The following is a 72,089-nucleotide window of genomic DNA, read 5'->3' as shown; positions in this document are numbered from 1 at the left end:
GAATATGGGCCAGATAAACTGGTACAAAGTAGAGTCTGTGGAATAAGGAATCATACATTGTGGGGAGAGAACATGGGATCTGGACTGCTTGGGTTCGAATCCCTTCAGCGCTATTTATATTTAATGTGTGACTTTAGGGAAGTCACTTAACCTCTGGGCAAAATAAGGATACAACGTTCACCTCATTTGGTTCTCAAGATGAAGTGAGACATAACAGAGGACTCTTATTCACAGTATCTCTTTTGCGTGATAAATGTAACAGGAGTAGTAGCATAATCAGAGACTTTCAGCCACAAAATTGCCTCATCATCTGTATGAGTTATGTACACAGAATTCCTAAAGTCAACAACTCAAGGAAGATGCAGGTTGGAGAGGATCCTCCAGACATCAATGACCGTAAGCAAAGATTAAAGGGCTTCATCCTGAAAATGAAGACATTTGGGAATACTGTATTTATTCGGCAAAGGAAAGACTAAGGGCAAGATTTGTTTGGTGCTGTAAAAATATGAACTAGGAACAAGCAGTACTTTAACCACACTACTCTCAGGGCCTCTACTTTTCTCCTACCACTCTACCACCCTGGACACGAGAAATTACCTTGCCCAATTATAAGGCTTAATAAGACCAAGTGTCATTACCATTGTCTCAGCAGTCCAAATAATTCCATATTTGGCTAATATGTCTTTAGACTCATAAAACATGTATTGTTTTGGGTGCTGGTTCTCATTTATAGGTGCATGTAGGAAAAAAAATGTTGGTGACTACTTTGGCAGCTGCAGTGAACAGAGAACAATTACTTCCTTCTCTTCTTGGCTCTTTTGAGTTCTCAGGAGGTACAGCAGAAAAATCAACACCAGATGGCTCTAAAGAAGATTGTATTGATTTTTCATCTATGTCCTATTTCTAAAAAAGAAGTTAAGGTAGCTCAAAGTCTCAAATCATTTGCAGAGCAGAAACTTCTTATTATTCTGATGTAAGTCTCCCTAGAGGAAAATGTCATTTTCATTGATTTACAAAGCAAATCTTGTGGTCCAGTGGTTTAGAGATGTTTAGTTCTTGCATGATGAAGTCCTATGAGTTTAATTGCTGTGGCAGGGACCCACCTTAGTCCTGTTGCAAAGCACCTAGAAAATAGAAATTATTAGGAGAAAAGCATCCAAAATATGTTCTAGATTACGCTCTAAGTTCTTAGAAAAATCTTAGATAGAGACATGCCCACCAATAGTTAACAACGTGCATCGTAGAAAGGGAACAACATGTTGACAAGGATGAAGACAACCAACAAGGAGAAGTTTGCTAGGCTTTCCACTCTGACAGAGCCAGTCTATTTGCCTCATGTTTTCTTTCTGATGTATGCACAAGAGCTATGTATAATAAAAATCTATGTCTCACAAGTAGGGGCAGCTATGTTATTTGCAGGGCCCAATGTGAAATGGAAATGTGGGCTTCTTGTTCAAAAAGCAAGAAAAACAGGGGCACCTGGGTGGCTCAGTCGGTTAAGCATCCGACTTCAGCTCAGGTCATGATCTCATGGTTTGTGAGTCTAAGCCCCACGTCGGGCTCTGTGCTGACAGCTTGGAACCTGGAACCTGCTTTGGATTCTGTGTCTTCCTCTCTCTCTCTGCCCTCCCCTGTTGCACTTTTTCTCTCTTAAAAAATAAATGAACATTAAAAAAAGTTAAAAAAAAAGCAAGGAAAACACTTTTTCTTCTTTTCCAAGGTTTCTTTCTCTACCTGTCAAAGCTATTTGGAAACTTGCTCCCCCTGGCATGGAGTTACTTGCAGGGCAAGTGTAGACCCTCAGAGGAGCTCAGGGCCCTGCTCTGTGACTTGGCAGGCAAGGCATTTACATCTGAATCCAAGCCATTCCCAGGCTCAGGTGCGGGTGGGAGGCCACAGTGGTTGCTGGTGGGTGAGGAGAGCATCCTTGAGAACTCTTCCTGGAGAGATGGGTAGGTAGGGCCCCTATGTAATCCCACCGCCAAGCCTCTAGTGGCTACTCTGTTGTCCCATAAGACTTCACTTACCAAAGTCAAAATCAAAGACAAAATTATCAAAAGTTTCAAGACAGTGACCACAAAGCAATAAAATTGCAAACAAAAGGCCCATCTGAGTGTGGGACCCTTGGAGACTCTACTGGTCACATGGCCTATTCACAAGTCTTTCTGAGGCAGGTTTTGTTATCTTTATTTGGTAGATAAAGAAGTTAAACTCTGAATGTTCACACCTGCTAAACGACAGAACTGGGCATTAAACCCAGGTTGGTTTGACTTCCATGCCTGTGCCTGGAACACCATGCAAGTAAATCTTGTTGTTACTCTCTTCTGGGATCTACCTTAGGGCACTCACAGCAGTTTGATCCAACTTTGCAATGCGATTTCTTACTTGAGGGAATGTCACAAACAGTTCAAATATCTTTATCATAAACTGAAATTATTGTATTTCCACTCTCATAAATGATAATGCCTATAAATATCCCTGTTGTAAATACCTCGAAGAGAAATGTGGCCTTTGCCTCTTTTTCTTGACCCTTTTTGAAGACCCTATTCCTATTAGTACAGTGTGCTTCTGGGAACAATTCTGTAAACTCGATATACAAGTCTAACAATTTCCTTGGTCATTTCCCAGAGAATAGTTCTTTACTGCATTGACTCTACCTGCACATTAGAATCACCTTGGAAGCGTAAGAAAACACTTGGTCCTACCCTTCACTATTTAAAACAGAACGTCTAGGGGTGAGGATTAGGCATCCGTGCTTGCAAATCTTCCCAGGTGATTCTAGTTTGCAAATAGGGTCAAGAATCCACTGCTCTGCTTATAACCCTAAGCAGCCTGATGTGAACCACATTCTTTTACTCTGGGAGTCTTTTCATTATCAGGATAAATTTCAAGTCACCTAGCATCATTTCCACTTCTTATGTAACATATATCTACATATGAATATGGCCAAGCTAATGCCAAATTGTTTCTCCCATATGTACTTACTAATCGTAATGGACCTCTATTTATATTTGAAGAAGCAGCACGTATGTGTGCAAGTCACACGACTTATTCCATCTACAGATCATGCTGGATGTTTGGTGAAATTACTGGTGGAACTCCCTGAGCCAACCTCTCCAAGTTTTATCCGTGTATGAATTCGTTCAGTATAAAATAGTGTACTTGAGCTGAGCTTCCGTTCCTTATTGAGATTTAAAGACACATCCTTGCCTTTTATGAAGACAAATATGAGCAACACCAAATTGAGGGAATGTCTTTGAATTTCCCACAACTATAATTAAAGATAGTGCTCCGTGTTAATTCAGATGTGGCCCACCTGGGACAAGCTGTCAACACTCCCTTAGCACAAATAGAGGGGCTGCAAATTGTGAGTTTAAATGATCATTCTTCAAACATTCATTTTGCAGTTATTCTGTGCAAGGCATGCTTCTCACTCTAGAGGACACTGCAGTAAATAAAAAAGATACAAATTTCTGCTTTTATGAATTTTACATTCCAACAGTAGGAAACAGACAATAAACAAAATAAATGAGTTAAAAAAAAAAAGAGGTGACGCTATGAGATTTGGAGAAAAATAATGCAAAGAAAGGGAATAAGGACACTGAGGTGGGAACATGGGTGCCCATGAGAAGGTGACATTTTCATAAATATTTGAAGGAGCGGAAGCAGCCAGCCAAGAATGTATCTGGAGAACAGCAAGTGTAGTGCCTGGTGTTTTCCAGGAAAAGCAGCAATACTGTATCGTTGGAGTAGAGGGAGTGAGGGCCAGAGAAATTCTAGTAGATGGTGAATTTGGAGGTTTTGTGAATGTTGTTAAAGGTGTTGACACACAAGTTAGTGCCTAAATTAAGGACAGTCTTATAAAAGATTCACTATCAGATGAATACTTGGACCAGATAACTTTTATGGGTTGCAATGAGCTCTTACAACTGTTGATTTCCACAAAGATGCACTTTATTCTTATAGGGCAGGTTTCTTCAAATTCCAAACCAGTGGTGGAGGGAGGGTGAAAAGTCAAATACAGTTTTGCTTTTATTGAAATGTAAACTCATTGAAGGCAAAGAGTTGTACAATTTTATTTACTGCTTTGTCCCCAGGCACAAGAAATGTGTAACATGAATATTTAGGGTAAAATAAATATCTGTTTAAAGAATAATAATTTAAGTTTACAATCAATCAGTATCCCCACTATTCTTGCTAAAGGTAAGTTAACTGAAAAACATCAACTTGTTCAGAGTTAAAAAGAATGATTTGTGGTTGTAATATTCATAGACCTTTCCTTTACAATCATGAAAATCTTTTAAAGAACGAAGACGAGCGTCACTTAAAGTTCTTATTTTCAGGAGCAGATATCTCTTCTTTCATTTACCTGCATGCTCCGATTTCTCAATTCTTTGTTCAAATCTCATTTTATTCAAATGTCATTTTCTGTGACCACCTTATCTAAACATGCCTTCCCCCCACCTTTGCCACCTTCAATTTATTTTGTTCTGTTTCTTTTTTTTTTTTTTCACTGTATAGGTTATGAGTTGAATTGTGTCCCCACCAACAGGTGTGCTGAGGCACTGACTCCCAACACCTCAGATTGTGACCTTATTTATATATGGGGTCTTTGTAGATGTAGCCAAGTTAAAATGAGGTTGTTTAGGTGGGTCTTAGTCCAATATGACTAGTGTCCTTATAAAAAGGGGACATTTGGGCATAGACATAGACATATATGGGAAGAAGGGTATATGAAGAGACATGAGGAGAGTACCATGTGAACACAGAGAATGGAAGTGATGTATCTACAAGCCAAGGAACGACAAAGATCAATGGACAACCACCAAAAGCTAGGGAAACGACAAAGAAGATTGCAGAGACACATGGCCCTACAGATAACTTGATTTTGGATTTCTATTCTCCAGAACTGTGAGACAATAGATTTCTGTTGTTTTAACTCATATTACTTGTAGCATGTTGTTGTAGCAGCTCTAGGAAATGAATATACCACTCAACATTCACCATTTATTTAACTTCTGTCTGCCCCTGGCAGATTCCAAGTCCCATGAGGAAAGAGGCATGGTGTATTTTGTTTATTACGTACCCCACGTACTTAGAACAGTCCCTGGCACTCAATAAATATTTTCCAAGTGTAGGGATAAGAAATTTTATTTTTTCCTATTCTTTTCTTTGCTACTATTTAGTCTTTCTTATCTTATAAATCCAGGTCCAGGATTGGAGAGGTAGGAAAAAATGTCAATAACTGTAGAGGAGTATAGAGGAAAAAACTTTACTTCATATTCTATTATGGTTCCCTAAAAAATACTCTGTTGTAGGAATTGATTCTCTGGTAGGGAGAGTCTTAAATATCTCTGAGGATGTCCAGGAAGGGGCTATGACCAAGATGGAGACACCGTCTGCCCAGGAGACTCTGTTGGGTACTTAGGATTAGGATATCCTGTGTGTTGTCAGCCTCTTGCCTGTTGTGCAACTCAAAGAAAGTGACAGCAAGTTCTGGCAGGATTGCTCCATTTCCCTTCCCCTTTGCTGTCACTGACCTCTGCTGATGCAAAGCAGCGTCTTCTGCTCACCTTCAAGAGCTGTGTTTTCATTGTCCACCAGGAAAACATTCAGTAACAAATCTCATCATTCTGGAAAATAAAAATAACCCCAGGCGTCAAAGGCCACAGTGACTTCCACCATTTATCTCCTAAAATGGCTTCTGAGGTTTAGAAACTTGTCTGTGAGAACTGCACACAGGGTCACAGGTCTTCAACCTTCAGTGTTACAGAGAGAGTAAAGAGAAAAGGAAACTTGATGCAGCTTCCGCCTTCCCTTGACCACTAGATGTGCCTCCTGCAGCAACTTGCTGCAAACTGTAGTTACTGAGGTGACGCTACGGCTTTTTTTTTTTTTTAAACATAAAATAAAGAGTCCATGCTTCCATTAATCCTCACTCTTATCTAATTCTACCACCTCATCTGGCCAACTCATGGGAGGAAAAAAATATTCTATCCCTTTATTTAGATGAACAATCTAATATGCCTCACAAAGAAAACATTAAGATTAATGATCTCAGTGAAGTCCTTCTGATAAGGCAGCAGCATGATATTCTAAAATAGAAAGAATAAAAACAAAGAATACGTTCATGCATAAACATCCCTCTTAATACATGAGTTTTGGAAAGTCCCATATTTCATGAATCATTAGCCTGTTTTATCTCCGTGTTATACAATCATTTCCAAAACAAGACTGTGGTGATGTTGCCACCTACTGTTTGCCTGGAAATATACTAGTATAATTCACTTTATATAACCATACTCTTTCCTCTAACTGCATTTCTCTTTCTGCAAAGACCATTTTTATCTCAACTCCTTCTTCTTTTAAAATTGTTTATTTAATCACTTACTGTTAAGTACTCTACAAAGTTATCACAAGAAATTCTTCCACTGATATACTAGGAAATCCGGAGGAAGTGGCCTAATTTTCCTTAAATCTTCCGCAATATATTGAAATAATTTTTAGGTTCGAAAAGATATATAGTATGTGTAATTGAAACCCCATTTTATTTATTTATTTATTATTATTTTTTGATCTTTTAAATGTTTATTTATTTTTGAGAGAAAGAGAGAGAGAGAGAGAGAGAGACAGGGAGCATGAGTAGGGCAGGGGCAGAGAGAGAGAGAGATTGGGAGACACAGAATCTGAAGCAGGCTCTAGGCTCCGAGCTGTCAGCACAGAGTCCAATGTGGGCTGGAACCCATGAACTGTGAGATCATGACCTGAGCCAATGTCAGACGCTTAACTGAGCCAACCAGTTTCCTCTGAAACACCATTTAAAAAATACATTAGTCTCCAATCTAATTCAAAGGAGTTAAGATTACTGGATTGCTGTTAGTTTTAAGATTCAAATCGAAGATATTTATAAGGCAAATATCTGCTTTCCCCCTCCCGTAAATATATTTAGATGTCAGTGATTGTCCATTCTTTTTATTAGGATAAAATACCAATTCTTCTACTAACCAATGTCTACTTTGTAGTTCCTACTACTTTGTAGTAGGTGCGTGTAGCACTATTTTAAGTAGGATGTTGATTCAAACTGGAAATAAAGTGAAAAATTTTAAATCTTCTCAACCCTATTTCAGGCTAATTTAAATGCACTGAGATAATCTGTGGCTTATAGGCAAATAACTATTCTAGACCTAGTAATAATCTTAATTAAAATCTGTGAACGGTTTTACAGTATGTAATTTTTTTGTATATTTTAGTAAATTTGGTCCTAGTAACAATACTGTAGACTAATTAGTACAGTAATTGTTTCCATATTACAGATAAAGGAAGTAAGACTGGAAGAAATCAAGGTACCCGTTGAATACTGCATGGCCCAAATAACTACAAATCCAATTCTCTTAACTCTTGAGCTTATTCACTTATTATTTGTTATAAGTAGGTTTAATTAATTTACAAGATAGGTACTCAACACCTTTTCAACTTTTGCTTGTTGAGTAATTAATTTTAAAGTATTTGCAAAAATCACGTAATTCACCTCCAAATCTTTGGGCAAGTCTCTAACTAACAACTGAAATTTACTGAAATGTATTCTCGTCCTATGAAGCTGACCTGGACAAGCAGGTCCGTAAACATTGCCTTCCCTAAGTATGTGCTGAATACTTGGTTTAGTAAAGAGCAGATCTTTTAAAATGGTAGAAAGTACTATATTTCATTACTTGCGCTATTTCTATTGCTGCTAGCAAATTACCACAAACTTAGAGGCTTAAAATAACACAAATATGTGATATCACCACTTCTGTAGGTCAGATGTCTTGGCATGAGGTGAGTGAATCTTAGGCTGAAGGTATCACAAGGCTGAAAGCAAGGTATTGGCCAGGCTGAGTTTTTGTGTGGAGACTCTAGGGAATGAGCCACTTCCAAACTTATTCAAATTGTGGACAGAATTCAGTTCCTTTTGTTGTGAGATTGAAGTCCCCATTTTCTTGCTGGCTGTTGACCAGGAGCCAATTTTAGCTCCCAGAGGTCACTGACCTTCCTTGCCATAAAGAGCCTCCTCCGTCTTCAAAGCCAGTAATGGAAACATTTTCCCTTGTTGAGCTCCTCTCATGCTTTGGCTCTTTCTAACTTCCCTGTCTCTGGCCTCGAGACACACATATATTGAAGGGACTTGTGATTAGGTCAGGTATTCCTGGATGATTTGTCTTTTTAAATTTTTAAAATTTTTAATGTTTTTAATCTTTATTTATTCTTGAGAGGGTGACAGAGTGTGAGCAGGGGAGGAGCGTAGAGAGAGGGAGACACAGAATCCGAAGCAGGCTCCAGGCTCCGAGCTCTCAGCACAGAGCCTGACACGGGGCCTGAAACCACAAACCGCGAGATCATGACCTGAGCCAAAGTCGGTCCCTCAACTGACTGAGCCACCCAGGCACCCCTGATTTCTTTGTTAAGGTCAGCTGATTTGGGACCTTAATTACATCCCCAAATCCATTCACAGCAACACCTTGATTAATATTTTGCTGAATAACTGGGAGAATGTGTGTATATACCAAGGGCTGGGAATTTTGAGGGTCTTTTTAGAATTTTACTGACCATGCTTGTCATCTGTGCAGCTACAAACATTTTCTAATTTGGCTTTTAATCTTCAGCCCCTGACTTAATACTCCCATAAATTCACATTACAAAATAGGACCCTCAATGAATCTTGCTTAAATTGATAATAAAACAACCCACACTTTGAAGGTCCCTCATTGTAAGTAAGGGCACTGAAAATCAAGATCTGTGTCACCTGTTTCTCTCTACTTTCCTTCACGCATCATTAAATCGAGAATTCACCCTGTGTGTCCAGTATACGGCAAGCTCAGTGCTTTGACTTCTTCCTCTTTTCCTTGCCCTCATCTTTACAAATCTTAAATGTTGTTTCAAGGCAGCATTCCAATGCTAACTCCTTCAAAGGGCTTTGCATTAACCTTTTCTCCTTTGAATGCTTTTGTTTTATTTTTTTGAAGTTTATATCTCTAGTGTGGCGAGGGCTCCACCTTGGGTTAGGGTAAGTAACAAACTGTAAGGAATAATTGCTCCTACTGAATGGAGAATTCTTCCAGTCCAGATCTGGATTTGGTTCATCTTTGTCTCTCTAAAACACCTGGTAGTACCTTGTAGAGATTTTATGTTGCCTAATGGTTGTTGAGCCATTAACTCAAAATAAAAATAGAAACCAGAGTGGGTCAAGAATTCATAGATCTTCTGGAACCCCTGGGTGGCTCAGTTGGTTAAGTGTCAGATTCTTGACTTCCAGCACAGATCATGATCTCATAGTTCTTGAGTTCCAGCTCCACATCAGGCTCTGCACTAACAGCATGGAGCCTGCTTGGGATTCTGTCTCCTTCTCTCTTTACCCCTCCCCTGATTGTGTTCTCTCTCAAAATAAATAAAAATAAACTTAAAAAAAAAAAGAATTCATAGATCTTCATTGTGAATGCTTAATTACATTTCCACATCTTTGGCAGTTCAGGCTGATAGTCTGTTCTTTTGTGGCAACTATTTTTCAAGGTCATTGACTCCAGAGCTGTGGTTTCTCAGTTAGACTATATTCTTCAAATGCCTACCTAATATTGAATGGTCAACTCATTTGTGTTTTCAATTATTATAATATGTTTTTGATATACTGGATAAAAATGTTTTTCTGTTGAAATTTAAGAAAACTTTCAAGAGCTAGAGAGAGACTTAGTCTTCTACCTTATTATTTCATTCACAGAATTTACTGTTTTTTAATATTAGTAATATTTCTTTACAAGTCATTCCTTGACTAGTGGACTCTGTTATATGAGTCATGTATGACTCAGCGATTATTTTGGATTTTTAATGAGTTACCATTTATTTAAGCAGGCTTCACAAACATGATTAGTCATTCTGCGATTCAGCTTGCACAGTTCCAGTGATGATTAATTAAAAATAAGAACAGAACAGTATTTACTTGGTAAGTTTTCTGAATTTTCAAAGGACTTTGGCATTAATTATTTAATTTTATTTCATAAAGCATGTATGTCACCATCAGCTGTGAAAAATAGTAACTTACCTTAGAGATCCCTTTTAGAACATACTGAAATAAGTGATTTTGGAAAAAAAAATGAATTAACTTATGAATGGATAAAGTGAATGAACTTATGGAAAAATGACAGATTACAAAATAAATGGAAGCAGAGAAAAATGGACTTTAAGTTGCACATTTGAGAAAATAATCAAAACCTTACAACTTAACTAAAGAACACAAAAAAGACCTAAATAAATAATCATGCCATTGTAGTAACAACACTGTGAATAAATATGTCAGTTTTCCCTAAATATTCTACAATTGATGTGAATCCAAAGTATCAAATGGATTTTTTTTCTTGTTTGTTTTGGCCTTGTAATTCATCTATAATGGAAAATACACACACCTATTAAAATTTTGAAAAGGGAACAATAAAGGAAGATTTGCCCTGCTGCATATGTTTTATTTAATATAATTTATTGTCACATTGGGTTCCATGCAACACCCAGTTCTCATCCCAATAAATGTCCTCCTCAATGCCTATCACCCATTTTCCCTTTCCCCCATGCCCCCATCCACCCTTAGTTTGTTCTCTGTATTTAAGAGTCTCTTATGGTTTGCCTCCCTCCCTCTCTGTAGCCCCACTGCATATCTAAAGAATACTTTAAATTTGTTGTAGGTAAAACAGTGCAGAATTAGTGTAAGAATCAACAAATAGGTCACATACTGTAATATGGAATTCAGAAACATACCATTTAGTTCTGGAAATTGAAGTGGGGACAGAGACTGCTAGTTGGTCCATTCTTCTCTGCTACTTTTGTTATAGAACCCATGATTTCCAGCTCAGAATATGGCTGCCCACAGTAAAGACCATACTTTCCGGCCTCCCTTCCAGTAGGGTGGCTATGTGATTAATTCCAGATTGATGGGCAATGGGCTGGAAGCATGAAGGTTGTACTGTGATCTCAAAGTAAAAGGCATAGGCACCTTTGCCTTTCACTCTTCCTGCTGGTTGAAACAAGCACAATATCTGATATCTTTTTTTTTTTTTTTTTTTGGTTATTTATTTTTGAGAGAGGGAGAGAGAGAGCGAGCAGGGGAGGGGCAGAGAGAGAGGGAGACAGAATCCGAAGTAGGCTCCAGGCTCTGAGCTGTCAGTACAGAGCCCAGCACCCGGCTCGAACTAGCCAACCCTGAGATCATGATCTGAGCTGAAGTCAGACCCTTAATGGACTGAGCCACCCAGGCTCACCTATCTGCTATCTTAAAACAGTCTTGGCCCATGTGGAAAAAGCCATGGCTGTAGTTGGCAGAGAAATAAGATAGAGGGGACAGGGATCCATGACACTACAAGTGCTGGCTCGCCTATCTTTAAATCTTATTTTTGGAGGAATATACAATTCTATTTTGTTTGTGCCTCTCTTATTTTGGGTTTCCTGTTATCTCTAGATGAACCCTATTCTATCTGTCACAGATATAAGACTATTGATTACACACTTAAGAAATAAATTTAAAGTTTACAAAAAAGTGGAAAAAAAGAAGAAATAAAAAAGAAACCACCTTACTAAAACATGTTAAAGAGAAAAGAAAGAATCCTCAAGCCCAAGGCATATATTTCTGAGCCTAGGTTTTATCTCTCTATTGCTAATGTAATGATTCTTTAAAGGGGTGTCTTTATTTTTGTGGGATAATGGTGTCTGTTCCAAAAGTTCATTTGTAAGTTTCTTGATTAGGATTTGGAATATATTTTCTCATAGAAGTAAAGTTATGGATGATGGTTGGGTTCCCTATGAACCAGTGCCACAGAGGACAATAGCAGGTTCTGATAAAGACACGGGGACTTGAATCAATATTGATAGTAGTACGTATTTCCAGTCTTCTGTCTTTCTAATGTAATCACATTGTTAAATTTACAGTATTTTGTGTGTTTATATTATCATGAATATAAATGTTGTGGATGGCTCAGCCAAATATTATACTATGATCATTTTTCCTTTACTTCAACTCTTTGTTTTCCTAGGGATTAATTACAGTTTATTTTCTTCATTTGCTTATGTCTCTATGAACTATCAGTTTGACCCTAAACTCTCAATCAATAGTCTAAATCTCTTAATACATTCAGACCCACCAGGTATTCTTATGGCTCTTCAGATGTGCTTCCATCTGGAAGAGTTTCCCTTAGAGCCTTGGACTCTGAGCTTTGGATTGAGAATCCTGGTAGCTCTGCCTGACTGGCTGGGCAGAGGACAAATATCTTTTCCTAGATGAGGTGCATACATGTTAATTGTAGGGGTAGAAATGTGAGAATCTGATATTTTCACCCTCGGTAGTGAGAGCTGACCTATTGCTTCCACCAAGACTCTCAACATAGGTACTTTTTTCCCCCAAACACAGGAAGGGTTTTAGATTTTAGGCAGTAAACAAAACAAAATAGCACCAGTATCCATAAGGGCTATGAGTAAACAATGTTCACTATTAATCTAATTGAATTGATAAAGCAAGTAGCAAATTGAATAGCTGTACTTTTAACATTCACTGATAATAACATTTAAATGTCCCAGTTTTCAGGTGCCTCTGTGGCTCAGTGTGTTAAGTATCTGACTCTTGATTTCAGCTCAGGTCATGACCTCAGGGTCCCGAAATCAGCCCCTCGGCAGGCTCCACACTGAGTGTGGATTCTCTTTCTCCCTCTCCCTTTACCCCTCTCCCCTCTCAAAATAAACATTATAAAAATAAATTTCCCAGTTTTAATCAGTTTTCTAAAAATTAAATTCCTATATGGGATCTTGAATCATGTTCTGAGATATCTGGGCTACTTCCCTTCAAAATCTTTTGGGTTCTTAAAAAATGATTAGGAGACAGCGAGGGCCTGAGGAACAGAGTTGCTATGGAGGGATCTGAAGGGCGGCTCTGCCCCTCTCCCCATCAGCTCTGTCACAGTGATATAACAGTGCCCTCAATGCCACCTTATGTTTTGAGATGATTTAAACTTACAGAAGAGTTCCAAAAATAGTACAGAGTTTTAGTATGCTCTTTTTCAAGCTTCCTCTTATGTTTGCATCTTACATAACCACAGAACATTTACCAAAACTAAGAAAACTAAGAAATTAATCTTGGCACAGTACTACTAATTAGGGAATGTATTTGTATTTCACCAGTTTTTCCAAAAATGTCCTTTATTTATTTCAAATCCCATTTTGCCCTTAGAAACTCCATAGCTTTATTTTTATTTTATTTAATTTATTATGTCAGATAACTCTACACATAGAAATTTTACAGTTCTTCCCTGGCCTAGTCATGCTAGGTGCTTAGCTGGAATTAATTTCCTTGTTTTATTTTAAATTTTTTAACGTTTATTTAATTTTGAGAGAGACAGAGTGTGAGTGGGGAAGGGACAGAGAGAGGGGGACACAGAATCTGAAGCAGGCTTCAGGCCCTGAGCCGTCAGTACAGAGGCTGACACTGGGCTCGAACCTATGATCCGTGAGATCATGACCTGAGCCAAACTGGGATGCTTAACTGAGTGAGCCACTCAACTCCCAGTTGGAGTTAATTTCTAAGATCAGTTTCCTATTATGACAATTACAGCATGGACGTGAAGAGGTTACATTAAACTTGGAATACGCCACAAGGAGCATAAATAAGTGTAGGGGACCATGAGTGGGTCTCCTGTTCTTTAATATTTTACAGAATTACAGAATATTAGAGTTGGGAAGAACCCGAGAGATCATCTTACGCCAATCCTCATTTTGCAAAGGAACCAAGATCTAGAAAATTAAGTGATGTGCCTTCAAGGCTTCATCTGGAACTCGGGTCTTTTAATCTGCTGGCTCTTCCCCACTGCAGTAGCAGTTCTCGGTGTGGTCCAGGGACCCAGGGATCCCCACATCTTGTGAGGAGATTATGACATCAAAATTATTTCCATAATAAGATGTTATTTGCCTTTTTCACTCTTATTCTCTCACGAGTATACAGTGGAATTGTCCAGGGGCTGCCTGGCATGTGGTGATGCAATAGAATGCAGAAGCAGATGTGAGAGTCTAGTGATTTTCAATTTCTAGACACTAACAAGAGTTGCAAAAATATGAAATGGTGTCGAGCCTCTATTACTTTTTTGCGTTTTGGAGAATATGGTTATTTTTCTTTGAAATACATTATTTGCGTTAACATGTACTCTGTTCATTACTATTTTATTTTGAAATACGGTCAATATTGATTGACATAATCTACATAAATGAAAGGTTTTGGAATTCTCAATAATTTTTAAGCACTGTCCCAGTGTTTGGAAGGATGTCCTTAGTAAGAGAAGAAAACATGGACTGGACAACATTCACTATCAAATTTGTTAAATTAATGGTGCTATAAAAATGTTTTCTGTGACACTCCCCTTCTTTCTCTAAATAGGGCTCTGGCTGTTTGGGAGTAATTTTTTTACTCATTATATGTGATAGCAAGCTCCTTGGAACTAATATTTCATGCTCCAACATTCATGATTGACTTTATTTAACTTTATGGAGTTTGGCTAAATATATGAATAACGATTGAAAATGTTGTATTAAAGTGGTTTTGAACTAGTTTTTCATTTTATCAAATCTGCATAATTGTCACCTACTTTTTTCAGGGAGTTGCGTTATTTTGTACTTCTTGCCTCATTGACTTTACAGAAGGGGAAGATGACAGGAGAAATTCCCTTTCCAGAGCAAGTGAAGAGGGCAACAACAACAGCAAAATCCTCACATTCCCTGCCAATGTGTGTTTCTTCTCATTCATGAAATCACTAAGCCTCTACACAGCCCCACCCAAACTACTTTTTTTAGTGATGGGTTTAAAATCTCAATCCTGTAAACAGATCTACTGTTTGCTTAGGAAATGAAATGTTTCTAGGCAGAACTGGGGAGAGGCGGGGGCTGAGTAGGTGGAGGGAACTACTGGAAGCTGTTGTAATCAGGAGTTCCAGAACTCCTGAGACAGCCCAAATATTACTCTTCACAATGCATGGCCATATTCTCTTCAGTTAAGGGTGTCGATGGCAGTTTTCTGGTTGTCTGTCACAGCTAGACACATATGAAAGAGGAGCAAACCCATGCAGCTTCTAGAACACAAATCTGGAGAAAGATAAAGTGCAAGTATCCTGTCACTGTTGTCATGGCCTTGCACTGACCCTAAACTATGGTTTTGTGATTGATGGAAGTGGTAAGAAAGACTATTCTCTCCTTTGCACTTATCTATTATTCTCACAAATCAGTTAGGCCCTTAGCTCCATTGGGCATGTTCTATCCTATTTCTTCAGCAGTTAGTGTTGGGAAGGCAAGAACTTTGTGTCTTATACATTGTTTTGTAACATGCATACATAAGTGTGAAGTAAAACCAGAATTATTGTGGTTTCATTTTCTTCCACTGTTTCTTGTACAATGAAAGAATAGGTTTAATCTTGTACTTAATTTGCATCCTTTGCTCCTCTAGTCCTGTTAAATAATTCAACAGAAGGCAGTAACTTAGTGGTAAACAACACACTGTTTCCCCTGGTTGGTACTTAGTAAACTTTAGCTCCTGCAATCTGTTCTCAGAGAATGAATCCCATCATTCCGTTAATCATTTTAGTCACTCCTCTCTGGATCCACTCAATTAGAGTACATCTTTTTGGCAAGAGAAGTACTCGAGTTGAACAGTCTTCCCATATGTTGTCTCAGAAGAGTGGTAGGGGAAAGACTTGAATCTTATGTTCATGGCTCAATGACTCTAATCATTTGGCTGATATAGTCCCTGAATATAGTAGGTATTGAGCAAATACTTGTGAATGAGCAATATTGACTATGGACTTATGACAATTCACTGTTTTTTCCCATCTATCTCTTAAACATTTTACTAACATTTGGTTTCCTGAAAACTGATTTTATAACAGTAAGACTTTTAATGTATCTTGTGCTACTATCACAGATTTGGTTATTTCCATGTATCCACGCACACAAATGATTACGGTAGCTGCATGCATGGTTAGCCTATTTGCCATCCATTGCTGGACTGCAGCAGTATCAATGAAAAGATGAATAAGTGGAATAGCAAATACCCAAGAATTTTCCAAAAGGACGTTAAATATATACACATAAATATGTATAAGTGAAATAATTGACTTTATCATTCATCCAATTTGTTTTTCCTTTAATAGTTTTTAGTTCAAGAGTGAAGTTTAACATTTTATAAATTCTTTTCTTCATAGATTTTATTTTATTTTATTTTTATTTTAGAGAGAGAGAGAGTGAGCATAAGCAGGGGAGAGGAGCAGAGGGAGACAGAATCTTAAGCAGGCTCCACGCTCAGCAAGGAGTCTGAGGTGGGGCTTGATCTCAGGACTCTGGGATTGTGACCTGAGTCAAAATCAAGAGTCAGATGCTTAACCAACTAAGCCACCCAGATGCCCCTATAAATTCTTTTTGTTTTTTTTTTTAATGTTTATTTATTTTGAGAGAGAGTGTGAATGCACAAGAGGGGAGGGGCAGAGAGAAAGCAGGGGAGAGAATCCCAAGCAGGCACTGTGCTGATTGAGCCCAATGCAGGGCTCAGTCTCATAAACCCTGTGATCGTGACCTGAGCTGAATTAAAAGTTGGTCACTTAACTGACTGAGCCACCCAGGCACCCCTATAAATTCTTCATATAATAAAATTCCCTGGGTAAAATTACAATTGGTCTTGAAAATTGACTTGATGTCTTGGACTTTAAATAACATATTTTTCAATCAACATTTTAAGGAACAAATCATAAATCATACTAAGGAAGGGTGCCTAGGTGGCTTAGTCAGTTGAGCATCCAACTTTGGCTCAGGTCATGATCTTGTGGTTCATAAGTTTGAGCCCTGCATTGGGTTCACTGCTGTCAGTGTAGAGCCCACTTTGGATCCTCTGTCCCCCTCTTTCTCTGCCCTTTCCCTGCTCACTCTCTCTCTCTCAAAAATAAAAAATAAGCACTAAAAAAAAAAAAAAATCACACTGAGGAAAAAAATGTATATACCTCATAAAAAGACGCAAAGCATATAAGAAGAAAGGAAATTATAGAAAGCAAATAGTGCTTATATTTACTTTTGTTGACCCTAAACAGAATATGAGGCAATGTGCTAAATAAGAATTCTTCCAGAAAATCGGACATTGATGAAAGGAGTTTTTAAAAGCAAAAATATGTTTGTTCCTGTGTCTTATTAAATGTTTTAAGTTTACTTTCAAAATGATATGTGATATATAGAATATATTATTACATATTTTTATTTAAAAGAATGAAAACAGAAAGTCTCTTGAAAGATCACAAAGTATAAATGTGTACATTTGTCGATCAAATTCTCTGTCAGGGGTTGGCAAACTGGCCATATATTGTCTGTGGCTGTTGTCATCCTACAGAGGCACAACAATGACCTACAAAGCTTAAAATATTTTTTATTTGGATTATGGAAAAAAAGTTTGTTGATCCCCATTCATGGTTAAATACCCAGATTTATTCCTTAAAGTTTATTTATTTAGTATTAGAGAGAGATGTGGGAGGGGCAGAGAGAGAGGGAGAGACAAAGAATCCCAAGTAGGCTCCACACGGATGCAGGGCTCGAACTCACGAACTGTTGGATCATGACCTGAGCAGAAAGCAAGAGTCCGACATTTAACTCATTGAGCCACCCAGGTGCCCCGCCTTGATTTATCCTTTAAAGTCATCTGTGCATGTTAATTCTCTTTCAACAGTTTCTTTTAAACATTCCTTTCCCTACAAGGATTTTCCTTTCTCTGAAAAATTGAGGGAAAAAAAAAATCAAATTAGCAGAAACGAGAGACAAAAATAATGTGAAAGACCAAATGTTGGTCTCAAATTCTGTGCAAATGCTATTCTAAAATTTTGCCTCTTTCCTCAGCCTTCAACTATCATACTTTTTACAGATGGAATGGCCTACTTCTACCTATGCAGATTTCCATCTGAAGTCTTCAGTATTTAGGAATGTTAAATATATGATATTAAACCTCACTCCCACAAAGTAAAAAGTACCTGTGCCCTACTAAAATAGATTGACAATTTAATTTTTGCTGCAAGTAGTCCAATGAGTTCCTACTCACATCAGTCAGTTTTAGAGATCAAAAAATGACACCAGAGGTGCCTGTGTGGCTCGGTCAGTTGAGCGTCCGACTTCAGCTCAGGTCATGATCTCACTGCTCATGGTTTTGAGCCCCACATTGGGCTCTGTGCTGACAGCTCAGGGACTGGAGCCTGCTTCAGATTCTGTCTCCATCTCTCTGCTCATGCTCTGTCTCTCTCACTCTCTCTCTCAAATATAAAATAAAACATTAGAAAAAAATTTAAAAAATGACACCAGCAGAGTTTCCTTTAACTTGTATGGGTCCTGATAGGCTCTTATAAATGCAAAGGGGCAAGGGTTATTGAGTTTCCTGACTTTAGATTTATGCATATGTTTATGCTTTCTTAGGTGCTGTGTTCTTTTAAGCCTGAGTCCTCTCCTGTGTTGCCTTCATGGCTGAGATTGTGGAGTCTGGGCGAGGCTATCAGAGTTCAGATCCTGGTTGTGCCACTTAAGCTGTGGGGCTTCCAAAAGATACATAAAGTTTCTGTGCCTCAATTACTCCATCTGTAAAATGGTGGTAATAATAGCAGTACCTCATTAATTTTGGGGGAGGTTAAATGAGTTCGTATCTGTAAAGCACTTAGACATTCATCTGTACACACTAAGAACTAGGTACGTGTATCTTATTTTATCTATTACAATAATGCAGCAGTGTTAAATATTTGCAAAATTGCTAAAGCTTTTGTCATAATTACAAACTTCTCAAATGGAGTGGAGGAAGCAGTGTCAACACTCCAGCTTCATCTCAGTCACAGTTCCAAAGTAAAGAGATTGAAGTACACGATATAGGCACAAGGGCGTTCAGTGAAGAAGCTCAATCAGTGAGCAAAGAAAGAGATCTTCTTGGACTTTTTTTTTCTCATTTGCTTCCTTTTCTAAAGCATGTTTGCTTAATTAAAGACCCATTACTTTAAAACTTATGATGCCATCAGAAACATATTTATTTGTAGTCTAATGTAAAGTATACCAAACAGACATGAAACATATACCATTAGTTTATTACCTACCATCTTTTATAGAGGCCAGCATACAATGGAAATCAAATTTTTCAAATGAGCGTGGGCCCTATTGTTTTAGAGTCTAATATCTTTATGTTTTTAAAATATTTTGTGTACAGATGACAATTCTATTTTTTAGAAAAAATTGTTCATTAATCATTTAAATTCAAGCAGAAGATACAGCTTATCTTTCTAGGTGGTAAGAATATTGTGTTCGGTTTGTGAATCATTCTTTTTAAAAAATTTTTGAAAATATTTATTTATTTTTGAGAGAGAGCAAGAGAGAGAAAGATAGTGCGTGAGCAAGCATGAGCTGGAGAGGGGCAGAGAGAGAGGAAGACACAGAATCTGAAGCAGGCTCCAGGCTCTGAGCTGTCAGCACAGAGCCAAACGGGGAGCTCGAACTTACCAACCGTGACATCATGACCTAAGCCAAAGTCGGATGCTTAACTGACTGAGCCACCCAAGCACCCCTGAATCATTCTTTTTAAAAAAATTTTATTTTTATTTTTATTTTTTTTTTAAATGTTTATTTATTTTTGAGAGAGACAGACAGACAGAGTGCAAGCGGGGGAGGGGTAGAGAGTGAGAGGGAGACACAGAATCCAAAGCAGGCTCCAGCCTCTGAGCTGTCAGCACAGAGTCCAATGCAGGGCTTGAACTCACGAACTGCAAGATCATTACCTGAGCCGGAGTTGGAGGCTTAACTGACTGAGTGAACCAAGTGCCCCAAGAATCATTCTTAATTGAACAATCTTAGAATGATTTTCAAGAAACCTGAAATAGGAGTAAATAATATACAGTATTTTCTAAAGCAGCAACCTGGTCAGAGAACACTCAAATGTTTGGTATATAAATTATATGAAGGGCTCTGACTTTACCTAAAAAGTAATCATGAATACAAATTGTCACTTCTGGGTGAAGATGTCTGACAGTAGATGTTTTCAGTCCTTTGTCTAATAGAAAGAAAGCACTCATGATAACTTCAGTGGCTATGGTGAGTGACTGCAGCATAGAGGCTATATCACTTGAAACTAAGTCATCATAAAAATTTGATTTAGAATGGCATAAGAGACTATTTGTTTTTTGGCAATATATACTTAATTCTCATAATAGAAGTGTGCCGTATTTTTTCTAGATAATAAATTCAGTTTTTCTCATACATCATTCATTCATTTAACAAAAGTATATTGATCTCTTATGAGATAGGCAGTATTCCAGGTACTTGAGTTACAAAATAGAGTCCAAACTCTCTAGGAATTCACAGCTTTGGTGGGAGATATAGAGACAGATAAAATACTCTATGATATGGTAAACACTATATTAAGTTATGTAAAAGGATTAAGTGGCTAACTGTACATAAAGAAATTACATAAGACCACTTACCAGAAAAAGAAAGAAACAGAGATCAAGTAAACACAACTGAATGAACTGCATTTGAAGAGAGAAATCAACATTTCAACCATCCCCACCCCCACTAACTTTTGTGTTTATTAAAGATATATATGCCCATGGTTTAAAGAGGCAAACAGTTCCTCACTCCACTTCTGTTTCCTCTCCCAAGACATCTAGTCTCAATTTCTTTAGCTGGATCTTTTTGTTTTGACTCAGTTATCTCTAAAAATTGTACTTACATTACTATTTATTCATCTTTAAGTTTTTGGCATTAACTATTGACTTCTCACATCGGATAAATGAGGATTTAGCTGTCTTTCCTTGCTGAATATACATGTACACTTTCAATTCCCACAGTTGTTCTAATAAAGCATTGTAATGTTATTAGGATCAAAACTTAGTATTTACATTATTATGCAAAGCTATTCACAGTTGAGCTGTGTAGTATTATTACATGATTCTTTTTCCTGACCCACATCATTTTTTTCTTTTCCATGATGTTAGCAATTGTCTTTTTTTTTCTCCAGTTGCTTATGTATAAGTATCCTATGTAAAATTAGAAATCCAGTCTCAGTTATTCCCCCAAAATTTAGACACAAGAGATGTTTTATTAATTTATTCTTTTTGAAAGTTATTTCTTGAGACTTTGCTCTGAAAATATCTGACAATTCTTTACTTTTGATATTCAGCCGTCATTCTGAGATTTCACCTTATCAGTTTCCTGGTGATTCTCTTTACTCTCCCCCATGTGGATCTCCTGTTACTTGGGCCTGTGGTTTTCTTCTATTTTGGTTTCCTACATTGGAAAACCATATCCTTCATTAGTTTTCTGAGAAAGGGTACATGAGTGGTATGTGAAACATGTCATTAGTTTGTTCATTTGATTGTTAGTTTTGACTCAGTATAGAATAATGGGTTAGGTATTTTTCCACAGAACTTTGAAACCTTTTCTCCATTGTTTTCTATTAAGAAGTCTGGGTTCTTTTGGATTCTTCATACATTGTATATGTTAGTGTTCTGAAATTTTATAATAGTGAGACTAGATATGTATAAATTTTATTCCATTTAGCTAGTTATTCAGAGTAACCTTTCATTCTGAAAACTCATGGCCTTCAATTCTGGGAAATGACTATTTTTGAAGATATCTTCCCCTTTATTTTTCTCTATTATATTTTCCTGAGGCTCTTATTATTCATATATCAAACCTCCTACATTGGTCATCTTTTTCTTTTTTAGTCTCTTTGATCTTATTTTTTTTACTTTTTGCTTTTTTCTCTTATTTCTGGAAAGTTCTACAGTGCACGCTGTATTGTTTCTTGACTTTTTTCACTGATTACTTAGGATTAGCTTACTGTGGTTTGTTAAAGTTTGCTACAACTTTTCAACATGCTTTCTACCATCCAAATCTTTTTTCTGTTGTCCTCATTTCCATTTTCTTTTTCCTTTTTCACTTATGCCTTTTAGTTCAATTTTTTTGAAACCAGCAAAAGTAAATGTGTATATTATATCTGACATCTCTCTCCAAAAAGCCTCATCCACTTTTTTTAAAGAAAAGTTTATAAAAATAAAGGAGGTCTTTTTCATCTTAAATGATCAAATAAAAAAATATTTGGTTAATCAAGGAAATCAGCTAAAATAAAGTACCATAAGGCATACTTTTTAAAATATATATATATATATTAACTTAAGTCATCTAATTATACACTTATTAGCCAATATATTGATTTTGGATCAATGCCTTGTTTTGAGTATACATCCATTGATTTGAATCTTATATTGGCTCTCTTGCATAAACCATTATCATAGTGTTTCATGTAAGAATAATATAAAATTGTTTATTTTAGTTAGTGTTGTAAGATCTTAAAGATGATCACAAGGCAATCCAAAAGAAAATTGTATACTCTAATAAATTATCTTTATTTTCTACAGGCATATTACCTGGACAGTATTTAGCAACAAGTATTATTAGACATATACTGCTATTTACTGAGTCCCTTGTGAATGAGATTAGTACCCTTATAAAAGGGACTCCAGAAAGCTCTATGTGAGGACACAGTGAGAAGACTGCCATTTATGAACCAGGAAGGGGGTCCTCACAAGGCATTGAATGTGCTGGTGTCTTGGTCTTGGACTTCCTAGCCTCCAGAATTGTAAGAAATACATTTTTAATATTTGTATACTACCTAGTCAATGGTATTTTGTTAAGCATAGCAGACTAAGACTTGTATCATTTTTAAATCTTTCTAAAACATTCACCTTAGCTTTGAAGCAATGTTAAATATCTTTCTTTTTATTAGTTTACACAATATTTAATTAAACTGCATATTTGCAATAACCAGTGCAGTTAGGATAAGCAATTTTGGAAAGAACTACAATTAATTTTTAGTAAGTATACAACTAGAATGGTGGAAGAAGTGGTGGACAGGACTTGTTACAGTAGCTGATCTCGAGGGTTAGCGTGAGGAGGGTCAAAAATAATTTGATTGGGAGGTGAGAGATGATGGGGTACAGGCTAGTGAGTACAACAGAATTGGAAAGATGCTCAGTGGATAGGTTGTTACTGGAAATTGGAATCTCTGAATTAAGATCTCTCTGACTTACAATGTATGGCTTGTGTCACTATTGCAGATAATAGTCCTCTGCATGTGACAGGAAAACTCTTATATATGAATAATTAAGATGTTTTAACAGCCTGGTAAGATTTAATTGTTTATCTGATTTACTCTTCAGAAATGTGTCAACTCCCCGTTTCATAATACAACAATATTTTCATTTTATTTTGCTTATTAGAATTAGACTTAATTGTTAATTTGGAGGGTTAAAGAAAGAGGATGAAAACTTCAGCTATAATTTTTTTACTCTGCCTTTATTTTAAAAAATTTTTAAAGTTTATTGATTAATTTTGAGAAAGAGCAAGCAGGGATGGGGCAGAGAAAGAAGGAGAGGGAGAATCGCAAGCAGGCTCTGTGCTGTGAATGTGGAGACTGACATGGGGCTTGATCTCGAGAACTGTGAGATCATGACCTGAGCTTAAACAAGAGTTAGATGCTCAACCGACTGAGCCACCCAGGCACCCCATGATTTATTAAAGTTTCCAAAGAAAATCAGCATTTGGCTTTGGATTAAATTATGAAAAATCAACCAAAAGTAATTAGACAAATAGGTCCAGTTTGATTTTTTTAAGATTTAAGAGAGAAATGAAAAACTTTTTAGATATTAAGTTTTGTAATTAAGAACAGAGAACAAAATTTGTCAGCAATATAGAAACTATTATAAACAATGTGTTTGAATTTTATATTATGGTTTGGTTAGAAGTAGACACAGAGGGTAAACTGAGAAGACCTTGAAGTTTATACGGTAGACAAGGGACACAAGGGAGACAGATGGAAAGATGAGCAAAGAAGCAAAGGAAAAAATAGAGTTGATTACAACAAACATAAAACAATATGCAGTTATGGAAATAGAACGAAAGAGTCAGGCCTGGCTGATGGGCTGGAGTGTTGGCTTGGGCTTCCTCAGGCCAGAGTCCAGAACAGAAGTGATCAGCTATGGAGACTGTACACTCATACATGGAAAATGCTTAGAGAGGATTTGATTTGATTCAGAACACTTCCCTCCTCTCCCCCACCAACATGAAGTCACAATTGAAGGCAACAGAAGCAGAATTTCAAACTCTCTTTGAGAAAGCATTCCCTATTCCTCTGACTGAGTTAGGATTGTTTCTGGACCATGTGGGGGCAACCTGTAGATCATTCTATGTTCCTTGTGGCCAGCTGGGAAGGGCGGGGGTTTGTCAGAGAGTGACATTTGTAAAATTAGAAAGGCTAAATAAAGAAAAATGGTTGTGGCTATATAGCAATGGGCCAGAATTAATTTAGAAGCTAGAAAGGACCCTAGAAAACAAAAGGAGAGGAAAGGAAAGGAAAGGAAAGGAAAAGAAAAGGAAGGGAAGGGAAAAGGGAAGGTAAGGGAAGAGAAGAGAAGAGAAGAGAAGAGAAGAGAAGAGAAGAGAAGGGAAGAAAAAAATGGGAATTACAAATGAGTGGATCTTTGCCATTGGTATAAATCTGGGTCACTTACAACTGTATTTTTCCATTTGTGTTTTGTCTGTGGACTGTGATTGCATAGTTGTCTAATAAATGTTTCATCATCTGAGTCTAACAATAGAGTTCATTCTAGAATACAATTGTTGTATAACAAAATTCAGTATGTTGGAGAAAAAGTCAATCAACACAGTTTTAAGCTCTGCAATGTCCTTTGTTTGTAGGGAGTCAGGCATAAATGAGCATTTGTCATTCGACTCTTCTAGTGCATTTCCAGCATACTGTGCCTTGGGCATGACACATCAGAGTCTGGTGTTTATCTTTTATTACCTGCCAGACCCCTCTGGAAAAGAGCCTCAATGGAATTCATCATCTGCCGTGTTTGTTTCAGGTATACATATAAATACGTGTTGAACGCATTTGTTGGGGATTGTGGTTTCCAAAGTGGACTTAAATAAAAAAGTGTGAGATGGATGATGAAGGGGACCTTCTACAGGAGGTATGAAGTTAATGGTTAAAATGTTATTTACCAAAATACTGACAGCAAAGCTTTTTATTATTCTATGTGAACTCTTTGAGTGCCAGTATGAATAAGGGCAGCATGATTATACTTGTTTTATGTCTGCTTCAGAGAAGTTGGTGAAGACACTCTCTCCTCTACCACACGTTGAGTTTATAAATATAATCAAAACTAAATTCAGAATATGCATTAGAAAAGCTCATTTAGTTTGAATAATCATTGAAAATAACTTCACTAGGCACTGCATTTAGGAAGCATAAGGATGGTGTAGAATTCTTTTATGCATATTTTGGTTGTTTTTAAGAGCACAATCTTTGTTTTTCTCAAAGCTTTTGTCTCATAATAAAAATACTTTGAGGTTAAGTGGCTAAAGGTGAGAACCCATTTTCAAATTATAATTGAAATGCATGGCATTTAAATAGTGATAGCCTCTCATCTGCTCTAGAATATATTAAAATACTCAGTTGTCAACATGTAACACTTCTCACTAGTTTTTAATGGGTATGTACCCAACTTTTACTCTTGTATTTCTGACAGACCATTCTGGAAGACTGAAAGGTAGACTGGGAGGTGCATTGTGGTTGAATCTTGGAGAATGTGGGTTTTCTTTAGATGGATTTAAGAAAATAAAATACAAGAAGCACATCTACTAAGTGCAAAGCATAGTGGTAGGGCAATGCACTGTGTTTGAAATAGAGGCATAGAGAAAATAGACCTGATCCCCCCCTCCTCCATCTAGTGGAGAAGACAACTTGAAGGCTAAGGAAGAGTGGGGTCACTGCTACGTAGAATGAGTGTGAGCTGTGTGCTTTGGGATGGAGACAACAAATGCACTTTCCACAAGGAAACTGGGTAACAGTATGTGAAGAAGGGATTCACTGAGGAGTAGCTGTGGCTCATCACACAGTGTCCTGTCATTGTCAGAGGTGTCAAATGATGGACACATTTAATAGAATGATTTTATCTGAAAGTAAATTTGGAGCTGAAAATAAATGATGACTTCGGGAAAGTAATTAGAATGCACATCATTACCTTTTTAAAAAATTTCTTTTAAGTTTTATTTGTTTATTTTGAGATAGAAAGAGAGCATGAGCAGGGGAAGGGGGAGAGAGACAAGGAGGGAGAGAATCCCAAACAGGTTCTGCACTGTCAGTGTGGAGCCCAATTCAGGGCTCAAACCCAAGAACCGTGAGATCATGACCTGAGCAGAAATCAGGAGTCAAATGCTTAACCAACTGAGCCACACAGGTAACTCACTCACCTTTTCAAATATTGGCATATAACTATTCAACTTCTTCTTGGTCTAGGTTTTATTACACCTGAGCCTATGACAAAACTGTATTTCCCACCCCCAGCTGTATTCCCAGGTGGCCAGCTTTTGTGAAAATCTTAAGTGTCATAGTCTACCAAGACCAGTTCTAGACTTGTTGAGTATTCATTCACTCTTAGGAGAATAGAAAAACTAGCAATATGATTTTGAAGTACACAAATTTCATAACAAGAGACAAACCCTGTGTCTTGGGAAAAAGTTCTTTGATAACTGGGATAGAACATTATATTTACTAGATGTAATAAAAGTGAGTGTTGGTGTCCACTTGACCCAACTCTCCTCTGAATAACCCTTGTGGTTACCCGGTGTAGGGTCATATTCTCAGGAAGAGAAAGAATATGGAAGGTGGGAGGGAGATGGTGTGTGACATTCCGTTTCTACTTAACTAATATCTGGAAAAGGACAATGATTTTGTTCCATACCAGATGTTTTGGTAGCGTGAGCTGCAGCAGCATGAGGTTAACTGCAAAAAACACAGCAGCTGAACAAAGACTCGATGAATCAAAAGGGCAGATTGTGCATGTGAAGAAACTCTCCCAGGTGGTTACTTCCCCAGCCTGAACAAATTTTTTGGTAGAATCTTCAGTGAAAATGAACAGTTATTAATCTTAGATCTGGTATTTCCCTAAAGAATATTTTACTGAGATTCTCTATTCAAAACAATGTCATAAAGTCGTGTGTTCAGCCAAATTCTCAGCAGCAGTGAACAGACAATAGATCAAAAACACATTCTTATTCCTGAAAGTAGACCCTATGGGTGTGTGAAGTTGCAAATTGATGGAAATGGCAGGACATCATAATAATTAAAAGCTATTTATCAAAACCTTGCGTGTGGTCCTGAGCTGGGTGATATGCCAAGCGAGTTGGGTAAGATCTGTTCTCTGCCCTGTAAATTATGCATCTGTGAGGTAGACACAGAGGAAAACACCTGCACAGGTAGACACAAAGGGGTGATGCTTCCAGATTGCAGGACGAATGGACCCCATCTGGGTGAGACCAGAGGTTCATCCTACTCTGCAGCCTGTATCTTGTGTGTGTGTGTGTGTGTGTGTGTGTGTGTGTGTGTGTGTTTGTGTGTGTTGGGGCATTAAGTGCAGCTCTGTGGGAAGCTATGCCTGACTTTCTAGAAGTAGGACTCAAGGCTAGAGATTTCCCTACTCCAACTTACCCTCTTTTCCCTGCTTTATGCTTGTCTGTGCAACTCTGTATAGACTTTCTGATTCTATTTTTATATTTTAAATATGTTTTGTCTCTTAAACATTCAGTTTTGTTTTTAGATTTCAAGGTTTTTAGTTCATTTTATGTTTATTTTTATTTACCTTGAATCTACCTCCCTTTAAATACCTCTCTTGATGTTAAAAATTAGGTTTGTGTTTCACATACCTAATACACCTCCTGAAACCGGAATGCCTGTGTTTTCATCTTGGCTGTACTACCTACTAGCTGGGTGAGCTGGGACAAAGTATTGGATTTTTCTGTGCTTCATTTGGACATTAATAGTACTGACTGGAAGAGATTTTGTGAGAGATCAAATGAGTTAATACAAGTCCAGGGCTTAGAATAGTGCTCAGAACTACTGAATAACAGGAGTTATTCATCATATGCACTTTACTATGTTGTAGATGACCAGCAGTGTTTCCCCTAAGTTTTCATTTTTATAGCCTTGAGGAGTTTTGCACTTTTTCTTTTACATGGTAGAACTTTATTTACCTTTTTTGGTAAACGTTTGTTTGTTTGTTTGTTTATGAGAGAGAGTGGGGGAGGGGCAGAGAGAGGGAGAAAGAGAATCCCAAGCAGGCTCCACACTATCAGCACAGAGCCCAACCTGGGGCTCCATCTCACGAACCGTGAGACCATGACCTGAACTGAAATCAAGAGTTGGACACTTAACCGGGTGAGCCACCCAGGTGCCCCTATTTGCCTTTCTATGTGATAATGATAACAATTACATGTGGCATACATTTATATAAATAAACACATATTGATCCACTTCTAGCCCATTAATGTTTTTCCAGGGGCAGTGACTAGAACTATATTTAGTATTCTAGCCATAAACACATCACATTGTTTTTAAAAGATGGAACTCCTCCTGTCACATTGAAAATATTCTTTTTTGATGAGGCCCAATATTTTTATCTGCAGTGGCCTATTAGCTGATATCTTTGCTGACAGTTCTATAATGTTCTTGGATCTTATTTCACTCTATATTATAGAACTCATTACCATAAATATATATTATATACTACATGTATATTTAAATTTTTCTACAAATCTTCTCTCACCTTTGAAACATATTTGTTTTTATGCCCATCACAGAGACGGCAAAAATTACTTTGATCCTATTTACATGGATAGTTTTAGAGACAAAATCTTCATTTCTCAGGTAAATATGGAAATTTATTTTTCAGTAAAAAAAGAAGGCCAGTACTAACATCAAGCTCAGGAAATTGACCAAACTTTTTGTCCTTTATTATTTTAGCTTCATTTGTTTTTTAGCTTCATATTGTGAAAATAACATGGTGTTAGATGTTTATAAAATCATTTTTCCCCTCTCTGAAACTATTGACTCTGCACACTTTTCTCATATAGAATGTTGTGTTCAAGATTTTACCTGCAGAGGAGAGATTGGCTCTAGGCTTGGTTCTGCTGTTGCATATTTTGCCATCTTGTTGGGAATGGAAGTGAGATGCCGAGCACTTCACATCATTTACAGCGTAGGGGCAGCCAATAATTAACATTGTGGCCCTTCTTTCACATAGAGGCTCTTTACAATGATAGTTTCTCTATAATTTTTGGTGGAGATGGATATATAGGTAGAACAGGGTTCCATCTAACCTACCAACTTGGATCTAGGTTATTTTACTGCAAAAGTGGTGAGAACTGGAAATTATCTGGGTCATCCCTGACAATTGACTGTCCAACCCCACCACAAATGTGCTTGAGGATGACAAACCTGACATGTTTCCAAAGAGCTCCTCCTATTTTTAGCCCATTATAGTTAAGTAAAATTCTAATTCTCTGTAACTTCCAAGGAATGTATCTGTAGTTACCTTTACCTTAGGTTTACCTCAAAAGACAGGGATGCTACTGAACTCTGTGTTAAAATGTGAAGTTAAAAAAAACAACTTGAATTTCCTGCTGCCTTTTATATAAAACTGCTCAGTGTTTAGCATTCTTAAAGGCAACATTTTTAGTTTTCAATATTTTGTTGCTTGAGGGCACCTGGGTTGCTCATTTGGTTGAGCATCTCTTTAAAAAAATTTTTTTTAATGTTTATTTATTTTTGAGACAGAGAGAGAGAGAGAGAGAGAGAGTGTGAATGAGTGGGGGGAGCGGCAGAGAGCGGGAGATACAGAATCTGAAGCATGCTCCAGGCTCCAAGCTGTCAGCCCAGAGCCCAGTGCAGGGCTCAGACTCAGGAATGGTAAGATCATGACCTGAGCTGAAGTCAGATGCTTAACCAACTGAGCCACCCAGGTGTCCCATCCAGCCCCTGACTCTTGATTTAACTCAGGTCATGATCTCCTGGTTCGTGGGTTTGAGCCCCACAATTGGCTCTGTGTTGATAGCACAGAGCCTGCTTGGGATTCTGTCTCCCTGTATCTTTGCCCACCACCCCCACTTCTCACCCCCTTGCTTACTCTCTATCTCGCCCTCTCAAAACAACAACAACAACAACAACAACAACAACAACTCATTATTTTGTTGTCTGTAAAGTTTGTAAATAAGAGGAAAAAATGAAAGAAGAATTTCAAACCACACGTTTGGATTCTGCTATTTTCTAGGTGTGAAGTCAGGGGGGGTAGTTACTATAACTTTCAAAGACTCAGCTGTTGCATCAGCAAGATGGTTCTAGGGGCACCTTCCTCATTCATATAATATACTTACACCACTTTCTATCACGTATTATATTTATGTTCCATGGAACAAGTAGCTCATCTTTATTTCTCCTATGGCATCCAAACCAGTGACTGGCCTCTTCTAGATATTCACTAAGTACTTGTTGAGTAAATGAATGAATTTCATACAAAGAGGGTGGCTCCCGTAAGTCTCCTGTCAACAAGGTGTATAAATGTACTATTTCTATTCTTTTCAGTTTCTATTTTTGATATATTTCAAAATGTGCATAGTCCCAATCAGTACTGACACATTAAATCATTACTAGAAACAATTATTAAAGAACTTATATTAGAAGATGAGCCATTATAAGAGTTATTTGGAGTGGTAAGAAATGACTTTCCAAAAATATTTGCTTGTCAAAAAATCTAAAGTTTAGAGGAGAACAGAGGACTCTTACTGTTTTTAAAATTTTCCATTTTATTTCATGAGCTTCTGACCTTTGAGTTTTTGCAATGAGGATTATTGCATTTGTAATAAAGAACATTGTAACAAAAGTCTCCAGAGATCCATGTATTCAGATGGAACCTCCTAAAATGCAATACAGCTTAAGGATTAAAATTATTTAAAAAATATATAGATGAAGAATTAGCGTTGGAAATAAGTAGATCTGTGGGTAATGTCTCCTTAAGAATGTCTCATTTTCTTTAAGTTGGGAAATGGTGGTCATTTGGGTCTTTGTCCTTAATGATATCAGGGACTCTAATTTCGGGTAAGACTACAGTGACTTTGCAGAAACAGCTTGGTTGAAGGAGTGAATCACTTAGTAGACCATAAAGAAGTGTTCTAGGTTTCCAAATAAGTTTCCAAAGGATGGTTATTTATCTGGTTGGTGAGTCAGAGAACTAAAAAGGCAAATACTTTGGACAGGTCTTGAGTAAGACAGGGAACAGATCAGAACTGAAGAAAATATATCTAATGACCAAGACAATAGAAAGAATGTGTTTTATAATTTTCTTTCTTTTTTATTTTCTTTTTTATTGTTCCTTAATGTTTATAAAATTCTTTTGAAATATCAGCATGCTTTAGTTATGCTATGAGGAAAAATAGGAAATAAGATTTTGTGTATGTCTTAAAGGACATAATCATAACCTTGAAGATAAGGTGTGGCTTTGAGGATAAATACAGTGAAGAAAACCCTAAAGGAAAGGTGGAATTAATGGGGTGAAGGGACAGAGTCACTGCGGAGCAGCTCCCCAGCAGGGATTCTTTTCTCTTAGCTCACCTTGAGAAAACTGAGGGAGGGAATCCATGTAACATTTTATCTAGGAAAAGTGTTTTGATTACATCAACCCATTCATTCTATTGGATATCCAAAGATTTCATTTTGAATCACTTATGAAGGAGAGATCTGAGTCGAAGTTCCCTTCTGGCCTTATATTCCAATATAGTAGGCCTTGGTTGCCACTCATTGATTAGAAAATATTTACTCAATTCCTATTTTATTCTAGTCAATATATTCGGCACAAGGATGCATATAAAATGCCACCTTCTAAGACTCTCCAGTCCTTGGACTAGGTTCCCCTTGTCAGTCTTTCCTGGTTTCATTTCCCATTCCATCTCTCTTGGATTCCATATCTCATTATTTTAGTCTTTCTTGCCAGTATCCTTAACTTATTTTTGTTATTGTCTTCCTAAGTTTGTATCTTCACAAAACCTCAATCCTGGAAGAATTTGCTGGAGGAAAAATAATTTACCTGTGCAGATTGATGCCACTATAACTTAAAAATCTCCCATTTCTGTGGGGCACTTGGCACTTTCGTTTCCTGAGTTGGCTTTTTTGAATTCTCTGCTATGACATTGTCAAACCATTTCCATTTTTCTTAAACCTCTAGTCTTGCATTCTAATACTGTCATCTGTGCATCTAATACTGTGCATCTCCCACCCAGAGAAGAAAATTGGAAGCTTCATAACTGGCTACCTTTCTTATCCAGAATAGACAAGAAAGAACAAATGTTTAAAATTAGTTTTGCATCCAGATTCTGCCACTTCCTGGGTGAACTTAATTGTCATGAGGCACAATTATGTCACCTGAATAGCCCTCATTAGATGTTGACAATTCCCTTCTTCCCCTCCTCCTCTTAATTTCCCTTTCCTCCTTAATTTTTTTTTCTTCTCTCTTCCTTCTAACATTCTATCTTCCTTTCTTCCTCTTGTAGAGGAAGATATATTAAAGTTAAACCTTTCATTTCAACTCTAGTTTCCATCTTTTCTGCCCTTTCAGGGACCTTGCTTTATCCTTCTTCTTCTCCCTTCAACATCTTCTTTATTAACTCCTTTCATTAAGCATTTAAATATGTGTAAGCCGTTCTTCCTAAAAGCAACATAAGCTTTTCTTAGACCCTTCGTCACTTCTCCAGTGGTCAAAGTCTCTGTCTCTTTCTCTTGTTATTTTTGAGGTGTATTTTCTGATTGTCTCTGCTTGATAGTAGAGAATATTTCTGTTGTGTTTGTAGTGTGTGGACCTTGGACTAACCATCTCTCATTCCCTCCTCAACTCTTTGGTGTCCACCTTCTTCCACTGAACCTGCCTTTACCAATGCCTCTAGTGACTCGAGTTGTAAAACGCAATGGACTAGCCTTTTTTCCTTTTTTCTTGTTTTTGATAATATGGAAGATGTATATTTATACAACGTATGTTTTTTTTTAATATAATTTATTGTCAAATTGGCTTACATACAACACCCAGCGCTCATCCCAACAAGTGCCCTCCTCAATGCCCATCACACTTTTCCCCTCTCCCCTACCCTCCCATCCACCCTCAGTTTGTTATCTGTATTTAAGAGTCTCTTGTGGTTTGCCTCCCTCTCTGTTTGAAACTTTTTTCCCCACCTACCCTTCCCCCATGGACTTCTGTTAAGTTTCTCAAGATTCACATATGAGTAAAAATATATGATATCTGTCCTCTGACTGACTTATTTCACTCAGCATAATACCTTCCAGTTTCATCCACATTGTTGCAAATGGCATGATTTTATTCTTTCTGAACAATGGACTAGTCTTAATATCAACCTTATTTATCATTTCAGTAGTAGGCCTACTGGTACTCCCTTCTTTTAACACAGCTTTTATTTCTTACTATCAATGAAACCACTCTGTCCCAACTTTTTCTTTCACCTTCTTGTCATTTTTTTTTCTCTGATTACTTTTTGGGATTCCATTTCTTTATTTACTTATTAAGTATTGTCCTTTTTCAGCTCTAGCTTAGTCCTCTTATCTTCTCAGTCTCTGCTCTTTCTCTTAATGGTTTAGCCACTTTCAGGGCAATGCTCTTTACTTCCATTTTATCTCTTGGATTCTGACCCCTGCTTGCTGTAGGCCTTCAGAAGACACAGTCATCATAGGGTCCATATGTTCACAAAACAACCCAGCAACTCCTGTCTCAGGTATCCTCCTCATCCTGGGATCTCTAGTCAGAAACCTATCACCTTTGACCCTCTGTCTCTTGCACCTCCTATATCAAGTCAATCACCAAATTGTTAAGTCTACCTCCCAAATATATCTGTAGTATGTTCATTTTCCCCATCCTTACAGCCATTGCCATAATCAGATCAACATAATCTCTACCCTAGTTTGCCCAAGTGGATATTGAGGCTATAAGTACTTCCTTGGTTTATAGTGGCAGTGGTTCTTAATTCTAGAAGGGATGCCTAAATATATCCTTGGCACTTAAGGAACCCCAAAAACTAATTGTTGCCTTGTGGTTTGGGGAAAAAAGTATACAAATGGAAGGAAGCTACTTTAATGATACTGAGAATTATTTTACAAAGCACTAAGCGAGATTTTTAAGAGAAGGCTGAATATTTTACCAATTGTGATGAAGAAGACAATAATTGATTACAAAATTTGATAAGGGATCTGCTTTCACTGAGGATTTAAAAAAAAATCAGCCATCTTTGAATGGAGTGGCTACAGCAAATTGTCCAGGGGGTTAATTTTGAGCTGTGACCAGAAGAGTAGATTACATTTCCTTAGGACAGGCTAGAAAACCAATGAGCGTAGGAAAAAAGAAATAAGTGTGGGACAGAGGAATGATAAAATTAGTTTTGAATGGGTGGAGATAAGGTTTGTGTGTAAAAATGGCCAGCTATGGAGTCTGGAGGCATTGGTGAGACTGGCCTCTGCAGGGCCTCAGAGAATACTAATCTGAATTTTTCTTAAAGGTGGGGGAAAACTGGATGCAACCTAAGCAGAGAAATAGTAATACCAACATTATGATTTAAAGAAGGACCATAGGCCATAGTGTGGAGGATGGATAAAAATGGAGAATGCAGGGAGGACATTTTGGTAACTGTTGTGGTAATCCAGGTGACAAAGATAGGAAATGGAGGCACTCATTTTAAATGGTGAACTCACTGAACAGAATGACCACAATCTGTTCCACTCTTCCTACTTCACTGTGCTCTGTTTTCAAGTGTTTGCTATTATAAAAAAAGTGACCCTGGACATGCATGACTTTATATTTTGTATTATTTTCTTAGAACAAATTGTTAGAAGTAGAACTAGTAGTTAATGGGTATGGATGGTTTTAGATTCATTGATGTAAGTTTGTGATGTGCCCTTTGAAGTATCTCTTCTGTAAATATTTTGAATACATTTTCCTCCCTTTTTCTTTGAAGAGCACACTTTAAGGAAACTGAAGGCATACTCTTTTCTCCCTGACATATTCTTTTAAATTTGATAATCATTGATACTTTTTTCTCCTTTTTTCTTTTCTTCTAAATTATTTTAACGTGTAATTATTTTTGAAAGAGAGAGAGAGAGAGAAAGAGTGTGAGTGGGGAGGGGCAGAGAGACACACACACACAGAATCTGAAGCAGGCTCCAGGCTTCAAAGCTGTCAGTGCAGAGACCTATGTGGGGCTCGAACTCACAAACTGTGAGATCATGACCTGAGCTGAAGTCAGATGCTTAACTGACTGAGCCACCTGGCACCCCTCATTATTTCTTTAAAAAAAAATGTTTATTTATTTATTTTTGAGAGAGAGAGAAAGCAAGGAGGGGAGGGGCAGAGAGAAAGAGGGAGACAGAATCCCAAACAGGCTCTGCATTGTCAGTGCAGAGTTGGCCGTGGGGCTTGAATCCACCAGCTGTAAGATCACAACCTGAGCAGAAACCAAGAATCAGACGCTTAACTGACTGAACCACTCAGGTGCCTCTCCCATTATTTCTCACAGAGGTTAAAACTTGATGAGATTTGTTTTTGGCTTGCTTTCTTTTTCTTGCACCCCATCATTAATGAAGTCAGAGTGTTTGGTAAATGCATTCGTGATTATACCTCAGACTGTAACCAGTATACAGGAGACAAAACAATGATTTTTAAAGTATTGATATTAAAAAGTAGCTGTTAGAGAAAATTGAAAGTAAATGAATAAAATCAGTGATATTTAGAATCTAAATAACACTGGTTAATACATTGAAAGGAAACTTATTAGGTCAAATTAGGGTCTAAATTTAATGCTTGGCACAATCCCTTTAGGTTAAGCCTCTTTTAGTTAATTTGATCAAGCCACTGGGTTGAAATGCAAAATGACAAACTTTTATTAAGCCATAAAACAACTTTCAAAAGCAACAATGTGATGAGAGAAACATGAATTATGAAAATTCTTGTAATATGAAAACTTCTTTGAGGCCAGTCCCATGTATGAGACAAAGGAGTCCTCTAATGGAATGACAGCAGAAACATTTCTGAAGTGGGAAAAGCCTCTCTGTTGGGAATGTCAAATGAAGTCAGGATCAACCTACTGTAGTGGAATCTTGAGACTGTCTAAGCTAAGCATGAATTGGATTTGCATATTTATGTCATGTGATCAAAATTAAATTGTGTATCTGTGCTTGTGCTCCCGGTTCTTCCAACCTGCCTTACCTCACCTCTCTCTATCTTCAGCGTATGTATCCCTTCTTCTTTTTAAGCTTGGCCTAGTTTCCCTGGCTGTGTGGAGACTGCTTATAAAATATTCTGCCTATTTAATAGTAGTAGTACTATAGAGTCCAGGCATGAGTATATTCTCGGAACCCTCCCTGAGAATTCTCCGACTGCTTGGCATACCCTCACCTCTCTGAGAAGTTCCCCTAGTCTATTGTTCAGAATCTAGAGCTGTTCAGATAAAGGATTAGGGCCTGACTCAGTGAGAGCCATCTCCCAAGAGCCAGGGGCCCAGGATACCCAAGAGGTATCTTTCCCACAGACAACCCCAGTAATGCAGAGCGCCTAGGGAATAATAATAAGGATTAATGTCTGTTTCAGTGCTTACTACATACATCAGGCACTGCTTGTCCAACATAATGGTGCAACCAGGAGATCTGTAAATTGGAACTATATTGCTGAATGTCTGACAGATCAAGAAAAGTTTCTAAACTAGTTGGTAAACAGGTGCTGATAAGAGTCCCTTAAGGCTCCCCCAACCCTCCTAACCTCTGTAGCTAGCCTACTATTCCTCTTAGGCTTTTGGAACTTTCATGATCCATCAGCTAAAGAGTTAATATCTCACCCTGCAGGGGCCCTCTAGAACCAGCAATGACGCTTCCCAGCATCCCAGCAATGATGCAGGGGTATTCTGGTGGTGTTCATTAAGGATGCATTAAGTATTTGTAATCTGGAGTTAATGTCTGGGTTCAAACCTTAGCTTTACCAATTATGAGAAATGTGATTTTGAGCTAGTTAATTAGTATTCCTTTGACTCAGTTGATAATATATTTATTGCAAGGGGTTGTTTTGAGACTAAATGAATTAATACATGCAAAGCATTTAGAAGAGATGTGACATATAGTAGGTACAATAAAAGTGTTTTTTATTTTTTATTAGCTGTAATAACAGTTAGATGTTTTGACCATCATGTCTCAGGACCACATTAAATACCAACGTTAGGGAAAAGATACGCCGTCACGCTGCTCTCATTGTGCTGGGGGCCTCCAGAACTGCATATTCTGAGCAGCGTTCCAGTCTTTTTGAGACCTGGCTGTGTAGTAGTTGAGAAACTTTCTTTTCTTCTTTACTTCCTACCTTATACTTTAAATTAATTGCCAACATTTAAAAAGCATAAAATTTCACAGGTGACTCTTATTAAAATGAACTTTCTCTAAACGGGCGTCTCTGGCATTTGGGAAGCAGAATGGCATTTTGGCAATCGGAAGATGTGTTTGTAAACTACATCTCTCACTCCCTCTTGAGGCCTTGGCAAATTATTCTGGGTCTCACTTTTCTCATTTGTAAAATGGAGATTCTATTACTGTGAGGGTTATGCTGAGAAATGTGCCTGACAAAGGGCTCGATTTTAGCACACTGCTATTCAGTTGCAGGTTATAGTTTAAAGCTGAAGGAAATCTTAAAGTCTATCTCATTTGATTCCTTCTATCTGTATATGAGGGATACCTAATGGGTCAACTAACACAAATGTTAGTCTGCTCAATTTTCTTTCATATTTACATACCTGACCAACTATTTCCTTGTCTAAACAAGACTTCTTAATAAAGCTAGTCATGTATTTATAGAAACATTTACCAAAAGTACAATTATATGATGTATATTTCTGGCAATGCAATTTTAGAAATGTTGAATACGTACAATAAAGTCAGGATATCACTGTCAGAATTCTTTCACAAGTGTATTGGAAAATATGTAAATAAAATGATAAACTGCTAAGAAAAATTAAACTCGTATATCTCACAATAAGTATCACATCATTCAAATATAAAATTGTCTGGAGTAGAGGAGACCACAATTTTCTAAGATGTGAAATTTTACTTTTATTTTATTTCATTTTATTTTATTTATTTTTTAAAAAATGTTTATTTATTTTTGAGAGAGCGCAAGTGGAGGAGGGACAGAGGATCCGAAGCAGGCTCCCCGCCGACAGCAGGGAGCCCCATGTGGGGGAGATCATGAACCTAGAGATCAGGACATGGGCTGAAGTCGGATGATGCTCAACCAACTGATCCACCCAGGCGCCCCTAAGATGTGAAATTTTAAAATGGCAAAAAAGATTGTATCCTATGAAATATACCTTTTAAAACGTAGTAACAATAATAACAATGTGTCCTGATTACATATAAACACCAACAGGTTGAATTCTGTTTTCGTCTTTTAGCTTTTGGAGGCTGAACTGGTCTTATTGACAAATGTGTACAGCTGTTCCCCAGATAACTTGCTCCCAGATACAGAATCTTTCAGAATCTGCTCTTCAAAAAGACAATAGCTCAAAAGATTTTAGACTATAGTTTTTGACCCTGACCCTGCCACTTATTTCTCCCTTCACACTACAATGAGGAGTTTGTAAAAAAAAAAAAAAAAAAAAAAAAAAAAAAAAAACATAAAAAATACTAATGTCTGCTTTTTTTTCTTATTTTTTTTTAATGTTAGCTTTCATGTCCTGGGACTGCAGGGGTGATTCTGCCCACTGTTGGCGCAGAGATGCCCGAGCTCTTCCCCCTTCAGCCCCTGCTTCACTGCCCATCTCCTTGCTGGGAATAGCCCTTGACAGGTCTATTGAAGAATTCTGTCAAGGATTAGAACTTGATTGTAAAAGTGAAGTTATTTTGTTTTAAAATATTTTTCTTTACATTTTCCCAAGCTATAAAACTGTTTTGAGTATAACATTTGTTCTACCCATAGAAACTAATATGTACAAATGCAACTGCATTTTTTATTTTATTTTTTAGATTTTAATTTACTTTTGAAGTAAAGTAAATATTGATGCAGTAAGGCTGAGGGTAAGAGAAAAGAAAGAATAGAATCTAATTCCTCGGGTACTTGTGCTTTTGGTCAAAAGGTTAGAGATCCAAAAAAAGATAGAAATCATAAAAAGAGGATTTTACGCTTAAATGGGTTTAGGCATGGATAATATAAAATATCCCAGAGTAAAAAATAAAGATTAAAATCTTGACTAGTTGGACAAGATCCCAATTTATTTAATTATATTTCTGTACCAGGTATAAAAGGAGTACAGAATATCCAGCCTGTAAACAGAATATTGTGCTTGTTAATTTTGAATTATTCAAGTGACAGAAGTGACAAAATTTACCTCATTATAAAAGTCTCTTACATTCACTTTAAAACTTAAGTATCCAGTCACCATGCTTTCCTGACATCCAGATTTAGTTGTGTGCACGATCTGTTATCTGGTTTTTGTTTATTAATTATTACAGGACACGAGAGATGAAGGTAATGAGACTGAAGTCAACAGGATGAGTAAATTAAGAAGAACAAGAAAGAAAGTTACTAAACAACATCTATTTTCAACTGAAGTAGGAGAAATGGATATATCCAACTCAAAAGGTAACTTAGTTACTCTTATCCCTCAGGAATATGATGTCAATTGCAATCTCTATTTAGTTCTCCTTTTTACAAAACCTTTTCTTTTCATCGAAGGGAGAAACAAAAACAAAGAAATGAAATTTAGTTCTACATAGGCAACACAAAAGATAGCAAATATAAGGGTATAACGAAACTATATAAAAATAACCAATCAAAATATTTAGCATGTAAAGGGAGCAGAACTAGGTTGATAGTGGGGCAAAAAGAAGACAACAGAGAGAACATATGCATAAGCAGGGAAGCACATTTCTGCTCTGAGATTGATTGCAAAGATCATTGCCAAGGATTTGGGAGGCCACAATAAAGATGTGGAACAAGTTTTCATGCCACATGCTGGGATTTCAACCAAACTCAATAGATCTGAAACAGTGCTGAAACTAGGAGTTAATCTGAGCAAGAGATGCAATCCAGGAACAGTGGTGTTCCAAGGCAGGGGCACAGGGATGGCTGGTACATGGTAACAATAAAAAGCAAGCAGGGTGCTCATCGATTTTATTATTGCTTTAAAATTTTCTGCAGACCATGTGCCCCCTTATGGCCTGCAACCGGTGCAGAACTTTCCCCTTGCCCCTCATTTGGTATGTCACTGCCCAGGAATAAATTATTTTCTCAAAGATTCCTCTCCATATCATGTTAAAAGACGGTTGAAAACCAAGGCAGTGTGTGTTTTAACATTTTTTCTTTATTATTAAAGAAAGGATCAGATACCAAATGGTGTGCCACAAGTTGGGGGATATGAGCAAACCAGTTGTGGGACCTGGCTCTGCAGACTCTCATCTGCCACAAGATGACAAGGACTCTGAGAATCAGACAACAGTGATAAAACCCTCCCGCCTCAAAACATCAGCCAGTGCTCCTTGTAGCGAATTTAACACAAACTCCAGCCATTCTGGTAAGGACTGGGAAACACACTCACGTGTCATTCTAGCCACTGCCCCCAAATTTGTGTTTGAAATAGAGACAATGTGGCCTTGATTGAGGAACGCTAGTCTCGGAGTCATCGAAGAATTTATATACCTATCATTTATAAAAGACCTTATAGTTTTCTTTAACCACTAGGCTGCTCATCAAGAAAATGGCGGGGTTGCAATGGATGATCTTTCTAGTCTTTTTTTTAAAGTGAAATTCTTTTAAGTTTCTGGCTTATTAATAGCTATATAAGTATTTTGGTCTATCTGTGTATGGGTTAAAAATCTCTGGGATCCAAGTGACAGAAACTAGTTAAAATGAAATATTGGGGCGCCTGGGTGGCTCAGTCGGTTGAGTGTCCGACTTTGGCTCAGGTCACGATCTCACAGTCTGTGAGTTCGAGCCCGTGTTGGACTCTGTGCCGACCGCTCAGAGCCTGGAGCCTGCTTCAGATTCTGTGTCTCCTTCTCTCTCTGTCCCTCCCCCTACCTCATGCTCTGTCTCTCTCTGTCTCTGAAAAATGAATAATCCTTAAACAAATTAAAAAAAATGAAATATGTATTCCATAAGGGAATCCCTGATAAGAGGGTTGAACAAACAGGGTTTGAAAAGACGGAAATATGACAGGGTGTGAAGTTAGGTTTCCACCGTCGTTACTGACACCAATTGCAAGTTTGAGAATTCCCCAAGACTAATCCTAGTTTTGATAATTTGCTATAAGGACTCACAGAACTCATTGAAAACTATTATACTCAAGGATACAGTGAAAGAATACAGATTAAAATCAGCTAAGGAAAGACACCCAGCAGGGGGAGTCCAGGAAAGTTCGAAGCGTGGTGCCTCCACTTGTCTTCTCCCAGTGGAGTCATGGACAGAACCACTCTTCTGACAATGATGTGTGACAATATGCATGGAGTATTGCCAACCAGGGAAGCTTACCTGAGTCTTGGTCTCCAGAGTCTTTACTGGAGCTCCATAGCGGGGTTCCATGTGGCAGACCTCCGTCTCCAGCTTCTCTGGGGGGTCAAGCTGATACAACATGACTCAAAGCTACCATGAAAAATGACATTATTAGATTTTCTAGTGTGGCCCCGAGATCACAAACAAAGACACTCTCGTTAGGCAGGGTGTTCCAAAGTCTTAGAGATTATCTTCCAGGAGCCAAGGGTAAGGAGGTCTCCTTTGGTAAGGTTAAATTCTTTACTACACACACGTCCTAAGGAGGAACTAGAGCCTGAGAAGTGAATGCTATCAGGACTCCATATGTATTAGTTTTCCATTGCCACCATAACGGATTACCACACATTTAGTAACTTAAAAGAATACAATTCATTACCTTATAGTTCTGTATGCCAGAAGTCAGGGTTGTCTCAGCTGGTTTCTCTGATTCAGATTTTGCAAGGTTGAAGTCAAGGTGTTGTCCATCTGGATTCTTATCCGGCGATTCTAGGGAGTTCATTCAGATGGTTGGGAGAATCCATTTCCTTGGGGTTGTAGGATTGAGGTTTATGTTTCCTTGCTGGCTGTCACCTGGAGTGGCCCTTGCCTTCTGGAAGCCTCTGTGTGGTCCTGTGTCTCGGGACCAAGACAATCAGTCAAATCCTTCTCACGTTTGGAACCTCTCCAAATTCTCTTCTTCTACATCTCTTTTCTCCTTACAGCTGGAGAAAGTTCTCTGCTTTTAAGAACTCACTTGGATAATCCAAGACAATATCCCAATTTTAAGGTTTATAGCCTTAATTGCCTGCAGTTTAACATATTCTTTAGGTTTCAGGACTTAGCATGTGAACATATTTGTGAGGCAGCTCTGCCCACCATGGCATTTCTCATCTCTGCATTTCTTTGTGTGTTGGCTTTGTGAGTTTCTCCAGGAAATGCAGGTGAGCACTGACAGTCTAGCCTCAGGAACTATTGATGCTAATGCCACAGGGGCCAGGTAAATAATACAAATGAGTAAGGTGGGCTTGTATAAAGAAACAGTGATGCTGGCTGTGAGGAACTAGAGCAGAGGTTGACACACCGTGGCCCACAGGACAAATTCAGCCTGCTGGCCATGTTTTGTAAGTAAGGTTTATGTATTGTCTATGGCTGCTTTTGTGTTACGGCGGCATAGTTGAGTGGTTGCGAGAGCAGATACCATACGGTCTGCCAAGCTGCAAATATTTACTCTTTGGCCCTTTACAGAAAGCATTTGCCAACCCATGGATTAGAGGATCTGTGCCCCATTTCAGGCCACCTCAGAGCTCCAGCCAGTGGTTGCTATGGAGAAATAATTATCCAGTGGTACCAAATTTAATTTCTTCAAAAGAAGCTTGAACTGAAGATTTTTCTATGCAATTTTCAGATTTTCAAGTGTCAACTATTCTAAATGTTTCCAAACACTGTGAGACAACCAGTGAGAAAACATCTGCTAGCCACATTGGCTCTTCCATGAACAGTTTGTGACCCTTGTTTTATACAGTCTCAGCCATAAAATTGAGATGAAATTTACCATTTCTTAGTCTTACATCAAAAAAATCTGTGGAAGGAATTTGTGTCATGAGCTCTCTTTGCACCAACCGACTATGACTAGGATTATGGGTATCATTATTAACTCAGTTTGGTTCATTCAGAAGTTCCCTCTTTGGCCCCAGGCTAGATTAATTTTTTTATAGGCCCAGAGCACCAAAAAGTGTATAGCTTGCAACAAACCACCATTACAGAAATTTAAAGATATGTATGAAAAATCCATCCCCCAATAAATGCTAGAAATTTTAACATGGTGTTTTCTTCTCTGTGATACCACCCTGACTCTAAAAAAAGTTTTTTTTTTTAAGTTTATTTATTTATTCTGAGAGAGAGAGAGGACACACACAAGCAGTGGGAGGGGCAGAGAGAGAGAGAGAGAGGGAGAGAGAGAAATCCCAAGCAGACTGTACTGACAGTGCATATAGCCTGATGCCTGGGGCTCGAACTCATGAGCCTATGCGATCATAACCTGAGCCGAGATCAAGAGGCCAACACTTAACTGCTTAACCGACTGAGTCACCCATGTGCCCCACCACTCTGACTTAAAAAAAAATATTTTTTGGGGCGCCTGGGTGGCGCAGTCGGTTAAGCGTCCGACTTCAGCCAGGTCACGATCTCGCGGTCCGGGAGTTCGAGCCCCGCGTCGGGCTCTGGGCTGATGGCTCAGAGCCTGGAGCCTGTTTCCGATTCTGTGTCTCCCTCTCTTTCTGCCCCTCCCCCGTTCATGCTCTGTCTCTTTCTGTCCCAAAAATAAAAAATAAAAAAACGTTGAAAAAAAAAATATTTTTTTTCAAAGAAGACCCCCCTCCGGACTTTTTTTATTGTTTTTGTTTTTGTTGCTGCTTTGTACTTGGTTATTCTGCCACCTGGGCTGACATGATACTTCTGGAGAGTGGGGTCACATTTGCTCTAAGAGGGTGTCTGTCAGAGAAGCCATGTGGAGGAAGGAGGGCAGGCCCTGGGAAGGGAGTGTGGCACATCATCCTAAGCATATTCCATAAGGTAAATGTGTTGCACAGTACTCTTTGGTGCGCTTTTCCCTTTTTAAATTGACATTTCTGAAAGCTCAAACACCTATTCCATCTGCCTTTTATAAGTGACCACAGCTTGTTCTCTATAGCTGAAATATGTCCTCATCGTCACCGAACACAGACAACATTTCTCCAAGGCATTTTAGTTGCTATAGAGCTTTGAAGTTTTATTTTAATTTTAATTTTTTTTGTAGTGTTGTCTTATCTCCCCCCCCCCCCCCCCCCCCCCCCCCCCCGCCAAACACTCACAGCAGGAAAACTTCCTCTGTAAAAGTAGATTGATTTAATTTATTAGTCCTCTGAGGGGATAGGAAAGGAGAACATCTCCCAGGAACCATACTGCAAGAAAAACAAATGAGTCCCCGAACTAGCAATTATCTGCCTGCTATTCATCATGTACATCTGGGAAGTCCTGACCAAAAGGTTTAATTGTAACTAACAAGTATGATTTATTTGAAGAAGAGAAATTCAGACAACGATACAGTAAGATTAGTTGATTCCTTGAAAATGAAATTAGATTGCATAGAATTCTCATATTTGATGGAAGAATTAAACTTTTAAATTAAAAAAAAAAGATATCAAATTACCAAAACATGTGATGCCAATTTCTACTTCTTAATTAGATGAGGCCAAATCATGCAGGGTTTATTAATTAATTAATTTATGCACACACCCCTTTATGAAAGGATTAAAGGAGTGGTCATTGAGCATCTCTGATATGCTCGTACTGCTGCAGGTACCGGGGATACAGCAGCAAGTAAAGTGTTCTCCTGGAACTGACATGCAAGTGGGGAAAGACAGAAAGTAAACATGTGATTATACGATATGGTGGGCAGTGATAGGGACTCAAGAAAATGGAAATGAGATGATATATTGTTAAGGGTTGAATTGTGTCTGCCCCAAATTCGTGGGTGGTTGGAATCCTATCCCCTCATACCTCACATTGTAACTGTATTTGGAGATAGGGTTTTAAAAGGTGTAATGAATGTTACTCTTCTTATGAGAAGAGAAGATTAGGACACCGAAAGAGGGAAGATCATGTGAAGACAGCCATTTACGAGCCAACGAGGGAGGGCTCTCAGAAGAGACCAACTCTGGTGACACTTTGAACTTAGACTTCTACCCTCTGGAAGTGTAAGAAAATAAATTTGTACATAAGTCGCCTGGTCTGTGGAATTTGTCTTGCCACCCCTAGCAAATGAATACATCTACTTATTGTCCAGCCACAGGTCAACTTGGCAATCTTTGAATGAATCAGGGGTTAGACCTGTCCGTACTGTGATCAGATCTCACAGAATTATTACTCCAGGTGATTATATTTTGTTTATTTTCAGCACTTTTAACCATGGTAAAGTATACCACCTTTGCACTCAATGGCATATGTATTGTCTATCGTTCCCCCATTCAATAATATAAAGCTGTATGAGGGCAGGGCTTTTTCTGGCTTCTTCCTAGATATATGTCCAATGAATAATAATAATAAATAAACAATACATGGTAACTAAACAACATATTTTGAGTGGATACATACTTTTCTTATTTTAAAAGAATGCATATTTATTGTAGAAATGTTAGAAGCTACAGGTAAGACAAAGAACTAATAAGATTGCCTGTGATTATATTATGGATGAACCAATAAAATGACCTTCCTCCTTTGATAGGAGATGAATACTGATTTTTTTATGTTGTTAAAATATTTATAGCTTATATATTAATTGCTTATTATTTTTAGAATACTGCTTGTCTGAAATTTTCCATATTTTATAATTTTTTAATGTTTATTCATTTTTCAGAGAGAGAGAGAGAGAGAGAGAGAGAGAGCAGGGGAGGGGCAGAGGGAGAGGGAGACAGAATCTGAAGCAGGCTCCAGGTGTCAGCACAGAGCCCAATGCAGGCCTCCAACTCACAAACCATGAGATCATGACCTAAGCTGAGGTCAGCCCTTAACTGGCCCCAGAAGTTTTCCATATTTTAAAATGCTTATCAGTTTTATTTTCTGTAAAGAGAATTGTTCAACCTGGGTAGAACACCCAATACTTCAGGATAGGTTGGGAAGACAGCAACTGCTAATTTAGCACGAAACATTGTAATTGCTACAGCTTAATTGTTTGTGTTAAATGGAAGGTAGTTATAAAGCCTCAGGAGTCTCAGAGTAGCCAAATGTATCGGTGACAGGACATTATCTCTAATATATTTGTAGAGGTGGAACCAGTAATTTGTTTTCCTCATGCTTCACATACTTAAAATCTGCTTAATCTGTGTTTTTAAACTGTCAATCTTTATGCCTATTTTTAAAGCCAATTATATATCAAAAAAGGATATTCAGGTATCACGTTAAAATTATAGCTGCTCAACATCAGTGATGTGACAGATTGATGAGTATTCAGATTCAGACATGATCATGGTACCATTACTAGGGTTAGAGTAATTGTGTTCACTTTATGCGTTTCAGAAGCACTTATATGATGCTTAATGTCTGCCAGGGATTGTTAAATAACTTGTTTAATCGTCACAGCAAGCCTATGAAGAGGGTAATATTGCATCAGTGAGAAAGCCCAGGCACAGAGAGGATAAAAAAAGTGTCTAGGGCACAGGCAGGATTCCGAGGGAGGCAGATAGGCTTCAGTGTGTGTGTTGAATCATCACGGTCCGCTACCTCTCCTCAAAGTTTGGACAGTAGCTAACATGTATGATGTGTATTATGTGCCAGATCCTTTAGATCTATGTGCTTTATATATATTCATTCACTTTATGGTAACAAGTCACCAACTGGGAGTTAAGAGGTCTGGTTTCTAGTTTCAATTTCAGCACTGGACTGAGAGCATGATTTGGACTACCTTACTGTACCTCTCTGGGACTCAAGCTAGACAGTTGGTTGAATTAGGTGATTTATCTCCAAACTCTCTTCTAGCTCTGAAGTTTTAGAATTTGCAGTCTACCTTAAATGCCTTGAAAATATATACATACCTACCTACACACGCACACACACATAGACACACACACACGCACATTTGGGGTTAGGTTTCTGGTTTTAAAATTGAATAGTCACTCTAGATTTTTCCTCTCTTACACTCTCATCCTTGAAGAACCCTTTTGTTTGCTCACTCACACTGATTTTAAAATTTAAATCTGACAGTGACATGTAGATGTCTTAGATTTAGATGTCATTATAAAATCCTTTTGGCAAACAAAACAAGAAACACAAGATGGAAACCCGCAGAAAATACACAAAAACCAAACACTTTTGCCTTTAATCATACAGGAACTTCTAATGAAGGCATTACTAGTTAGTTCAAGAAGCTCAGTCTTTTCAATGATAGTCATCTGTATGCAGACTTGTGTGGTGCCTTATTCACATAAGGTTATCTTTCACCTACCCCCAAGTGCTAAACAGTCTCTAAGGCTGTTTAGAGACCATGTTTTTGGGAATATGGTAAAGGCAGGGAAAGAAAGGTAAGATCCCCAATTCTAAGCCAATAATAGTATATGAGTATATGAGTATATGATGCTTTTGTTAACAATCATGGTGACGAAGCCACTACTGTGTAGCTTCCTTTTGCTTTTCAGTTCATCGTGATCTAACTACTTAGGGCCATTCTCTATTTTACAGATAACACCAGAGATGGCACTCAGCTTCCGACCACACCCCATATCTCCTCTAGAATGAAGCACATTAAGCAAGAGATGGTCAAAAATCACCTACAGTTTGTGCGATTTGAAGCAACAGACCTCCATGGTGTGTCCAGATCTAAGAGTATCCCTGCACACTTTTTCCAAGTGAGTTTTACAGGTGGAGTTAAGATTAAATGTAATTTCACGACCATGAGCAAGCAAATGGTCCTAACTAATCTTTCTTATTTTCTTGTAATCTGTACAGTAATTAAAGCTGAAAACTAATAATTTATTTTGTTTCTCGCTTGTCCCTCCCCAAACACATTATTGCTCCCTAAGGAGCTGAACATATACTTTCAAGGCCCAAGCAGCAATTCCTTTACCCGATAGAAATACAAAACTAATTAAGACTGGTAATTTTAGTTTTTCTGCCTTGAATAGTTTCCCTCTATAGAATTATCTTTTCTCTCTTGCTGCAATTATGAAGATTATATTTTGTTTGACATGAGAAAATTGCAACAGAAGACCCAAGAGCAAATATCAAATGAAAAAAAAAGATTAAATAGTAAGAATTTGCTAGATAAAAAGAACATCCCTTTCAGCTTCTAATTCTGATAAGAAAATACCTTATTATTGTTGGATGACTTAATGAATATGATTAAATTCTTGAAAATAGTGATATTAAGAAATATTGTAGTTTTGGATATGTTTTGAGACTTTTTGAGATTTTTTTTCCAGTTTATGTCATGTATTTTTTTAATGACTGATTTATTGCATCACTGAAACATTTCTTAGAAGGAAAGGAAGTTAGTCAGTATTACATATGAAAGTGTGAAAGTTAAGCATCCTTGAAGTTTATTTTTAAGAGATATCTTACTTTTATCACTTTAATATTAAATTGTAATTTTATCATTTGTTTTATTTTGGGAAAAACTGAGCATCCCAAAAACACTTTTTTTTTTACAAGAATTCCAACAGGTTCAAATTTGTTTCTTAAAAATTTTCAACATCACTCATCATCAGGGAAATGCAAGTCAAAACCACAATGAGATATAATCTCACACCTGTCAGAATGGCTGGTACCCAAAAGACAAAAAATAACAAGTGTTAAAAAAAAAAAAAAGAAATAACAAGTGTTGGCAAGGATGTGGAGAAAAGGGAGCCCTTGTGCGCAGTTGACGGGAATGTAAATTGGTGCAACCACTGTGGAAAACCACAGTATAGAGATTCCTTAAAGTATTAAAAGTAGAAATGCCATAGCATTCAGTAATTCCACTACTGGCTATTTACCCTCCAAAAATGAAAATACAAATTTGGAAAGACATATTACCCCTACGTTTATTGTAGCATTATTTACAATAGCTAAGATACGGAAACAATCTAAGTGTCCATTGATAAATGAATAAAGATGTGGAACACATATACAGTGGAATATTTCTCAGCCACAAAAAGGATGAGATCTTGCCACTTGTGACAACATAGATGGATCTAGAGGGTACTATGCTAAGTGAAATAAGTCAGATAAAGAGAGAAATACCATATGATTCCATCTACATGTGGAATCTCAAAAAAAGAAAACAAAGGAGCAAACAAACAAACAAGCTGAAATGGATTCATTGAGAACAAACTGATAGTTGCCAGGGAGTATGGGGTAGGGGATGGGTGAAATAGGTGAAGGCAATGACAAAGTACAAAACTTCCAGTTATAAATACGCCATTCGGATGAAAAGTGCAGCAAAGGGAATATAGCAATAATATTGTGATAACGTTGTATGGTGACAGATGGTGGACTTTGGTGGACTTTGTTGTGATCCAAATTTCAGTTATTATAGAGATTTAAGCTATTTTGCAAGAATTAGTATTGAATTCCTGGTGATCTATATTGGGGTGTGAAGTTGTTCTAGTGCTTTATATATATACAAGGTAACTTAATTTGTGGTCATGAACATGACATGTTTGTATATATTTATATATTTCCCCCTACGAATAGAGTAGTTTGAATCAGAATGTCCAAAAACGAAAAAAGAAAATGATAGTGTTAACAAAGATTGCTCGGAAAAATACAGATTAAATCGTTTGAAGAATACAGTGTGACTTTTTACTATTCTTTAAATTTGTGAAGGCCTAGTGGAATGAAATGGTAACAAGCCGTTCTTTATTGTTCACAATCAAGTGAGTACAAACAGATTTAAATTGCAGGAACTCTCAGAAGTCTCATGAGTAAAATAATATTACTCCTCATGTTAGATACATACAAAACGACAGATTTTCAAACGAAGAAATTGAAAAGTAGGGAAATAATATTATTTCTTACAGTAAAAATTCAAGTGAAAGGATTTTATATTAAAGTACTCTAAAATTCCACAATATGTATGTGTGTATACAGGTCCTTGAGGGAGTTGAAAAATTAAGCAGGCACTGAATAACTGAATAGTGCTTGACTTTCTCTACTTTATTACTGGCAAAAGCAGATTTGGGTCAGCTAAGCCAAATCGCATTTGAAAACATGTGTATAGATGGTGGAAAGTGAAGGAGACAGTGGCTTAAGGTCAAAGGCAGAAGAGGGACCAGTAGATTGCCTCTACTAGCTTTGGCCCCTTTTTGGTACCCATGCTCTTTGGGATTGGAGGTAATATAAGAAACGATTTGGCTCACAGAATGTTAGTATGTTTTATTAACCTCATGATGCACACTGACATTATGGGAACCAGACTTTATATTTAGCTTTCTCTACCATCAGTGTAACCTTCAACACATGAAGCCTTGTTATACTGCTCTGACACTATTTCTAGAAATTGTTTTATGTGTCTGCTCAACTTTATAACCTCATCATGTCCCTGTTGTCTGGCACATAGCAAAAGTTAAATAAATGACCAAACCTATTGACCCCAGAGGTATATAGCTAGAAAGTGTCTTAGCAATCATCTAGTCCAACACTTTTGTTTCACAGACATGGAAGCTGATGGCACATAGTCCAGTGATTTGCCTAACTTCGCATAGGTAATTGGTGAAAGACCTAGGGCTAGAAGTCAGATTTGGTAGCATCCAGTTCATGGCTGACTTGAAGGCTATAACATTTTGGAACTCTAGCTCACAGGCAATGTTTCTGGGACTGTGAGGCTGCGAGGCAGTCATTCTTAGTGGGCTATGAAAATGACTGAAGACAGAAGTGCAGCTTTCAGTAGACCTGGTTCCTCTGGTGTTAGGATGTCTGTCATGTGTGTCCTAGAATAAGATACTTGTCATGTGTGTCCTAGGATTGACCCATACTAGTCTCTCTGGGAAGAACTGAGGATTCTCAGTTAACTGTGTGGATTACAATAGAATAAGCCAAAATAAAATCTTATCTGAAGTATTAGCAACTATGCCATAAAATAAAAAGTGCTTTGAAAAGGGCTAGGTTATAATCATTTCAAATAATTTCATAAGGCTTTACCTTTGTTGTTTGTGATAAAGACATTTTATCATTGGACCTTTTATTTAGGACTGCTACTTTCAGATCCAAGAACGTATAAAGCCTTGAAGGCTAAAAAGGTTAACAGTTGCTTATAAAAGTAACTTTGGGGGTTTATTTTTAAAATATTTGAAATTTACTTGATACTAAGCTAATGTTACCCAGCAGACATTAGACACATTTTTTTTTTTCCTCATCAGCAGTGTCTCACCCCCACCTCCACCTTTTTGTTTGTTTTCAAGTTTCAAAACCTGATTGCTGTGTCTACTTTCTTTAGGAAAAAGTGATCCATGGCGTTTGCATGCCTCGAGGTTATCTTGAATTGATACCAAATCCCAAGGACGATGAAGTGGATCACATAAGAGCAACATGTTTTAATAGTGACATAGTCCTGATGCCAGAGCTCTCAACCTTTCGAGTGTTGCCATGGGCTGAGAGAACGGCAAGAGTGATATGTGACACATTCACAGTGACCGGTGAACCTCTTCTGACTTCCCCAAGGTACATTGCCAAGAGGCAACTGAGCCAGCTACAAGATTCTGGCTTTTCCTTGCTCTCTGCCTTCATCTATGATTTTTGCATTTTTGCCGTGCCTGAAATTATCAATTCAAAGACCATATCTTTTCCTGCTTCAACGTTGCTAAATAATCATGACCAGACTTTCATCCAGGAACTCGTTGATGGTTTGTATCACACAGGAGCCAATGTTGAGAGCTTTTCCTCCTCTACCAGGCCCGGTCAGATGGAAATCTGTTTTTTGCCCGAATTTGGCATCAGTGCAGCTGATAATGCATTTACCCTCAGAACAGGGGTCAAAGAAGTGGCTAGGAAATATAACTACATCGCCAGCTTTTTCATTGAGACTGGATTCTGCAATTCAGGAATTTTGTCTCACAGTCTCTGGGATATCGATGGGAAGGAAAACATGTTCTGCAGCAGTTCTGGGATTGAGGAGCTCACGATCACTGGGAAAAAATGGCTGGCAGGACTCTTGAAGCATTCCGCTGCTCTCAGCTGCTTGATGGCTCCCGCTGTTAGCTGCCGAAAGCGTTATTCTAAGGAGAGTAAAGACCTCAAGGACAGTGTGCCTACAACGTGGGGATACAATGATAACAGCTGTGCTTTTAATATCAAGTGTCATGGTGAGAAAGGTACCCGGATAGAGAACAAACTGGGCTCAGCCACTGCGAATCCTTACCTGGTGTTGGCTGCTACTGTTGCTGCAGGCTTGGATGGGCTTCAAAGCAGCGATGGTGTCCTGGTTGGTCCAGATGACAGCACGGACCTCTATCAGTCAAAACCTTCCGAGATTCCTTTGAAACTGGAAGATGCTCTTGTGGCACTGGAGGAAGATCAATGCCTGAGACAGGCTCTCGGGGAAACTTTTATTCGCTATTTTGTTGCCATGAAAAAATATGAGTTGGAAAATGAAGAAACAGATGCAGAGAGAAATAAATTCTTAGAATATTTTATTTAGAATAGCACCCTTAACTCTTCTTTCAGAGATGTGATTTTTACTTAAGTAGTTGATCTCCCAGAAAGGAAAGATTGGATTTTTATAATTAACACCAAAAAGACTACAAATGCTTTCGCTCTTTTTTGTCCCCATGGAGTATGTGACAGATATGAAGTGGGACTGCTGAGAGATTCTGACAGTAGAAACAAACAATAAAGTTGTGGTGCGGCTGTATTATGCAAATTTACCAGGTCTTGTCAGTCAGTCATCATTTCCTCTGTGTATGTTGACCTACATAGAAATATGCAGTTATTTTGGGCAACAGATACATTCACACAATAAAAGAAGTCTTAAGAATTACAAAACAGAATTTAAATGACTAAAAAACCCAAAGGATTTCAATTAATTTCAATTATACACATAGGTTGTGACTGCCAGAAAGACAAAAATGCTTACTAATACAATCTCACTAATCAAGACCTCTGGAGGACAGGTGCTCTGTTTCCTGCCCTTTCCCCACCCTTCTGCCATTACCCTTCCTGTTGGCCAACCTGCAGGTGATGTGGCGAGGGTGACACTCCTGGGAATGGAGCCCGCACAAGATGGAGTAACAACGTGGAAGCTGTGTTGCGAAGCAAATTTTGCAAGCATCATTGTGATCTTTCTAAATAAGTTAAATGAGTTTTCAAAAATATGTCATGATGACAAGTTAGCAGAAGTTTTCACCTATATCCCTTCTTTTCACTGTTTTTTTACTAGTTTCTGAAAGGCCTGGGAAGTTCAGGGCTATAATGTCCATGAGAAACAAATCCATAAGAAATAAAATTTGGCTGGGAACAATGAGGTCAAATATTTGAAAGTCATGAGAGTTTTTCTTTAAGCAATATCTCATATAGAATCCCATGCATAAAACACAGGTGGAATGGGTATGTGTGGCAGGGTGGGGGGTGGGGGGGATGGCTGGGCTCTTCATGCTTCGTTCTGTTCTTTGAAGATGTCTGTAGTGCTTTGTGAAGTGTCAGAGCAACTGCCTATATAAGAAGGCTATGCTTGCAGCTTAAGTTTATCGTTAAATGACTGATTCTACTGCCCACAGAGTTTGGTATGTCCCAGAGAATATTAAGTGTTCCAGATCTTCATTTGAATGAGATAATATTTCTAACTATCCCTAAAGTTTAGCTTCATTGGGAGGAAATCCAAAATCCACTGAGTAGCAAGTGAAAACCCTATTCTACTGCTTAGGATCAAACAAGAGATTTTATGTTCAATTAAAACTGACAGTGGCCTCAGTTTAGATAGCAAACACAAGAGCAGAGGATTAGACTTGGCTCACATCCTCCTATTCAAATTCATAGCACCCGGTAGCTTAAACAGTCAAACTCGCCTGTCCATCACTAATTGCTGCCCTCTTTTCTCTGTTGAGCAGGAGAATAACGTTCTTGGTGGATTAAGAGGTAGAGGGCAAGGTGGTCCTGGGTGAGTGGAGAAGGAAAGGAATCAGCCCAGAAACTTCTGAGAATAGAATCCCACACATTACATCATGGGAAGGATGGCAGGGAGGAACCCCATGGCAGCTTGCTAGTTATTTGCCAATATTCAGTCTCTCTCTGTTCCCCATAGTAACACCTAAATGTGTCAGTTGGAACGCATGATGGAAAATAAAAATGACATTTCTGAGTTCCACTGTGGCTGAGTGTGGTCATGTGATTAGATTCAGGCCAAAGAGATGTAAGTACAAGTGCTGCATGGAAACTCTGGGAAACTTCTTTAAAGGGCACACTCTCTGTTTCCCGCCCTTTCTCTATCCTTCTGCCTTTGCCATTCCTGTTGGTTAACCTGCAGATCTTGCAGCTAGAGTAATGCCCTCGGGAATGGAACCCACACGAGATGGAGTTACAAGGTGGAAACTGCTCAATGGCCTACATTGAGATTTTTACCTGGGAGAGAAGGAAACTCTCCTCTAAGGTGCCGTGATTTTGGGTCTTTGTTTCTGTGACAAAACTTATCTTCCTACTTGTGTGTGTGTGTGTGCACGAGTGCATGTGCCTGAGTTGTATGTGTATATATACGTGTGTGGGGGACATTTAGGGAATTTGAGAATGAAAGAATAAAGATATAAGAAACAGTGAAAGACTACTTCCTCAATCTTTCCACTTCTTGAGAATCTGAATCAGAAGGATCCACGCGTGTAAAAAAAAACTGTACTATCTCCCACCCTAACAGAGCTGTATAGACACTTCTGTCATCCATGGGCCTTCATGAAACATGGCTAGCGTTTTGGCTTGTTTTTTCCACAACAGATAGAAGGTGCTATAAAATACTGCTAATCAAGTTGTTATATCAGTGTGTGTGTGTGTGTGTGTGTGTGTGTGTGTATGTTATATCAGCATAACCTAAAAAAAAAAACTACAAAATTCAGGATGGCAATGTGAGGAAATTATGTAACCAGGAATAATACCTTTGATGTTAATTGTACCATAGTGAGTTGACAAAAAATGTTCGGCTGATCTTACAACATAATTTGGTGTGGTAATCTTCACAGAGATTTCCTTTAGGTGTGGGCTGATGTATATTCTTGTTTTTAAAGGTAAAACCAAAGTAACATTGGCCAAGAGTAAAGTTGAGGGTTAAAGAAAAATTGTGATAGATGTAAAAATGGAACGATCTGTTTCTTTTCTATTTCTTTACCTGTTTACATGCTTTCTATTTTTGAGGGGACTTTCTGCTAATGCTTCTAGCTTTTAGGTCTAGGCAAAAGGGCCAGATACTCACTCAGTAGCATTTATTGGGCACATTTTGTATGCTAACTCTTCTGCTGGGAGCCGCAGTACCAGAGTAGACCCAGAAAAAAAGATGAGAAGACAGTGAAAGTGTTTTGGATCTGTGTATCTTGAGCAGAACAGAATAATTTTTTTTGATAGACCTAATGCTGAAGAAACTATTTGGAAGGCTGCTTTATGGCTTGAAAAGGATGCTTTATGAATCTCTTTACAGAAATTACTTTCTTATTTTCATTAACTATAATTGTTCTAATCAAAGCTTAGGGGAAAATGTGATTCCTGAATTTAAAGTTGGTTATTAAATGAGTATACATAAGAAATGTAAATTAAAAACTATAATGTTTTAAGACCAGAAACTAAAACATTAGTATCATAGTAAGAAGTTTCTATTTTCAAGGACATTTTATGATCTAAAATTTCATTTTACAGTGTCTGAATCATAACGAAGCTTGAAATGATGATTTGAAGGCAATAAAAGACCCAAAAACTTTAATATGAATAAAAATTGAAAGTGCACACACAGTAAGACCTGAACTTATCAGCAATGTGCAACAGTCTATTGACATATCTCCGGTCTCTGTTTAACAAAATAGACTTACCAATATGTTTGTGATATAAGTCTTACGGGGCAATACCTTTCATCTTGGGTTTCCCACTACAAGAGTTAGAACTAGTGTCTCTAAACACTACATATATGCAGAGTGCCTTACGTCTTCTCTGTTAACATGCTCCACATGTTACCTTTAGTTAGCAGTTCATACGGCGGATTTCCTATGGATGTGAGTTTCAAGAATGAAGGACACAGATCTTATTCATATTTATGTTTATATTTCCTATTCCTTGTAGATGTTCTACAAGGAATTCAATAAATGCTTAATCAATCCATCCATCCATCCATCAATCAATCAATCAATCAATGTCTATAGTGTAAGCATAATGGAGTTCTATGCTTGTCCAGTATCATACTCTTACACATATTCATATACCCAGAGAGAGTGAAAAGTAGAAATGCGGACAGCCAAGAGAATCCATGATTTGTGCTTTGTTATTAGCCCTAAACATTCTGCCGTTAGATGTACTTCTTCAGCTTCTCTGTTTCTACGAACTCTTGGGTAAACAATTTGATCAGCTTGATGGGGATCTTAAAAAAAAACAACAAACAAACAAAAAACAAAAAACAGAGAGCAAGGTGGAGTGGTCATGCTTTTTGGCCACATTGAACCCTTAGGTAACTTTCTTATGTTTGTAGAATTCCTCACTTTTTGTCTCCTGTTGTCCAAAGTAGAAGTTAGAATCTCACCTTTCCAGTTTTTCTTGCAGCCTTGGTGCAGGCTCTGCCAATCAGATGCAATAATTCAACCCTTGTGGACTTCACTCTGGGTAAACCTGAGGAGGCAGCAGTGACAAGAGTCCCAAGGGTAGCATCCTGGGTTGCCATTGGTAGTACTAGTTGCTCAGTGGGAGTGGCTTATGGTCTGTGTGGAACAGTCAGTGTAGCTTCCAAACCTGGTTTTCTGACCATCCCTGATTCTGTGAATTACTTAATATCTCTTAATAAATTCACTTCTGCTTAAACAAGCTCGAATTTGCAAAGATAGAAAAACAGTACGTGGGGCGCCTGGGTGGCGCAGTCGGTTAAGCGTCCGACTTCAGCCAGGTCACGATCTCGCGGTCCATGAGTTCGAGCCCCTCGTCGGGCTCTGGGCTGATGGCTCAGAGCCTGGAGCCTGTTTCCGATTCTGTGTCTCCCTCTCTCTGCCCCTCCCCCGTTCATGCTCTGTCTCTGTCTCAAAAATAAATAAACGTTAAAAAAAAAAAAAAAAAAAAAAAGGAAAAACAGTACGTAAGGATACACAAAGAGCACGAAACTTTGATAAGGGGAAAAGAAGATACAAGATAGAGAGTGCCCTTTATCAGAAGAATAGGAACAATTTAATGTTTATATTAGAGTAAACAAAGGCTTATTAAACTCCTTGTTTGGAGCATACATCATGCTCGTGCTTTCTCATTCACTGCCTCGTTTGATGGTTTCTACAATTGCATGAGCATGGTATACTCATTATTTTAAACGTAAGAGAGGTAACACTCAGTACTTAACTGCTGACAGAACTGAGAATCAAATCCAGGTATCCACCCTTGGGGCATCATGGTCTCTGTGCTATATGCAAATGTCATTCCCTACACAGTTCCAGCTGAGAACAACACTGAAACTTAAGCTGCACATTATATTTCACTTTTAAGGCTTTTGGGTACCAAAATGCAAGTAGATACTTAAATAAACATATCTTCCTTTTCTGTTAATGTGTCGACATGTTCAATTTAATGTCGTTTCACTGGGTTTTAGCCAATATGTTTGACTACAAATAAACCTCAGCCAAGCAGGTATGGAATTGTTCAGGTAACAAATAGCTGATAACTCTGTCCAAGGCCAGAAAATCTCATCACAAAGGAGTTTCATGTCAGAACAGCATCTATTTCAGAACTTTTCTCAGAGAAGAATAGCAACCCAAGCCTTAAAGAGTTTTATAATTTTTTTGAATTCAAAAACAGCTGTTTTTGAAGTTACTGACAGTCCTCGGAATGTGAACTGAAATTATTTTGTTCTGTCTTCAGAAATATCCTTTGACAAGTGTTCAGCATTCACTGAGAGCATAAAAGATTTGATACTTCTCTCTGGCTGCTTAAGGAATAAAAGATAAGAAAGCACATTGATTTTTAAAACAGTCAGCTTACCTGAAAGGAGAAGGTGTAAATTAAGGTGAAAAGAGAATCGGCTGGGAATCTGGCACACAACGAGGGAGCTTTAAATTTTTTCCTTTTTAAGATTTTTCTTCTATTGTAATATGATCAGTTAATCAACTTACAAATCCGCGTAAATCTTATCTGGAAAGGAAAGAAATGTATAACTTTAATTAATAGCTGTACAAATAAAGGGCCTCCAATGTATGATTCATTGAAAACGAATGGGTATCTGTTTACTGGACTCATACAAGGGATTTGCTGAATAAATTGTTACATTGTGGGGAAGTTTGCAAATGTAAGCTAGAGGGCAGCAGCGGACCATCAAACACAGAACTTGTGGCTTGGAATTCATCACAAAACCTGATATTAAACATGAAAGTAACCAGATCTTAAGTGAATAGAAATTGAAAAAAAAAACGTATTAGAAATACTAACAGCATAAATGCATCTCCAATCACATGACTCGCATTTGAGTATCTTTAGGTTAACAGATATTAAGCAGAGGCTCAATATCAGGGTAGGGGGAAAGGAGAGAGGAAGGTTATAATATAACTGACACTGAAGGGTACATTCAGGAGCCATTAGAAATATGAAACCATGGAAACATTAGCTTCATTATGTGATGCCTGAAATTAATCCAGGTGTTTAAAATTCTGGATGACTCTGCAATGGATTTGGAATAAATAGTTCTGAAAAGGACTAAAGAAGAAATGTTTAATATTTAATAAGCTATAAAAAGAATGATAAAAAACCTGGCTATAATTTGTTACTTATTCGGAGGTCCATTTAAATAAATCAGATTATAAAAGCCTCTCAAACCTCTACAAATTAAAAAAATTCCTCCAAATGATAGTTTTCTTTCTCACATCACTAGAAAACACATAGGCTAAATCACCTTTCACAAGGTAATCAGAAATTAGGATACTTTAGCATCAGGAGTGAAAAAAATATGGTGAGATTTTAGGTGGTTATTGACTTAGATACTAAGCAACATTTCTAATCAACTTATTAAATAATTGTTTTTGAGAGAATTTTGCATGTAAATTCTGAAGAGGAAGCTGCAAAACTGGACAATACATGTTTGTCTCTCACAAAGAATTTTTAACTTAATTGAGAGAGTAAGACATATTTATTAATGTCTACGGATTGAGGACATATACATGTTGGAGAAGAGAACACAACAGCAGAGTGGAGAATGTCATTGATCGAGTAATACTAAAGTGTGTATCTTGTCTATATGTCCTTGACTCCGAACTCATTCCCTTCAGGGGCAGGGGTTTTCAGGATCCCTGTCTCCAGGACTTGAGGAAGGAAAAGAGGTGTGGCTAGGAAGGAGAGAAGAAACAGAGGCTGGGTCAGGCTGTACCCCTGCCTTCATTCCCCGACAGTGAATGGGCATCTTACTTGAGCTTCTCATCTAATGCAAGAGGCGTCTCTCAGGTGTTCTCAGGACCCCAATCTTCTGGCCTTCTCAGCCCTAATGCTACCATTATGCTGCTTCTACTTATCTCCTGTGTGGACCATTCCTGATGTTTCTTTCCGTCAGAATTTAAACATGTTGACATGTTTCCAATGTGTATAATACATGTACACATATCCCAGGAAGGGGAAAAAAACTGTATCCATCTCAAATACCCTTCATACTCTCTTTTAAATCAAATTTATCGATTATGTTACATATCCTTGCTCCTTCTACCTCCTGTTACTATTTACTCCTGACAGCTCCATAGCAATCTACTCCATACTTCTCTCATCAAGGTTGACAGCCATGTCCTCCCCTCTTGTTAAATCCACTGGCCGTGTCTCCTTCTTTATGTTTCAGGACTGCTAGACAGGTAGAATTTGACACAGCTGGACTCTGCCTTTTCGTTGAAATGGTTTCCTCTTGACTTGTAAGACAACACAGGTTCTAGGTTTTCTTCTTTATGGCCACTTCTTAATCTCTTATGAACTTCTCTCTTCTGTCTGATACTTTTTGTTGGTTATTATTTAGGATCCTTGTCATCTCTCTAAAAAGTCCTCTCCTCATTCTAAAAAGTGTCCCCATAACCTCTTATCTATTATTAGTATTACTTTTTATTGGTTAAAACTCTTGGTTTGAAGTAATGGAAATCAAATTGAATTTGATTAAACAAAAGGGAAGTCTTGGAGTTTTTCTCTGGTAGAGGTAGAAGGTGTGCCTCATGGGCCATAAGAACCTGCATGTGGGTAGGTCCCAGAAATGGATCTAATCAGGGACCAAGGCACTGTAGATGAACCAGAACGTCTCTGTTCTTATCTCTGGGTCTCTCTTTATGCTAGCATTATGCTTTCTCTCTTGCCATCGCCTGGATTTCTCTATATCTTTCCGTATACAATGGAAAATGGCTGCTGATACAACGGACCAGATTTATATCTTTTATGTTCAACGAGCACCTGCCTGAAGCTGGACTTTCTACTTCCAATTCTAAATTGCCTGGTTCAGTTTGGGCAATGTACCCACTCTTCATACAGTTAACTGTGGCCTGCAAGGGCAAGACATAGTGTACAACCGTGGCTGTTTCCTCTATCACAATGTGGGTAGGACAGAGAAGGGGGAACCTGTGTGGGATGACATGAAAACCCAGTGAGTGTTCATGGCAAATTCCATCCCTTCAGTTTCCATCTACAAGTAGGTGACTTCCAAATTAATGGCTCAAAATACACTTCCACTTGCATATCCCCCAGGCATCTCAAATTAAGTGTCCAGTGTTTAACTCATGACCTTTGGCCTAAAAATCTCCCTATCTGTCCTCTGCTATTCTTTCAGTCTTGACTGGTGTCCTACTAGGAGAAGTCCCTTCACCAGGTTACTGATAATCTGCTGCCATTCATTGTTTAAGCACTGGAGGTCTGGTGAGACATGTGTTCTCTTCTCTTCACATGGTCGGGTCTTCCCCCCTGATCCCTCTCACCTACCCATGTTAGTCTGTCTTCAGCTTTTTCCTGTTTGAAGGGCTCACTGAGTCTCAGTCATATCCTCTACCTACTGAAGGATCTACACAGGCCACCGGGCAGCTTCAGCTATGGCTTTACCTCATCCTGCACACCAGTTTGCCTCAGGTCAACTATTTCCCTCTATGCTTTTGGCATGTGATTTTGGGCAAGTAAGCTAATTTCTTTAAGCCACGTTTGTATCATTGATAAATAAAGATATCCTGCTTATCCACAGCAGCAGGCCTGTTGCAATAACTCTCCCTTTTTAGCTCAAAATGTACTGTGCTAAGCTTCTTTGGATATTCCTTTAAAAATGTGACATTAAATGAGTGATCATTTGACTTAACCATCCAACAGTTACTGAAAACTTTGTTATGAGTTAGACGAACAGAATCCTAAAACTGAGTGGAAAATAAAGAAATATCTTGACTGAGATCTGCAGAAAGCATCTGAATTGGACCCCACATGCACTCACCTTCAAATCTTCTTGGCTTCTGTTTACAGTATGAAACAGCACCCTAAGGTCACTTGCCACCCTTGGAGCTCATGGTACAATAGAATGATTCTCTTCAGGGACACTCATTTTTCATACTCATGTACCCAGTCAAAGAAGCCTCATGCTGTATGACGGCCTTGCAGGTTGTTTTGGTATTTTGGTCAGGGCACAGTAATTGTTTTTGCATGTCCTGGTTTCCCAGAGCTGTTTCTCCGTCTCACTGATATGAAGGAAGAGAAAAAAAAATAGTGAGAAACTGAGGCAGCTTTGAGAATCACAGTGGTTACAAGGATGCCCTAAAACAGTGCTGCTCAGCGCTGCTCAAAGGGAGCCTTGCAACAGCAGAAGCATCACCTCTGAGATTTTTAGAAATGCAAACTCTCAAGCCCAGGAATATGTGTTTTCACAAGTGTTCTAGGCGATTCCTCTGCATGCTTAGGGTTGAGAAGCACTTACCTTCAAGATCAAGACCTGTCCAGTAGTTCACAGAGATTTCCATAAGCCCCGAATCTAAGGGGAAAACACACAAAGCCTCCACTGCCTTCGAGAAGCTACTTCCATGCTTCTAGTTTCTTGTGCCCCTGGGGCTAACATTTGCTATTCTAAACTGCCACAGAGCCAAACAGCTGTTCTCACACCTAGGATATCTGCCTAGTACTCAAGAAAGACTTTTGCGTGCTTCAAAAAAAGTATGTTATCTGCTGTGCTATTAGGGCCAATGTGATGACTATTAATCAAGTTTGCAGCTAAGGCAGTTAAAAGCTTCTTGACATGTGAATGATCTCACTTCAGTTCATCACTTACTCCTTTAAGGAAGGAGAGAGGCTCTATAAAGAATAGTCTTTCATTGAATGACTTCCAACTTATTGGGTTTGGGATATTTTTAAGAATGCGATTTTGGCAGGACATTTAACCTTATTGAGCTATCTGTACTCTGTGGAGGCAAAATTCCTGCATGATCAAGCAGTCACATGGTATTTATTTGGTACTAGTTGGGGTTATGCAATGCCTCTTAATTCTCTTACTGCCTCTTAATTCTAATAATAAACCCATTTTTTTTCATAAGGCAGAAGCAGTTTTTAGGATATACACTCACAATAGGAAACACAGTGTACACACTGCATTTGTCCACATCCCTGTAAAAGATTCTGATATTTCTAAAATGCATTATGCACATCAGATTCACACACACACACACACACACACATACACATACATACACAAACACACATGCATACACAGGAATGAAAGAGAAAGAAGTGTATTTATCCACAATAGATTTAAACCCCTACATAAAGACACACACAAATGTGTGATTTGCAGGACAGCCATTATGCCTATTGGGGAGGTCTAGTGTAGAATTTTCAATGGTGAAGGTTCTGGAATTAGACTCTGGGTTTGCGTCCCAGCTCTATCTCTCACTATCTCTGTATCCTTGTGAAGGTTTTGTGAACTTTCCATGCTCAGTTTCTGATCTGGAAAAGGAGGCTCAAAAAAAAACTTCAAAAGTCAATGTGAGTATTAAATTAGTTAATGCATGGAGAGCCCCTGAATTAGTGCATGACATCTGTTAAATATGCAGTAAATATTTGCAAACAAATTATAGGATTGTTTATTTTTTGTGACAAGAGAAAACATGAATTTCCTTTTACCCTGTCCATATGGTTTGAGACCTTCCCAGCTGGGGGCTGTAGTTTAAAAAAGGAGTTCTCTTGGAGATATTTATGGTGGAGTTGTATAAAGGAAGCAAGGATAGGGACCAGTTTTAGACTTAACCTTGATGTCTTCAGGCCTCAATGTTTGTTTTCCTCCTTCCCAATCCAAGTAATTCCTGGACAAGATAAGCACTACTTTATCATGTCAGTGCAGAGCTTGACATGGGGCTCAAACTCACAAACTGAGATCATGACCTGAGCTGAAATCTAGTCAGATGCTTAACCAACTGAGCAACCCAATTGCCCTGCTTTTCTCTTCCTTCCTCCTTTTCTTTCTTTCTTTTTTTCTTCTTTCTCTTTCTTGCTTTTTCTTTCTTTCTTTCATCTCTCTCCCTCCCTTCCTCCCTTCCTTCTTTCTTTCTCTCTTTCTCTTTCTCTTTCTTTCAATATGTGTAATTTAAAAAAATTACTCTTTTACTTGTAACATACTTCAGAGGCAGTCTTTGACAGAAAATATAATAGTATATCAAATTCAAGCAGTCCTTCGAACATTATTCTTCACAGTTATATTTTCTACACATGTAAGAAGAAGATGACTTTTGCAGATGGAACTTTCTAGAAGAAATCCCACGTAGCATAGATTTTCAACTGCCTGTGAAGTTGAAAGGAATCTTTCTAACATACTAAATCACAGTGTGTTTCTTGAACAATACAAAGGACAGAAATGCAAGCCTGTTCATTCATTTGCTTACCACCAAGTACAATTTTCATGTTAAGTCAAAAAAGAAATATGCAGGGTTAAGAGAAAGACAAATTTGAATAATTTATGTAAAGGACAAAAACCTCACATATACAAAAAATAATGTTTGACACTGGGATTTCTTCTGAAAAGAGCTCGCTTTATTAAATTTCAAGGAAAGTAAACTTATTCTAAAGAGTAACAGAGTTATAACATTTTAAACAAAGAATTGTCCTCAATGAGGACATTAAACTTAGAAATTAAATATTACGAATTGATAACAGTATTTAGACCAAGAAACACACAATTTTGCACACTTTAATTTTTTTACATTATTTTCAAACTTGAAAATCTTGCAAGATTTTTTTCCTGAAGACTTTAAAAAATTATCCCCAGATAATAATCTACTTTATTTTGTGCTACCTCATCTATTTCTACATAGTTCAAATAGTGATTAATACACTTTTCTAAATAGGAAATAAAATATGAGCAAATGAAGATAATCACAGGCTATTTCATACAGTATTTATAAAATATAACTAATCTTATGATGAATTATCACATTGTTCTTTCTCCTTTCAAATTTATACTATGAACTTTGGTATTAACAATTTTTTGGTGAGGATAAAATCTTTCATCCTTCTTACTAAAAGGAAGATTAGCGACACTCATCTTATGCCAGAGACTGTTCTCCTTAGGTTGTTTTTTCATGACATCCACACAGAACACTGTGCTTGCTACTGTTCATGGTTGGTTAGAGCCACATTGCAGCCTACGAAGGGCTTCTACTGAGAAATTCACAATGAATTAATGAAATTTCAAGTTCTGTTACCAGAGAGTGACACAATAAAATCCTCTGAGATCCATATCAAACCAGAGGGTTTCACTACCAAGTGACTCAGTTGGTTTCATGCTACTGCACAGTGAATAAGAGTCTCTCAATAAAGCCACACCATGAGCTTCTATATACCGTACAGTAAATCAATAGCATTTTACAACAGAATTATATGGTAAGCTTCCCTGTGCTTTACTCTAAATCAATGGAGATTCACAATAGGATTCACCTTTTAGCTTCTATGAATTGCATGGTAAATCAAGTGTCTTTATTTATTTTAAAACTGGATAGTTGCCATTACATTAGGCAATAAATCTACAGGCATAACGTTTCTAAGAAAGAAGTCTTATTTCCAAAACTTGCCTCCAGATACTTAATGAATTTCTCATGAATAAAGGTGATAGCTTCTACGATGTCAAATATTGGAGCCACTTGGACAAAAAAAGAAAAACTTACTGGAAGGGGCAAGACAATTTTCAGAACCACAAACTCATTAAGAAACCGAGGACTAAGAAATTTTTCTGTTGGTGAGAAGTAGGATGATGATAGCAAAAAGGATTCAGAGAGAATGAGGAGGTTGTAAGAGGGAAGAGAACAAGATGCTTGTCAAGCATTGACTGAAATATCCCATCCAGCAATTACTAAAAATTTTATTCTTTTTTTGCCAGTGAGATATAGTTACTTGATTCTGTGGTCTCTTTTAACGGTAACGTTTTAGGGACTGAGGACAATCAATTTCTAGAGAAAATATTTTACCAACCTGGAAATATTTTCTAAATTCTGAAAGCTTCTTGTCTTTTGAGTACAATGCTATTAATTTTCTAAAGACTAAATTTAACTAGGGTGAGTTCAGATTGGGTTTTAGTCTGTTGTAGGGGGAAATAATTGTAAGTATCAAATATGATTTTAAAGTGATTTTCACTTATGAGACAATCAAATGATGTAAACCTTTCAGACAACCCAAAGTGTGAGATTTTCAAGTAGATACAGAACTAAACATTTTAGGAATGTGAAAGATACCAATTATCCCTCACCTTTCTTTTAAGGATGAGGAAGCTAAGGCCCAGAAAATTTTATATAATTTGCCCAAGGGCTGTTAGTCACTGGCAGAGCCAAAATAATATCAGGATCTTCTAATTTCCAGCCTAGTGCTTTTTTTTTTTAATGCTGTACAATGTCATCTTCCTATTATCCCATATTTAAATAGAATTTTTGTGCTGTCACTGGAACTTGTAAAATATTTTTACCCTTGAATCTGCCCTTTTATTTGCGTTTTGCCATGTTTTAAAGCCCCATTGGTTTTCTGCCTAGAGGAATTTTGAATTAAATTGCCTTTTGGGTTCTAAATTTGTTTTAAAACTCATTTTGAATTGGCTCATAAAACTGTGAGCTTGTCCTGCTTGAGTTTGGGCCCAGCCCCTGATTTAAATTGACTTAGACATAAACTGGAGATAATTTCCAATTTTTCTCTACTTCCCAATCACCAGTCAGACTTTTGCTATTCTGTTTTACGTTCTTATGACAGAAACTGAGGAAAGTATCCCAACCCTTGAGGTGATTTAGAGAACCCTGGACCAGATTCAAACACATTAAGGAAAAAAAAGAGTAGCGGTAGATTTTAGATACCAAGTGTATTCAAACCTGTTCCAGAAAAAATGCCAGCAGGTGTCAATGACTCCTAGTCCTCCAGTCCTTTATCACCTCATTAACTTTTGACTGCCTGACCCAGGATGCTCATGGCTATGTCAGTGTCAGGCTTCTGGCTTCCTATTTTCTCTCAGGAATATGAATTATTCCCCCCACCCAACTTAAAGAAAGCTTTTACTGACAATATCCTTTGGGAATTGGAGTAACAGAGAAATACTATGTAAACATATATGTTCTGCTTGGGGCACATTTACCTCTAACCTTCAATAATCTTTGAGATTTTATTTTATTTTTTTTAAATTTTTTTAACGTTTATTTATTTTTGGGACAGAGAGAGACAGAGCATGAACTGGGGAGTGGCAGAGAGAGAGGGAGACACAGAATCGGAAGCAGGCTCCAGGCTCTGAGCCATCAGCCCAGAGCCTGACGCGGGGCTCGAACTCACGGACTGTGAGATCGTGACCTGAGCTGAAGTCGGACGCTTAACTGACTGAGATCTTTGAGATTTTAATTCTATCTTTTCTGTGTCCAGTTCGGACCAGAGTTCCTAACATTCCTACCTTCCTTTCTTCCCATCTAAGTCCTGAAAGACACAGGGGACAAAGTTTTAAGCAAGAGTTTGCAATGGAGATTACATGCATAAGCTGTGAGTGTGTATTCAGAGTTTGTGAATGGATGCAGGTAAGCAAGTCAGAAATAGAAAATCATCCACATTTTCTTTTACATGAGTGCAAGGTAATGCTTACACTTAGCTTAAATAGCTGTTGGGTAAATGAGTGAAATTAGGGTACATTTCTCTTTCAGATTTCAGTTTTGGATACTTAAGTATTCTGCTCCAGTGGAAGGCAGGCTAACTAGAAGCTGCAGACCCAGTTCTTGGCTCCCTGTTGGAGCTACCCCCAAGCTGCGGACAGATGTTGATGTGTCGTCACATTCAGGGTGACAGCTCTGTGACTGTAGCCCAGAGAGAGGAAGAAGGCACAGAGAGAAGGGAGCTGGGGGGAAACAAAACCAAACTACTCTGCCTGATTATTTCCACCCCTTAAAACAATGGTTCTCTCCTTGGCTGCACATTGCAGTTACCTGGGAGCTTTGAAAAACACTGATGCTTGGGTCCCACCCCCAAACATCCTGATGAGATTGGTCTAGGGGCTGGGGCCTAAGCTTCAGGATTTAAATAAAAAACCTCCCAAGGTGATTCTAATGTGCAGCTGAGTTGTTCTTAATCTTGGCCTTAAGGAATTATTGACTATCAATTCTGCTTTTGATTTAACCAATAATTCTCAAACCTGCTTGTGAATGAGAATTGCCTTGGGAGGCTGTTGAAGACACAGATTCTTAAGCCTCATCTTGCTCAAACAGAATGACTTCAGGGTGGGTCCCCAAAAATATGCTTTTAAGAAAATACCCCCTCTGGGCACCTGGGTGGCTCAGTTGGTTGAGCATCCAACTTCATCTCAGGTCATGATCTCAAGGTTCATGAGTTCGAGCCCCACATCAGGCTCACTGCTGTCAGCACAGAGCCCACTTCTGATCCTCGGTCTCCCTCTCTCTGCCCCTCCCCTACCTGCATTCTCTCTCTCTCTCCTTCTCTCTCTCTCTCTCTCTTAAAAATAAACATTAAAAAAGAAGAAAATACCTCCTCAGTGATATTTTATGCAGTCAGCTACTTGAAAAAGAGAACTGTTTATCTGTTCTTTTTACAAAAATTTTAAATGTTTATTTATTTTTGACAGAGAGAAAGAGAGAGAGAGAGACAGAGCATGAGCAGGGGAGGGGCAGAGAGAGAGGGAGACACAGAATCTGGAACAGGCTCCAGCCTCTGAGCTGTCAACACAGAACTCAACAAGGGGCTCAAACTAACAGATCGTGAGATCATGACCTGAGCCGAAGTCGGAGGCTTAATCAACTGAGCCACCCAGACGCCCCGTGTTCTGATAATTACTGGATAATTTATCTTGCCTTATGTCCCTAAAGTTCATAGGAACCTCGGCTGACAGCACTATTCATAGCTGAGGAAGGGGAGGGTTTACAGAGTTTACAGAGAAGTGAAAGTCATGCTGGAAACGCTTCCCAAGTGGGAAGAAGAATAGGAAGGAATATGGAAAAGGAGGAGAAAATTTTTGTGTAATTATAACATGATTTGTTGATAAACTTATCTTGAGGTAAGTATATATCAATCCAGTGATTCTTTGATGTTGCAAAAGACCTGGACTTGCGCCCTGCAGCTGGAACTTTCCATTGTGTAAACTCGAGATATCTGTGTTCAGCCATGAAATGGATAGAAGACCTCATACTTTTGTGGGGTTATTGGGAAGCAACATCTGTAATGTATCTGGGACAATCTTTGTGTGGAAGGTGGTAAGAGGCAGCCATTATTTTTATCGCATATCCATAATTTTTTTCTGAGCAATAATACATGTAGAGAGGACGATGAGGAGAGAAGGATAATCAAGCAGGAGCATATCAAGCCTGTAACAATCATAAGACTTAATTGCCATCTATTAAGAAAAACAAAAATGTCAAGGTTGTTTTTTTTTTATTTTAGTCTTAATTATTATGTTGTTTTTAAAAATGTAGGCGGTCTCAAAAATGCAACTGTATTTTGAAACATTTCATTTTAAGCTCATTAGTGACTTGTGTCTAATCAAAAACATATCTATCCAATTTGCAGTTATCACCAGCATTATAATCATCATGCACAGAATTATTATTTTTCTACCCTAGATATACAAAAATAACCTAAAGGTCCATTTTAGCTTCATTATAGTGAGGTTTTTTTCCTTTTCCAAAACGCAATAAGTTTCTTAAATTATAGGAAAATGTAACAAGTGAATTCGAGTCTGATATTTATTAAATAGGATGTCTATTTGATAGGGTGTATCAATTTTAATATATCCAAGCTTCTCAATAGTCCATATTTATAGAAAATATAGACTATGCAAATATGAACAGCAGGCTGGCTACATTTCTTTGGCTTCATTGGCAAAGCCTATGATTATAAATGACAAGAAGACTTAAAATATCTCCTGATCTGGCAATAGAAAATCATCGCATGTACTGTCCTCATAGCTTAGTTTCAGGAAGAGAGAGAGAGAGAGAGAGAGAGAGGGAGGGAGAGAACAAGGAAGGTATTTTATTATTGCAGAAGTTCTGTTTCTTCTTAGTATGAACCCCACACGCAATGGGGAAGACCTACAAGTGAATCATCATAATATCATTATCCCTTTATAAAAAATATAGAACTGGTGATCTACTTTAAAAGTATCATTGGTAACAACCACAGGCCCAGAAATGCATGAACAAATGAACAGAAAAAGAAGACTTCCAAGGCCCAATGGTATAGGGATGTGAGAACCATAGATGTAGGTTCTTGAGGTGAGTTAACTCCAGTGGAAGAAAGGATGGAGAATGTGAAATTCACACAATAGCTTAAGGTTATGGGGCGAGAGCTTCAAGTTTCAAGAGACACTGCAAAAAGCAAACTTAAGAAATAGTTTCAAAGACAAGGAAAGAAAGGAAGACTTCAAACAGACTTCGTTACAGAACAAAGGAAATTCATAATATTGCATAACATCATAATGTTGATGGGGGATGCTTATTAAAAGTAATTTGTGGGGCGCCTGGGTGGCGCAGTCGGTTAAGCGTCCGACTTCAGCTCAGGTCACGATCTCACGGTCCGTGAGTTCGAGCCCCGCGTCAGGCTCTGGGCTGATGGCTCAGAGCCTGGAGCCTGTTTCCGATTCTGTGTCTCCCTCTCTCTCTGCCCCTCCCCCGTTCATGCTCTGTCTCTCTCTGTCCCAAAAATAAAATAAACGTTGAAAAAAAAAAATAAAAAATAAAAGTAATTTGTATTTGATGGGAACCACAGCATAATTAGCTTAAATGTGTGGTTTATTGTGCAGTGGCTCCATATCTGAGAGAACACCAGAGTGGGCTGGATCAGAGCAGTTATGCATTAGGGTATGCTAAAAGTGTCAGGTATTCTTCTCAATATCCGAATAGCAGTTGTTCATGGGAGCTTAATGTGCTTTTCATTATTCATGCAAAACAGTAGTATCTCTGAGGATTGGATTCTTATAATTAACAAAAAGACAGATTCTTCCAGGCTGGAGGATTCAGGTCTTCTCAGTGGGTGGGTTCTCCAGAGAACTTTTCAGACAGAATAATGAATAATCCAAAAACCTATTAACTTTTGAGTCCTTGGGGTGGCACACACTTGGTCACTCGTGATAAGAGGGAGTAATTTAGGTAACCTATGCACAAGTCCAGTCCTATGTCTCCTATTTTGGTTCTTGGATGACAAAATAAGCGTATGTCATCTTACAAAAAGTTTCGTGTGTTTATGTGTTGACATCTTTATGCAGAATATCTTTTCCTTATTGTTTATTTTTCCTCTAATAGTATGGATATTTAATCTGTCTTACACATGGATGAATCGTTTTGAAATACAGTTCAGATATTTTCACCCCCTGAGCAAAAAACATTAGTGACTCATAGCTGTCTATAGAACAATATTTATATTCCTTAGTCTTTACCGTCTGCACTGGCCTTCAAAGATCCCATAGCCCAGCGAAACTGAACTAGTGGTAAATTTTATTTTCACTCGGGAAGTTTGCAACATTGTTCCTACTTTCGCTCCAGGTGCTCCTTTCATTTGAACTTCCATTTATCCTCATCTCTGTTTGCCCGGGTCTTGTATCCTTCAAAAGCTAGCTAGAATATTCTTTTCCACTCCATCTTTTATTTTCTTTAAGCCACACACTAAATTAAAAATACATTTTTTTTTTAAATCTCCTTGACTAGCTTGCACATTAGTTGGAGATTTATAGACCTCACAAAACCAATCAGGATCTTGTGAGTAATCAATGTAACACCTAGACTCAAAGCAGTAAACATTTTCTCACATCTAATGTGAACAATTCCCATGTTAATGGTACAGTGCCTTTTCTAAAAGGCTTATTTGGTTCACTTCCTTTCCCATAGCAGGAAAACTTGAATCCTTGTTTTGATGAGGTCCATTATTAAGACAGTCGAGAGGGGCTGCAGATGGAGAAAGCTTTTGATAGTTCTCTTTAGTTATTTCACCCAGCACTCTTATTTTGTCATATCTTAACGTCTTAGTTCAGGCTGCTATAACAAAATACCACAGACTGGGTGGCTCAAATAACAGACTTTCACTTATTTTGCACCGTTCTGGAGGTTGTGAAATCTGGAATCAAGGCACCAGAAGATTTGGCTCTTGGTGAGGGCTGTCTCCCTGCCTTGCAGATTGTTGTCATCTCATTGTGTGCACACACGACCTCTCCTTGACGTGTGCCAGTGGAGAGAGAGTGTGCTGTCTTCCTTTCCTTTTGAGGGCTTTAATCTCATCATGAAGGTTCTATTCTCACTTCCCAAAGACTCTGAAGATTATTGCTTCAACATTTGAATTTTGAAGTGATATAATGATTCAGTCCATAACACTATCTTGATATATTGCTCCTGCTACGTTTCCAGTAAAAGTTCTAGGTGTTTTGGAGAATATCTGAAACCTTGGCCTGGAGTACTCTACTTAGGTGATTATTTATCCTCTCCATGTCCACAATCCATAAATCATTAGAAAATGAGAACCCATCTTTTGGAAACTCTGCAGAACAAA

General features: G+C 38.0%; 1 protein-coding gene across 2 annotated transcripts; it reads left to right on the top strand.

Moving 5' to 3' along the window:
• The first annotated feature begins 24,958 nt into the window (after positions 1–24,958).
• LGSN (lengsin, lens protein with glutamine synthetase domain) lies at positions 24,959–54,282 on the top strand. Of its 2 annotated transcripts, XM_045498654.1 has the most exons (5): positions 24,959–25,067; positions 39,461–39,590; positions 40,324–40,521; positions 47,688–47,854; positions 51,421–54,282. In XM_045498654.1, the coding sequence occupies exons 1-5, from the start codon at positions 25,038–25,040 to the stop codon at positions 52,618–52,620; spliced, it is 1,725 nt and encodes a 574-aa protein (XP_045354610.1). In that variant the 5' UTR covers positions 24,959–25,037; the 3' UTR covers positions 52,621–54,282. The 2 variants fall into 2 exon arrangements, with proteins under 2 accessions (XP_045354610.1, XP_045354611.1); XM_045498655.1 differs by lacking the exon at positions 40,324–40,521.
• Positions 54,283–72,089: the final 17,807 nt, after the last annotated feature.

The sequence above is a fragment of the Leopardus geoffroyi genome, chromosome B2 (assembly GCF_018350155.1).
Source record: "Leopardus geoffroyi isolate Oge1 chromosome B2, O.geoffroyi_Oge1_pat1.0, whole genome shotgun sequence".
Classification (NCBI taxonomy): Eukaryota; Metazoa; Chordata; class Mammalia; order Carnivora; family Felidae; genus Leopardus; species Leopardus geoffroyi.
This window is presented reverse-complemented; position numbering and strand designations above follow the sequence as displayed.

Bases quoted from the DNA above. Each gene is read 5' to 3' on its own strand.
- LGSN (XM_045498654.1), top strand. From the start codon at position 25,038: ATGGATGATGAAGGGGACCTTCTACAGGAG. The intron at 25,068-39,460 runs GTATGAAGTTAA...TAATTATTACAG, and splicing joins AAGGGGACCTTCTACAGGAG to GACACGAGAGATGAAGGTAA. The intron at 40,522-47,687 runs GTAAGGACTGGG...TCTATTTTACAG, and splicing joins CACAAACTCCAGCCATTCTG to ATAACACCAGAGATGGCACT.